The 60,389-nt window shown below is 40.2% G+C and overlaps 1 protein-coding gene across 1 annotated transcript; it reads right to left on the bottom strand.

Moving 5' to 3' along the window:
* Positions 1–15,491: 15,491 nt before the first annotated feature.
* ACTN2 (actinin, alpha 2) lies at positions 15,492–57,778 on the bottom strand. The gene is given in 21 exon segments (XM_008943041.1): positions 15,492–16,006; positions 17,263–17,421; positions 18,301–18,366; positions 25,528–25,674; positions 26,041–26,220; positions 26,706–26,840; positions 27,911–28,093; positions 28,483–28,623; positions 29,458–29,566; positions 34,686–34,836; positions 36,363–36,510; positions 37,306–37,536; positions 38,545–38,637; positions 40,120–40,223; positions 41,310–41,417; positions 43,496–43,577; positions 46,913–46,991; positions 49,013–49,100; positions 50,204–50,290; positions 56,264–56,383; positions 57,670–57,778. Coding segments are annotated over 21 exon segments (2,595 nt in total). The 5' UTR covers positions 57,695–57,778; the 3' UTR covers positions 15,492–15,847.
* Positions 57,779–60,389: the final 2,611 nt, after the last annotated feature.

The raw sequence follows: 60,389 nt of genomic DNA, 5'->3' as shown, positions 1-60,389 counted from the left end.
CTCCGCCCAGAGCGCGGGCGGGAAGCGCGAGCCGGCGCCGCGCGCGGGGGACGTTGCCGCCGTTTGCCTGAGGGGTAGCGGGGCGAGGGACACGGACACGGAGACACGGCGCCTGCTTTCCTAACTCCGCTGACGTTCAGTGCCCAGAGCTTTAGATGCCCCTGTCGTTACTGGGGGGTGATAGTGCTGCCAGGCAGGGCTGAACAAAATTAGTTGTCCCTAATAAGTCTTTCGAATGCCACCAACACTTGTAACGCTACTAAACACTAACTTAGTGCGTAGAGGAAACATGTAAATATGCCTCACGTAAACTGGAAATCGGAGTTGTGGGTGATGTGTGGGTGTGTGTTACTGGCATATAAACCTGGATTCACGTTTATGCTGAAGGAATCGAGCAAATTAAGGCACGGTTTGCTTGACAGTCGAACAAAATAAATAAAATGTGTCTTTTTTTGACACAAGAGTTTCACTTCTGATGATACATCCTTTCGATTTCTTCTCTGCAGACTCATATTAAGAGAAAGAAATACCTACCTGTTACAGCTGCAGAGCAGCCTCCCGAGCACTAAACTAACACCATGCAGAGCAAATACTGGCTTGCCAAGAGTCAACGGCTCAAGGGAATCACCGCTGCTCTTACTAACAGTGTTAGTCATTCAAATGCCTGTAATAAACATGGACAGCATTGCCATTTAAACTCATTCAGTGTTCCAAATAGGAAAAGAAGAAGTAAGTCTGTAAAATGGATTATTGACCAGCTTTCCCTGTTTTCCTTGGCTGGTTCATTAACTTAAGCAAGCCAAGCAAATAACTACAGGTGAACAGGCAGAGGCTGCCGCTTCTGTGTTAACAAGAATTAACTGAGTTTGCTTGCCCTCCTGTGCAGCAACAGTAAAGCCTTTTATCAGCTAAGAGTAAGGGTTGCTACACGTACTTAATAATGTTTTCAGAATTTTCCCTGGAAAAGTTTTAGGGAACATAAAATTAGTTAAAAGCCGTTAGAGTAGATGATTACTGGAGGCTAAGTCTTTATTCTTCAATTTTCTTTTGAGGCACAAAAACAGTTGTTCACAAACCTTTTGAATCGAATGCAGTCTGTAAACTTTTATAATCAACTGTCATTTTGGTCAACAGTGATGCAAGCACATATGAAAAAAAAAGTAGCTTTATGTTTAAATAATATATATGTCTAATTCAGCTTCAGAAGACATACAGGCAGCCCAAAAATCAACTAAAGAGAAGGGGAACTGCAGTTGTAGAGGCTCTGTTCCAGTTTTGGATGCCAGTAGACATCTCTGGAGTGCGGGCCTTGCCTCTCAGCAAACCATGGACTTGCCCCGGCTGTGGGGGCAAAAATGTGTCCCAGAATTCTAGTGTAAGGTGCAATGGTCTGGAAACCCATGAACTTTAAAAGCCTGACAACAGAAGTGGCTAAACAGAAGCAAAAGTCCTAGAGTGTTTCTTTTTATCCCTTTTATACATCATTTGCATATATTATAGAGATGGGCAATGTTTTAAGAACCACTCATTAAGAGATTTTAGGGTGTTTATTTTTTGCTTGGCATTTGGAGAACTTCCAAGCTTTTTGTCATGCCACATAACACTATGAAAATTTTCTCTGGCACCAATTCAGGTTAAAAAGCTCACTGTCTCCACAGTTGCTTTGTGGCGACAGATCTTTGTACCACAGCTCAGCACGTCCTTGCGTGTGCTGATGCAGTTGTTTGTGTAACTGCTGCAAACTAGGTCAGTGAAAAAAAAAAAGCTGAAAATTTGAAGGTGCTTTTGGAAAGGATCATTTCACATACCCCATTTACTCAACCAGTTTGAGCCGGTTTGACTGTGCGGCGCTGTTAAAAGTCAGTCTCAAATTCTACCCTGAGCCATCCTCGCGTTTCCGTGCCTTCCCTTGTGCGGCCGCTAGCCCTTGAACACGATTCTGCCTTAAAGGTCGGTTTTCAGCGGGAACAGGTCTCTGATCCCGTCTGCAGCTGAATGGACTCCAGAGCAACAGCAAGGAGAGAGGACAGCAGCAGCCTGGCCCCAGGCTGTGTTTAATCTGCCTGAGAAACTGGAGTTGTACAGACAGCTGAACGAGCACAACCCGGGGTTGCTGCCACTCCAGAGGGTGAAGGGAAGAGGAACGCGTGGCTAAGGGCAGCAATTATCAAACCAGGTCGTCCTACAAAGGACTGTCAATGCAGAACTTCAGCCTTAATGTTTTGCAGTGTTAGAGGATCTCGGGTACCTTTTCTTGGTTTCGTCTCAGTGGTGACAGTACCACGCTGTGCTACGGGTCCTGGTGAATGTCCCTATCCCGAGGTTGCCACACACCTGCAGTTACTAAGATTTTTGAACTATTTCTTTGAGAAGCTCTAATAAATGGTGTGTTTGTAGGAAGCCTTCAAGGATTTGCAGTGAGCACGCCCTTAAGCTTGAAAAGTGCTTTTCCTTTGTCTTACAGAGTATTGTTCTTTTACTAAATTAGACTGTCAAAGTACTGTTCCCTTTCATGCATTTAGAGTAACACCAGGAGCAGCTTAGAGTTGCTGGAGCAATGGAGTAAAGGGAGGCGGAACACAAAGGTGCCATTGCTCCCACATCAGAGAAACCTGACCGCAGCACTGTTGGGAATTAGCCCTGTCTAAACATCCGTCGCAGACATGGGATCATCCATGCAGCACCTAGCATCACAATGAGAGTCCTGGATTCTGAAGGTGGTTACAAGCAATGCTTCAGTGAAGCTAACTTCCTAATGGCAACAGGATTAAACTATCAAGCCAAAATAATATCCTTAGCAATGAAAAAAAAGAATCTTTGAGTCAGATTGAGTTCTGCTATTTCAAATATATTTGAATGTAGTTTGACACTGTTGCTTTCCCCAGATCCACCCACACACAGCTAAACTCTCACAGATCTTTCAAAACTGAATAACGTTGGAAGGAAACAAAGCTATCTTCATATTTTGATTTTTTTTCCCCAGTGCCAAGGATCTGGGTCACCAGTTTGTTACTCTACTTGCACACTCGTGTATTCAAACAACACAGTCACCTCACGTGTGCCTAACATCAAACACAGGAGTTTCGCACACCCTTTCACCTTCTGGGTATGTGTTTTAGATACCTCTGTAATATTCATTACAAAACCATGCCTTTCATTCCTGTATTATCTGCCTTTATTCCTGAGGATGCAGTTCCCAAAGGGCTCTTCACAAAAGTAATCCGTATTTAAAAAAGAACACTGGGATTATTCATGTTACTAAAGAACAGATGTATTTCAGAGGATTATTTCCAAGTGAAGCGTTCACAGCACCATGCAGAAATCTGAAAGAGAAAACAGACTAATCTGATTTCAGAGCACAGCTCTTGGCATTCTCTTCTGTAAGGTTACTTATTGCTTGGGCTATTTTGCTGCAGCTGGATTCTTGCCCTATTTCAGATGACTAAGTCTTGCTACTTGGTTTTTATTTTCAGAACTTCCTCTGTCAGAAGAATTACAATGTCTATTTAATGATTAGTTTTCCAAACCCACAACTTAGAGAGTGACTTTTTCTGTGATCCAAATACAAATTTGTGGTTTCATTTAAGTCCAACCATTATGTTAATGTTTCTATTCCAGGATCAAAATACCACCAGAAGCCAAGAGAGATGACTTTTTCCAGATAAATTCTAAGCACACTTCAGATGCCAAAGTAGCCTATTAAACATGCACAACTTAGAGGAATATCAACAAATTTATTCCATTTACCAGAGAATAGATTTTGGACTTCACTAGTTTGAAAAAAGCCTTAAGTCTCCATCACAGTGAAAACAAACAAACACCCTGATGTGAGCTGAATGTCATCTTCTGCATCTCTTCAGAGAATCTGTGTTGATCAAAAAGTGCATCAATGCCTAGAAGGGCTGAAACCCTGTCATGAAGAGGACTGGGAATTCAACAGGGGCTGCAGGCTTACAGCTTGTCCATACTGCTGTGCATGGCAAACCCTGTCAACTGCTTTCTATTTATTACAGGCTTCACATGATTATGAAATTTTGCAGCAGTTTCAAAGCCTTCACTATGCACCTTTCAGGCACCCACGTCAAATTCATAGAACAGGGAGCAAGCACCACTGCAGGCTTGTCAGCTGGCCCAGGACAGAACAGGAACTGGGGAAAACCGGCAAGGTCACATGCAGCTAAATGCGTGGACTGAGGAAAACCTGCTCAACATTGAGCTCACAGACTTAGAAAACATTTTGCAGTGGATGTGCATGAGATTCTCAGCTTCTTTCTCCCCATTAGCACAGCTGAGTGAAGTCTAAACTGCACTGCCCAGGGCAGGACATGGGCCCTGGATCGGGCCAGTAATAGAAAAGGTTGCTGAAGGTATCTCCTGTTCACTTACTTGCTGGCAGAGCTTCTTACCCATATTGTCAGACATCCAAAAGCTGAGGGGCTAGCACAAGCCATTTATGAAGTTCTCCATTCAACAGACAGTGCTTCAAAAATCAGTTGAGGCTGCAGGGCTCACCCTGTGAAGGAGAACTGATGATCTGGGTGACAGAGTACGTGTGAGGGTGACAGCAAGGCAGGCAGGAGCAGTGGCCTTGCAGGCAAGGAGGCAGTCCTGCAGTAGCCAAACAAGACGAGCTGGTTCAGCCCACCATCAGTGATCACTAGACGATCCACAGCTGTGAGACAGGGCTGAGGTCAAGCCTTGAAAGTCTCCTTGACTGGGCAACACATAGTATACGTACAACACAGCTCAAGCAAGGAGTGAGGATGAGGGCCTGAGTTAAATGCATCTCTGTGGCTAATAGGTGGGAGGTGCAGGGGTGGAGGTTTGGTATGTAGCTGTTGGGGGCAACTGGAGCCTGCTGGTGTTCTTAGGGCCTTACCAGTAGAATGACTAGCTTGGAGGCACAGACACAGGGAGGAGATACAGTCAGTGAGGACCATCAGAGCACAAGCCCTAGACATACTTTTACTGCCTGTGCACTATAAATGGGACCACACTTCACCTGGCAGCCCATCAGTTTGTGTCAACACAGCTTGAGAGCTATGAAAATATGCCTAACAACGGGGATTGTAGAAAGGTTTGGAGAACTTGGGTAGGCGGACAACCGAAGAACTACAGCCATAGCCAAGTAATGCAGATGTAGCACAGCAGGGCAGAGAAGAGGGACATGTGCAGGTCATATGACACGTGAATGGCATTGGAGAGCTTCCAGCAGCGCTCCCGGCTGTCAGTCATGACTCCATTCTGGGGTGTGAACTGCCTCTATCAAACATAGCTTCTTTCATTGAACACAGAACCTTTAAAGATTTTTTGCAAGGGCAGAGGGAATCCTTCTGTGTAAAATACCTCAGAAGACCAGTGCCCTACTTGGCTTTCTTTGGCTTACACATACAAACAATCCCGTATGTTACCAGCTCCCTGTTAGAAAGGCATGTTTTATAGGCAATTCTCTTTCCTTTAAAGGACTTTGGAACTGCACAGTTCATTCCGTCTGTTTTAAAGTCTAACCTGCTAGGTTTCAACAAGACTTTCTGAAAACTCATTATGATCACAGACATAGCAGTGACATTTTCTGTACCCTGTCTACAGGCAGTCACAGTCTCCTCTTTCTTCAGAGTGGCTTGAGCAAAGCTGTCTCCTCTGACGTGTTCAATTCACTCTGGGTAGAAGAACAGAAACTAAGAGGGGAACAGGAAGCTGGTGAGGTCAGGAGCAAGGAGACAGGATTTGAGTCCCAGACATGAGGTAGAAAACAGGTTTAAGGAACCTGTTCCAGAAGTATGAACCCTTCTAGAGAACAGTTCTTTGCTGGAAATAATAACTGTGAATAAAGAAAATAGTGTTCAAATCAAAATATTAAATGAAAGAAATATAAAAGTGGTGTAACTTACCAGACAGAAAAAAAACATAATGCTGAAAGTCTCGTGTATCTTAAGATATGAAGAAATACTCACAGGTGGTTTTGGTTCTTAGTCTTGCCCAAGCATCAGGAACTAAATCGTGAGGAAGAAGAAGCCTCTTGCATCTGCAAGCAGTAGCAACAGCATGCACAAGAAACACTGACAGAGAGCACTGCTCTAGGGCAGAGCCCTTCTTTAGTTGTCAGTAATACAAATTTAGATTAAACCAAACATGCCCAGAGTGCACTCTGTCACCCTAAAGGCCTTGTATTTCCAAATTATGGTTACTTACACCATCAGGTCTTACTCTTTGGCAAGTTTTCAACACAGCAGTGAAAAGTTTCTTCTGTAGCCTATAGTCTACAACAATTCTCTTTGTTGTTTCTTTTTCTTGACATCTCTTTTTGTATTGTCAAGCTAAAAGTCCTCAGAAGTCTCTATTAGCATTGCTACATGCCATTAGCATCTTCTGTGTACATTTCCAAAAAGTCTCTTGGATCAGGAGCAATCTTGTAGAGCGTCAGCGACTTGAGCTTGTGAGTGCCATTAGAGGGCTACAGGAGAGGGCAGCTCTGAGTCTCCCTGTGTACTCTGGCACATGAAAATACTCTGTATGACTCTCCCCTCTTCTTCTCTCCTATTCCACTTCTACACACATGCAGAGCTAATACACTGCAGGCTGGCAAAGCCACCAGGAGGGTATGAAAGGGATACAAGCAGGGGGGGTAGGTTAATCAGGCTTGACTCTCCTCTCCCCTCTTTGCTGTGTAGAGCTAAACTCACTGCAAGCACCTGGATTTTGATGCCAGAAAGTGCTGTTGGAATAATCTGTGGCTTATATCTTCATTTTCCATGGGGTATACAAACGTCTTCCTACCTTCAGGTGGTGGCTAGAGAGGCATGCTATCATTCCTGCCTGTCAAAGGGTCTAATAAGTACTCCAGGAGTAGCTGTTAAAGCTAAACATATTAAGTAAAAACAAAGGGAATAATACTTTATTTATTGCCTTAGTACAAATCAAGAATAACTGCATTCTGATCAAACAGAAATAAAGTGCCTCCCTTCAAAATCTGATTCAAGAGAGCCCTGAGATCATTAAACTAGATTTAAGTTAACACCTCCAGTCAGGAACATTTAAGCTGTAAAGGACAGCTGTTAGAAGTGGAAAAAGGGCAGTCACAGAAAGAGGCAGATGGCTGGGTTAGAGGAGAAAGTAACCTGAGAGGGGACAGTAGCGCTCACAGGAGGGGAGATACCTTCTCAGAAAAGGCAGATGAATGGGCACTGCCAAAGGCAGGCCCATCAACAGAGGAACACCTCAGTTAAAGGCCACCATTTTAAAAAGGGGCACTGACTCTGAGCTAGGGGTTGCTGTAAGAAGGTGTTCCAAAAGGACTTCAGCTGGGTATTTATTCCACTACAGCTATTCCGGTTGTCCTCCACAAATAAAGCCAACTGGGCCATGTGGGTTCTTGATCTGGCTTGAAGAAACAGTGAGTCTTACAAAAAATCTGCCCAAGCTCCCAGAAGAGGGAGAGTGGCAGGGCAGTCAGACGGGGTCAATCATAAGCGGATGTTTTGGGTTTTTCATGCTGAAATAAAATGAAAAGCCTAGTTACTAATTTTTGATGAAGGGAAGGGTTTCGCACAAGCATAATCAAAATATTCAATTTGGAGTCCTATTGGGACCAGTCTCCTTGAAGGTTACTTGGCTGATAGAAATGTATTGATTATTAGGGAGAAGAATGAAAAGTGTCAAAAACTGTGTTGTCTTTTTTTTAATATAAAGTTTACATTTGTCTTTTTGCCACAAGCATAATTTCAGCTTCTTACAAGTTCATATGCAACTATATGGGAAAAAATGAAATATAATACAATGACTAAAGAAGGTAATGATACCTGTACGTTTTTATTTACATACCAAAATATCAACATTTCAGCCCCTTCTTCCACAAGTTGCTTCAAATAATGGTGCAGTTATAATTTCTGAGTGGCAGCAGTGTTTGCAGGACAGTACGGCTGCTTGCCAGCTTGCCGTGGCAAATCAGGCCTTGTCACCCTCTGTTAGCAAATAACAAAGCTAAAACTCAGGACTGTCATGGAGGGTTGTGCATAACAGCAAGACTGTTATTCAGCATCCTGCCCAGTATTAAATTCTGTGTCTTTGGTTTATTCACAATGTCCGTAGGTAGGACCTGAGGGATGTAGCGTCCAACAGCGTTGTGTCTGCCATGCATATCCATCATGCTCACCCAGGCATCCACCAGGCATTATTTTGTGCCTGATTTTCATTTAAATAATCACGTTTGCTAAAGAGTTTGTTATAACTGTGGCTGGGTTGGACTTTTATCTCACGAGAGGTAGGATTTCCTCTCTCTTGGGTTGCCTGCATTTTGCAAGTATCCTTCAGAAAGCTGGTGTCATGTCCATAGGAGGAAAACAGGATTATCAATTCTGACAAGTTAAGTGTAAACAGATAAAAGAGAAAAAAAACCAAAAAGAAACCAAAAAGATTTTGAGGAACAGTTTGCAAAAAAAATAGAAGAACAAACAGTAAACCTTTTTTTCAAGCATATCCATTAGCCTGCTGGCGAGCAGGTCCTACTGAGAGGAATACAAAAGGAGCTCTCAGAGAAAATACTACTTTAGCAGAAAAACAAACTACATTTTTGGCATAGGTGCACCATGTTCCACAAGTTCCTGACCCACAAATTACTGGTGGCTCAGCAGCTTTTCTGGGCACCCGTGGCCACCCACTGCCTCGCTTCTACACCTCTCCATTGTGCCTGCTATTGGTAACTATCAGAGCCAGGATACAAGTCTGAACAAGATGTTTGATAGAAACATTCTATACTTTTCTGCTGTGATTTTTTTTTTTAAATTGTATTAATTTGGTGTGCCTATACTAACAGTTCAGTCCAAATCTAAGCAAGACTTGCTGGCAACTTGTGCAAACTTTTTTTTCCTTCAGTCTTATCAGACCAGGTAAAACCTGAAACAGGACCCTCTGTTTCTGTGGTCTGCCACTAGAGCTCCTCTGTACCTGAGCTTCTGACACAAGTAGCCATCACACTGTTGGAAGGCTCCAGCTCAGGAGAGCACATGTGATAACCACGCCTCCTGAGGGTATTTCTCACATAAAGCCTTAATAGGTATCTTGAAGAGAAGAAAGTTTCCAGGAATTTACGCCAAATAAACCAGCTAGGTTTTGAAACAGAAAAGCCAGGAGCAAGCAGATGAGGGATGGATGGGTGTTAAAATAGCCTTGGGACATTTATTCCCTCAGGACATTTGATTTCCAAATAACTAAAGCAATATGCTGAGAATGAAGTTTGTGCAAAGCAGTATTACAAGTGCTACTGAAATTTCCCAAAACCTAGCAAATGGGCAGAGGAATTTCTTAGAATAGGAACCTCCAGACAAGCTCACACAGAAAAGCCTGGGCTTGCATTTAGCGCGACTCTCTTACTTCACATGGGAAATGAGTGGTATTCCTAGTACCAACTCAAGGTTTGTCACCTGCACATAAATGTTCTTTTGTTGTGAATAATAAAGGACTTCTAGTGAAAGTGTGTGTCTGGGTCCCTAGTTCCACAGTGTCACAGTTTTCTCTTTAAGGTAGTATAACTACAGGCGGCTGCTGCTGGAGAGGATAATCTACTGTTCTTAGCACCCTGGATGTGTATTCCCAGCCAGCATGGCAACCAAACCAACCGTTCTATTTATAAATAAATAGGATCGTGGAAAAAGTGGAGATAGACTTGTCCTTTGTGGTCAGAGCTCACACCTTGGCTTGAAATTAGAAAGGAAGCACACATTTTAAAAAGAGACTAATACAAAATAAAATCCAGCTTCAGTGTTCCTATATAAAAATATTTGGTCTGAAACAAGTAGAATCACTCCAGAACATATTAACAGCTATCTGTAGTGCCAACTTTATGCTGTTGAAATGGCTCCTCGAATGCCCTCTGAACACAAGCAGAAGATACAAGCAAATAAGTGCACAGGTGTTTAACCATAAAAGTTGGGGAAGAGGGACACGGGGAATGAACATGTATTTCAGTTATGCTGAAGCCTGCTCAGTATTTGCCAAGAGAGAAATACCTCACCAGTGGTTAGAGCAATGCTGCCCATGGGAAGTGGTGAATGAATTCCTTGCTTTGCTTGTGTGTGTGGCTTTTGCTTTACCTATGAAACTGCCTTTATCTCAACCCACGAGTTTCCTCACTTTTACTCTTCTGATTCTCTCCACCTTACCAGTGGGGGAATGAGCAAACAGCAGGGTGGTGCTTAGTTGCCATCTGGGATTAAACCATGACAATATTTCCAGTAGGTATTGCACATTTGAGCATTTTTTGCATTTTGGGAGATGTTTTTCTGATTCTGAAAAGAGCTTTTGGGGTGCTCTTTGTGTAATGCACTGAAATGTTCCTGCCACAACAGTACCACCTCTTCTAGTGCTCTGTCTCCAGAAGCAGGAAAGGCTTTTCAGACATAAATCCTGAAATAATACAAGAATTCAAGGACTGATAAGCAGTTTTCCCTGGTAAGAAATAAATTACTCAGGAATCCAAAGCATGGGCATCTTGTCCTAAACTTTTACTGTGCTAAACTTACAGCTAGCTCCTTTAATGTCATTTTACAGTCACAGAGTCATAAAATGCTTTGGGTTGAAAGCTACCTTTAAAGGTAATTTAGTCAAAATCCCCCGCAGTAAGCAGGGACATCTCTACCTAGATGAGGTTGCTCAGAGCCCTGTCCAACCTCACCTTCAGTGTTTCCAGGGGTGGAGCATCTGCCACCTCTCGGGGCAAACAGTTCCAGTGTTTCACCACCCTCATGGTAAAAAATTCCTTCTTCAAATCTAGTCTAAATCTACCCTCTTTTAGTTTAAAACCATCACCCCTTTTCCTGTCACAAAAGACTCTGCTAAAAAGACTGTCCCCATCTTTCTCACAGGCCCCTGTTAAGTACTGAGAGGCCACTGTAAGGTCTCCCCAGAGCCCTCTCTATTCCAAGCTGAACAGCTCCAACTCTCTCAGCCTGTCTTCTTAGGAGAGGTGTTCCAGCACTCTGACCATTTTTGTGGCACTCCTCTGGATACGCTCAAACAGGTCTGTGTCCTTCTTGTGTGGAGGACACCAGAGCTGGAAACAGTACTCCAGGTGAGGTCTCACCAGAGTGGAGTAGAGGACCAGAATCACCTCCCTCAACCTGCTGGTCAAGCTTCTTTTGATGCCTCCCAGGATACAGTTGGCCTTCTGGGCTGCAAGCACACATTGCTGGCTCATGTCCAGCTTTTCATCCACCAGTACCTCCAAGTCCTTCTCTGCAGGGCTGCTCTCAATCCCATTGTCTCCAATCCTGTATTGATACCGAGGATTACCCCAACCCAGGCGCAAGACCTTGCATTTGGCCCTGTTGAACTTCATGGGGCTCACATCAGCCTACTTCTGGGGCTTGTCCAAGTCCCCCTGCATGGCATTCCATCCCTCTGGCACATCTACTGCATCACTCAGCTTTCTGTCATCTGCACACTCGCTGCACACTCAATTTCACTATGTCATCGATGAAGATATTGAACAGTGCTGGTCGCAGTACAGACCCCTGAGGGACATCATTTGTCACTGATCTCCATCCAGACACTGAGTTGTTGATCACGACTCTCTGGATGCAACCATCTAACCAATTCACCAAACAGTCTACTCATTAAATCCATATCCCTCCAAATTGCAGAGAAGGATGTTGTGGGGGACTGTGTCAAAGGCCTCACAGAAGTTCAGATGTCCTCTGGACATCTCCATAAGACTTCAAGTGTGCTGCAGTGTCACCAGCATGCCCCAGAGCAACTTGCTGAGGGCTCTCACTAGTACCCTGTCCCTCTAACCATGGTATGTGATCTCATGGCTTGTCACAGGCAATCCTGATATTACACCCACAACCTCACCCACACCCCTTTAAGTCTAGTTTAAAGCCCTGTCAACGAGCCTCACAAGCTCCTAAGCAAAGATCCTCTTCTTCCTTCAGGAAAGGTGAATCCCATCTGATGCCAGCATGCCTGGTGCCAAGTGGACCATCTGATTATCAAAAAAAAAAAAACCTCAAAACTTTGAAGGTGACAGTTATTTTCTGGTGTAACACAAGCAGAGAGCCAGATCGAATAAGTTTTATGTTGTGCTCAAGATATGGAAATGATGCACATGCTTTCTCGTTTGACTGACCTGATCCTTCTTTAATTTCATACATTTGCTTTGTTTGTGTATATCAGACTTTCACTGATTTTGTTCCTTATTTTGTTTGAAGAATGATCTCAGGCTTGTTCCTCTCTTAAAAGTCTAGAACTCTCTATGACACCAAGAGACACAGTCCCACTGAAGAAGCTGAGGTCCGAGGACTTGGATTTGGCAAAAATGAATGATGAATGTATTTCAAAGAAGTGTCACCTCTTACCTAGGTATTATTTTCTCATCTAAGAATTACTGGAATGCTTTGTAGAAGTACACCAGAAAATTTGATGCCATTACCACTGCTGGAAACATGCCCCTAAATGTCTGTTCATATACTACCAATGATGAAATAATTACTTCCTAAACCACAAGCCGTTTAAGTCAAAAAAAGAAACACCTTACCATCCAAATCCAGCTGCTAACAGGAACTATTTTCCTCCTTCAGTGAGATCACTTGTGTCCAGGATAACCTCTACAGATACCAGGAACAACCTGAATGAAAGCACATGGTCTCCTCCAAAAACGCAGACAAACTCAACAGGATGTTCTGATGAAAAGACAGGCTCCTGGGAGTGACCTTTGATCCGAGCCTTTTGTGGCCAGTAGGTAAGAAAAGAAGTACTGAAAACTCTACATATGAAGAGGGGAGGTATGAAGGTAGCACATAGCTGACAACACTGGTTTCTACCTACATCAGCACCTTTCTGAAGATCACTGACTGAAAATGATTACTACAAAATCAAGATGATTTTGAAAGGAAGTTTTTTCAAAGACCTGTTGTAGCCATCTAGAGTTACAGAAGGTGTCTGGATTACAGTCATTAAAACAACTTAAACCCTGACTGACATCTTTGAATTTTAATTCACATGACCATCAAAATAATGCTCTGCCTTCACCTGGTGAACCATTTGGCCTCTCTGATTGGTTCATTCATTACCTTTGGGCTCATTTACTGTGCTTTTATTATAATAAAGCTCATTTGCTGCCAGAATTGCATAGGCAAAAAATGCCACTGCATTAATTCCCAGTGCAAATAGAATGATTCTACAGAAAAATACAAATGCCACCCACTAAAAATGGAGCCTTAGAGGAAAAGGAAATCTCTGTTTTAAACCTATAGCTCTGGAACTTGACCACAGAATATTTTAAAGAACATTGAATTTTATCCTCTTCGGGGTAAAATAACACAGCTTACTTTTTTTTATCTGGTTACCCTAAAAATAATTGATGCTGGGAGAAATAGCTTTATGATATTTTTTTTTTTTTTTTTTTAATGTGGGAGACATTAAAGTAATAAATACAGTATAACATATTCAAGCAAGTATGGATGAGTAATTAATCCCTGCAGCTTTTGACCACTGATTTTGTTCAGTCACCCTTAGAAATGAGAAACCTGATATGGGAATGGAAAAATTGCTTTGCAAAAGTTTTTCTCTTGCTACTGATAACGTTATCTCTCATATTCTTTGACCAATAGAACATTTAGCTAAAGGAAGAGGTTAGAAGTCTCTTGCATACTGTGAAAAATAGGAAGAATATCACAATGTAAAAATGAGCAGGTAGGGAACATGCGTGACACCTGATAGAGGTGTCAGATATAAACTGTCTCTGTGCTATTTTTTAGCACAAACCTGCCTGTAGCACCGAGATTTTGGTTTTGTGACATGTTTGGAAGCTCAGTGTTTTATCATCCGGTCACATTAAATTATGACAATGGGAGATATACAGATTTATTTTTTAACAGCATTCAGCCTGCCCAGCAGTCGTTTAGCTGGAAATGCCAGTGCTTTGAGGCAGAACTTCCCGACATAGTTTGTACAGGCACTGTCATCACAAAAAGGGATGGCACTGCACCATGGCAGGATCAGCAGTGGCAGCAGCAGCAGCTTCTGGCTGTGAGCAAGGCTGCACATGCACTGCAGATGTGATCCTAGCCTGAGTATTTCTCCAAGTCCTCTGGTGGCCTTTGTACACAAAGTGGAGGGGTAAGAGATATTTGGTCATTGCCTATCTATCTCCTTTGGGATTGTTCTGAGATTGCTCCCACCATACACACCTTCCCCACAGGATGCCTGCCTTAGGACTGGAATCACACACTGATTTTTAAAGCTTCCCATTCACACATTTCAAAGCAAAGGCCAGTGAAAGCATCATTGCATGCTTGACATCTGCTCTTTTTCACATGAGGAAAAAGAGATACAGAAAAGTTAAGGCCAGCATCTTAAAAAAAATTAGCGCCTAAGTCTCACTGAGATCAATCTAAGCTACAAGCTGAGTCTAACAAGCTATGGACATTTGTTCTCAGGTGACTTACATGGAAACTCTGTCCCACTCATTCTGAGCTCTGTCTCACTTCATGAAGCCACACCTGTCCCTCCAGCACGTAGTGACTGTCACTCATGCAAACCCAGTGTACAGAAATGTGCTACATACTCTTTAGAACTTTTACTTTCAGCAGACTGTAACCTCCTTTAATGCTCAGAAACGTTTCCAGTTCTTAGAGAGAACCACTAGATGATTGCCAAGGACAGAGTCTCATAAGGTTTTGAAAAGCAGACTTTATTTAATAGGCACATCATTGCTTTAATAGCACTGGGCTGCACAGCTTACTTCACCATTTGTCAATGGTTTTATCTGATTACATTGCGTTTCCTCAGTGTCAGCAGGATTCAAGTAAAAAAGTTACTGCTTTTACTTCTCTCATTTCTCAAGATGGAAAAAACAAAACAGTAAACAACAGCACACAGGAGCGTAATACAGACAGAACTGCCTGTGACCCAACAGAAGTCAAGACAAGCCAAAATTTGAGCACTGAACAGTGAAAGCTGCAAGACAACCACACTACATTTGCTCAGATGGGATTGTGCATTATAAGGGATAAAGATGAACGCTGCCCACTAATGCAACAAGGGACTGGCTTTTTTATACTGAGAAACAAAGACTTTCCAACATAGACAAGGATGAGGGTTTCAAAACAAAACAGCTCACGTGAAATTAGCTTCCTTATCATTTCTGATTATAAAAACTGTACTCCCTCAGCTGTAAAAGTTAAAGGCCTAAAAGAAAAGTACTGCTTACAGAACTCCAAATCTGCAATTTAATCAGCTTTTCAGCTTTCTCCCCCTATGTTACAACTCTGTAATACGATAAACTCATCTTTAAGAGACAACAGCATAACATTTTGGATTATTTTTGTAATTAAGTAGTTTGCTTTGTTGACGTACTTCTTCCCTGAAAAACTGCATTGAATATTTTACTAAATTCCACCAGTAGAAGCATATAAAATCAGAAATCATTAGAGGAAAACAATATTGCTCCACAAAAGAAAAATGCATGACTTCTAACATAATTTTATGAGCATTGTAAAAGAAGCACATATGGCAGTGAAACATGGAGAAATGTTTTGTGAGTTTCAATGTTCTTAGGTTTTACATTCTGTTTTCTGAACGGATATTTCCAAAGTTAACATCTTGCGATTTTTTTTTAATATTTTTTCTATCACTTTATAGGACAGACAACCTAAAACCAACAATGCAGAAATCTAGCGTGCTGCACACTTTAATACACACTAGTTACTTTAGTTACTAGCACTTTACACTGACGGAACCTACTGCACTTGTAAAACTAATTTTTAAATCAGCTTGTCAAAGCTTTTGAGAAGCAATCTGAGCAATAAGGTGGGTATTTTAGTGTCTACCGTGAATATGGCCAATTACAGAATCAGAGGTCGCTCTCGCCATACAGTGCTGACGAAAAAGAGGTGTAATCCAGAGCCCCAGGAACAGAACCCGGGCCGGTGTAGGGAGGCATCCTCTTGATGCAGTACTGGGCCTGCTCAGGAGGCAGCTCTCGACGTAACTCATCTGCCAGGATATAAGGCTGGGAGGGGGGAAAGGATTGACACAATCAGTATATATGCTTTAAAGACAGAAAATATATTTATTTTCTGTAGCTGCGACTAATTAGGTCCAAATCCAGTCTCAGGATATGTGACTGTGTATGTTAGCTCCTGAGCACCGTTCAGCCACGGGCATACTACTCCTGATACAGCTCATCTGTGGACAGCTAGTCAGTACCTCTGAAGTGCACTACTGCCCCTTCTGCAGTGACAGGACAGATGCCTTTTCAGTTAGATCTTGTTAGTTTCAGCTTCCTAATTTATTTGTAAGGAAAGATGCATTATTGCTCTTAATGGTTTGCATTTATGATATGAAGGACACCCTCTGTTAACAGACTTGATGTTATTTAAAAGCAACGTAATGAAGACCATTTTTTTTCTGAGACCTTGAATTTGACCTGCCACAGGAATTGCTACTGAGAACACGTCTGGAATTCAAAATGTGGTCCACAGTAACTGAGATCACAAAATCAATACAAACAGCCAGAATGAGAAAATCGATAGAGCGAGTTTGGGCAAATAGACCTGTAGTGCTGTGATCTCTCCTTTCTCCATAGCACAGGATTGGTTTCCTGGCAGCACTGTTTACAGCCCGGACTCCTCCAGAGGCTACTCTGTTGCCATTATCCTCCCTGTTATTTTCATACACCACTCACCAGTAGACCTGGCTATGGGGAGGGAAGTATGCCAAATTCGGGAGCTTCCTCCACCAACCTAGCAACAAGAGGAGGCTGCCTCCTCCTCCTCCTAGGAGTACACCATGTTGCATCGCCCTGTTGAATGACCTGTCAGGTCACAATATGGCTCATAATTAGCTGTAGTCTTGTGCAACTGCCCCAGGCCATGTTCCAGAGGACCAAACTCTGCACTGGAACATCCAGACAACAGCCAGAAAGGCAGAATGAGTTCTCCTCTAATCAAGGCTGCTGTGTGCAAATAACTTGATGTATAATATATGCGTTACACAGACAAACTGTCCAGGTCTTGTCTAAGATGTCTAATTTTATGTTGGCTCTTTGAGATATGAGAGTACACAGAACTAGCCATGAATTCTGCACCCATTTTAGCTAAGAGTCTCGGTTCCAAACAAGAAGAAAAAGCAAGTGCTTTCTCTAGAGTCTTTACAAATTGAAAACAAAGCTTCACTATTACTAAAAGGCTTGTATAAGACTTTCAGCAAAGAAGGGCTAAATAGGAGACCTATTGAATCCTTCCAGCCAGAAGCACAATGACTGACCTTATCTGAAGCCAGGATTCTGAAGGAAGCTATCACTTGCTCAGCTGTGTCTGTGTCTGCCGTTTCTCTGGTCATGAAGTCAATGAAGGACTGGAAAGTGACGGTTCCTTGCCCATTGGGGTCAACCAGAGACATGATCCGGGCAAACTCAGCTTCACCCTTTCACAGTATCCAAAACAAAAAAAAAAACGGTCACCGTAATATCAGTCGCCCACAGCCCGTGTGTCTCATGAGAGGTTACAAAGTCTTTAAAGCATCTTCCTGACTTAAGAACATAAATGTCAGAGCCAATGAAATCTGGGATCTTAAATGCCCACCCCTCTTTTGTAAAAAGGACTCGGTGCTATTGAAAATTGTATTCTTTGACTTAAATACATAGTATGTACCTTTCAATTAACTTTATGCAACTTCTCCGCCCTCCTACCCTTCCTCAATGACTCTTCAATTTGTTTTACTTTAACTCTTCATTTTCCACCCCATCCTAAAACCACACAGGGAGGTGAAACAGCCCAAGAAGCAGTGTACTTACAGACCCACTGAACCGAAAAGTAAGGGAAACAAATTTGAAAATTTCATGCCAAATATAGGGCAGTTCAACTAAGACTAATCCTTTCTTCCACTAAAAAGTGAGAATTTTGCTGGAAATTTTTAGAATAAATAAGTGAAGGAAAGAAAATGTAACCCCCAAAACTAGTTTATGAGAATTAAACAGCATCGAACACATTCTTACTCATGCAGATAAAAAAGGAAAAAGAAAACAACAACAACAAAAATTTAATAACTGTTAATGTCAGCTTTTAAACGTTCCTTAATTCAAAGGGCACTGCAGTGAATATGGCTTTTAAGTGTCCAGTTTTACTTTTAGCTTCCTTTTTAACCAATTTAAAATAGAGAAAAAGCAAAGAAACAAGAAACTAGTATCTTTACTGTAAGTTATATTATTAGTATTCTATCAATTTAAATAAGCTTTAGTGTTGCTGGGGTTAATGTTATGAGCTGCAAGCAGAATCAGTTGCCATTGTTTCTTAAAATTCATACCAAATCATAACCCATTGAAATTAAGCAAGCTCTGAAATCATCATGGTCCATCAATCCATTCTTCCTCTATTGACCAAAACAACGTAATAAATATAGAAGGGAAGGTTTGAAGAATCCAGGGTAAATTCCAGAGAGGTGACGAGTTTAGACCATTGGCATATTGGATCCAGTGTACGAACAGTATTCATTGATATTGCCCAAGCAGGTCACCAGAATTATCATCAATTTTAAAGGAGGAAGAAGTAACTAACATAATACACACAGGAAACAGACATTATCACCACAACAAGTAACATCAGGAAAGGTCAGGGAAGAGATAAGGGAGAAGAGAAGGAGACAAGAATGCAGAGAACACAGCCAGAGAAGACAAAGAGAAGGGCAAGGAGAAAATTTTGTTATTAAAGTAGTCAAACTCAGGAGGTCCTCCAGCTGCCTCCCTGATACAAAATGTCTTTGAAAGGTTGTGCATGGGATGCTCTAGGGACTAAAAGTACAGTTAAAAACAGTCTGAAACTAGCATATCACTGACTATTTCCAATACTCCAAGTCTAAGGTAGGACCGCTAAGAGAGCTGTCTGCTGATGTAAGGGAAATACATACAGGGATTTTCTTTCTGACTGCAGGCTATCCAGACCTGGCCTACAGCAGCAAGATGTCCATACTGGCTTAAAGGATGAGACTTGCAAGACTTAGAAAAAGGTCAGCTGAAGACCTTGCATAAAAGGATGTTGCTCATTTTCCAGGCAATGAGTATCTGTGGCATTGCTGAGTAAACAGAAATGGTGGGAAAGTAGGAAGGTAAACAAATGTTTCCTCTGTGTTGTGATACAGTGGAGCAGTTTGGAGAGGAGGTGTGTCAATCTAAAGGACACAGCAGCAGAGAGTTTGTGTTAAGCCAGAGGAAAGGAAATTTCCAAAAGTCTGACTGTGAGAAGCATAGGAGCTCCTCGCAGTTACCTAGTAAAATCTAAAATCCAAGTAAAACATCTCAAACCAAGTAAAAGAAACAATCTGAAAAATATTTGTCAAATGCATAGAAAAGTATATCTCCAAGTGATGCTGACAGTCCATCTAACCCAGTTGTCTTCCCAGAGGCAGGATCTTTTCAAAGCATTATGACCAATACATTGGAGTTTAAACCCACTATCTCTTTGGCTGTTACTATATTTGCCTATCTGAAAACAGAACAATATCAGTTTCCTCTACCTGCAGGTCATTTCCAACCTGTCCTAGACTGATGAGGCAGGCTTTAAATTCATCAGAATGTAGATTGTCAGATTCATCCTAGCATCCCATCACAGGTCATGCATTGGGACAGTGAAAGGAAAGAAAGAAAAATCATAGATCGGGTTAGTTGGTTAGTAAATAGTAAAGAACTTTCTACTCTTGTATGAATAACCAATGTTTTTACAGAAGCTCGCGGAAACATAATGTCAACATATTGCAATGGATTACCTAAAAAGTGTACAACCTCTACTCTTTCATGCTTTAGTTTTTTCCTTAGAGGAAGAGGGTCCTTACTGCAACTACAGAATTAAAACTGCTTCCTGTACAGGTGCTTTTTTAATATTTTTCCTTATAGCACAGTTTTTATTCTATTAAACTGCCATTTGCTTCCTTCATTCTCTATTGTCATATAGTGTATGTGAGACAGTAAAAAGATCACTGAACCTGGGCAAAATATTTTTTCCCCCACTCAATTACTCTTACTTCACTCTTGATCTGATAATATTACTAAACAAATATGCATATCTCAAAAGAGAGCAGAAGAAAAAAACAATAGATTTCTTGTCTAGATCCAAAGTAAATTTATAATGGGTATGTTTTCAGTTATCTGTCTTCTTTAACAGTCTGTACAACAAGGTTTTGCTTTGAAAACTGATGTTAAAAAAAGCCCCATTGAATTCCAGGCTTCTAGTAATACCACATCTAAATGGATGATTGCTTTGAACGAGTATTTTCTTCCATTTTGCAGGTCAAGAAACTCACACTAACTTCTTAAAAATAGACTGGTTCATCTTTTTCTTGCTGTTCATACAAAATGTGGCCTGCCAGAGGTGTACTTCAGTTTGAGTTAACATGAATACAATTAAAGAGATGTTCTAAGACAAAAAATTATTACGCTTATTGTTTTTACAGATTGACAGTTTGGAGAAGACCCAAGAATTTCTGTCTGCTACGTTTGCCTGCTAGATTAATAATTTGGTTTTGAAAATTTCTATATAGTTACACATAACTAGAATTATAGGAGTTTTAACAAATGTGCTGGCTTTATTTAATGTACTAATAGGATAAAATGCTGCTTTATTAAGTTCATAACACCATGCATTTTTGACATATCATGTTGTTATTATACTGACTCCCTCTGCATCAGACTCCACCAGCTCCATAAATGGAAGATGAAACATAACAGTGGGAAGTCAATGATGAGAGATAAAGCAAAGCTGCAAATCTGCAGCAGCATTTAGTTAAAAATCGTAATCACAGGGAAGTTTTCTTTTCCTTTCATATTCCATTTTATAGGATAATTCCTGCTTTAACACATTCAATTATTTTTTTTTAATCATTCTCATAATGTTCACCTAGGCTGGGTTGAAAGTCTCAAAAACCATTCTGGAGATAGGCATGGGCAGGTCACACCAGGAGTGAAGTCAGCTCATTTTATCTTATCGCTAAAGCTAAAGCTATTACTGTGTGACTGCAAACAAAATGATGTAAAAGTGGGAGCTAAAAGCCAAATCCTGTCCCTCCACCTCCTCTGCCAGGTGTTGGTAGAGCACTGTTAGCTACTTGACTACACCAGGGGGGCTGGTGCTCAGCATGTGCATGAGCTCCCTAACCAGGAACATATGGCACCAGTAGTCATGCAACAGGTAGCAAAGGGCAGGTGGGAGCGAGAGAGGCCAGCACATCTACCAAGGAACCATTGTCTTTTGGAGAGGAGCACCATAGTTGTGCTAGAGCTTATAAACCACCATCTGAATAAGTGGGACTCCCCAGTGAGGGTCCAAGTAGTTGTGCCAGATGCTGTCTAGCAAGTTCTCACATTCTTGTAGTGAACTTTCCAAATCTGCATCATATATGGCCTAAAGAGGCATCTGCCTTTGAAGTAAATCAGAGTTTCATGGGATACAATGGAATTCTGCAATTAATGCATAGACCAAGCCCATGTAAGGGCCTTCTCGTTGGGAAATGGTTCTTTATTTTTATTGTTTGCAGAACGAAATTAAGCACAGAAATTAGTTCTTTCAAGCATATAAATAACTGTGCCTTGTTCATCTTTTCCCACCAATACAAATTAAAACACTGAAATCTCCTTCCGTGTTTCATCATCAGTCCCCAGAAATTTTTTCTTTCCCCTTTGTGATTTATATGTGCCCTTATAAAAGAACTGAGCTTCTGAGTCAAAGTAATCCATTCCTAAATAAGTCCTTCACTTTTCTGAATGCTAATTGACCTGCATAAGCCTGATCACGTAGTTCCTTTAATAGGGAGCTGTTGTTTTTTGTTAGCGAAATACAGGGTGAAATGACACTATTGTCCTGCCTGCAGAGCTCCTACTTAAAAATCTGTAGTTTGCACAAAAAATCAATAGCAGAATATGTTAACAGCCATTAGTATATTACATGCAGAGCAGCTGCAGATATTTTATCACATACTTTGCAATCTCATTCAGAATGTACTAAATATACTGAGTCTGGAAAAGGAATCCCTGCGTAAAAAGACTTCAAAACTAGTGACTGACAACACGTCCGTGTTGGTGTCCCAATTTGTCTGCATGCCATAACAGAGCCATGCACCATTCTGAACACCTCTAAACTGCTTCTGTGACTGAGACCTTGGGTTCTACTTGCTGTTATTTTTTTTTGTTTTTTTCCTCTATGCAGTCGCATTAAGGAAGGAAATATAGCAGGACTGCTAAAGATTTATATTTATACCTACAACTAGACTGAGCCTTCGGGCACAGCCTCTGGCAAGAAGTTGTGAGTAAGCAGCAGCATCCACAGGAATAACCTCTGGGGTACCAGCCTGTGTGCACGCCTGCTGGAAACTCAGGAGCCTAGAGGGCTGCCTCCGTGTCCCAGGGGAGGCAGTGTATTCTCCACTTGCCTTTTCCATGGACGACTTGTAACACTTCCTGAGCCAGCACCTCTCTGCTGCTGGATGCACTGAAAGAAACACAGCTCTTCCTGCTGTTGAAATGCTTATGTGCATGCTGCCCACTTACTCACTGCAGTTTGACTATCAGGGGCATGTGGGCCCCCAAAAATGCACGTGTAAAATAAAGACTCTTTTTCTTTCAAATATTCAAGATGTAGCAACCATTTCAAATGGCTTCACCCAATTACTTAGCCCTTTTCCAAGGGATTAACAACTGCAGAATTAAGACCTATAGTGGATTATGAACTGTAAGATTTTTTATATATATATTTTTCTCGTAGAGGAAGACAGGGATTCCTTTCTTAGATTTATAAGCAAAGGCAGTTGCTTCTAAAAGCACTCTATAGAAAGTTGCTACGTTTATGTGTACCAAAATACATTCTTTAAAATGGGGAAGGGAGTTACTCTACACATTAGTACTTCACTGGCATCCTCAACACAAAGAGTCAAACATTAAGGTATGGTTTAAATTGGAGAGATGCCACAGAAGTCAGAGCTATAGAAGTCAGAGCTATAGCATGCATAAATGATTCTGTTCTGCTTAGGTATTTAGAGCCTACTCATCAGGCTTAATTTTGGGGATCTTTGGTGGCTATTCATCACTGTGAATAGCAGTCCAGTTCTTTCAGGGTATTTTTTAAAAATTCAGAAATGCTGCTAAGTGCAAAAAACTTATTGTATATGTTGCTAATTACATCTGAGAAAGCCAGTATTTTTCACATTAGTGTTTACATTCAGTGTCTCCTTCTGGCCTGTATAGAGTCACATCTGCACATTAAATTACAGTGTAATTTAATCCGTATAGGCTTTTCTTTTACCAGTGTTTCTACTACCTGTCTCCCACAGAAAGCCTGGCTTGATAGCTGAGTGGGTTTACATCTTACCACCTTCCTTTCTTTAACTTGCATTATGCTCTTAAGAACATATTTGTTGCCCTGTGTCAGTGCAAAATTCGTCCTAGACTGATATCCCCATGTTTGATGCCAATGGAGAGAATATACTAAAGGGGGCATATGCCAAATGGTCCCTCCCTTAACATGATCCTTCCAGGCCTCTTTCTCAAGGCCTTGGGATTATATCTGGCATGGGGGAAGGTAGGGTCTGCAGCTAAACTTGCAGTCCAGGCCCAGGTTGTTGAGGCCATAGAAACTGTGGAAGCAGCTATCTCCTCCCGCTTCTGACCCAGCCACTCAGCCTTCCTGCAGCAGGAGCCAGAGTAGACGGCAGGAGGCTTCACGGCCTGAAGCCACGACTCATTACAGCCTGAAGAAAGAGACAGCCAGGGACAGGCAAGGACCTAGGGGCTGGGAAGCGCTTCTGCCCATCCCCAGCTCTCCTGCAGCTGTGGGACCCGAGCGCCTCTCCCAGCCCACACCCTCTTTCCTACAGCCTTGCGCTGTCGTAACCTTTGGTACCTCCGAGTCTTGCTGTGTAACACCCACGGCAACGGGGCCGTCTGCTGTGCGATTTAGCCTCCCCCTTCAAGACCTTCTGAGGCACTGAACCAGCCTTGCTGCAAGAGAGGCAGAGAACTCACCCATGAACTACAAATAGACAGGCATGCCAGAAATGGCCACCTAGCGTAAGGCACACTAGGATTCAGTCACCTTGCTTCCTTATCTTTAGCAAACCGTCAAATCTTTGAGCAATGTCACTGGTTTCCCTTAATCAGGTCTCTCAAATACTGGTGTGTGATTTTTCCAGGCCTGGCACTCTTGTCTGCTTTTAATATAGGCTCTAATTGCTCAGTGATCTGCTCCAGTGCATTGGGAAAGCCATTTAGCGTGCTACTCTCTTCCACCCCAGGAAACTGATCTCTGCTGCTGTGATGGTATATTCTGCTTCCTTAGGAAATGCAAAAAGGAATTATGCTGCGCTAGACTCACATGACGATTTTCCCTAACGTATGTTCCTGATTCCTGTGTAGCTAACCTTTCCTACGCTTCTGTGTTTCTTCAGAAAGCAGAGGTTTGGCAATTCTGCTTTTCTTTCTAAAAAATTAAAAAGATTCTAAAGAATATTTAGCATATTATGACCGTCAGCATCCGGTGCACATCAAGTGCACATCCAAGTATGGGTAACCATTTTGAGTAGAGCAGGATAAACCAGTGAAAAGAAAGACAGCATTTTGCTGTAGCCTGAAATGGTTTGAAGGAGCCAATTCATGTGATAACAGAATGTAAATTGGGGATTAAGCAGTCTGCTAACTACAGGAATATGCACTGGGGGAAAGACAATATCCTGGTGCTGCATGATTGTGACCTTTTTTCAGTATTTGACAAGTGAACTTGGTCTTGAAGGTGGGCTCATGTGAGCACTGAGCCAGCAGAGCTAACTCACGTATGCATTGTTCTCCAACTGGGAATGTCAGACTTTTGTCAGCATATATTTCTCTTTTGTGTCTATTAACAGGTATCTTTTTAACCCTGTATCCATGAATACTGCATAATTCAAAGGATTGAATTAAATTTCTTCACAATAGTGTTTCCATCCCTACTTCTTTAATCATCCGTGATTAGATAACTGAAAAAAACAGCCTCTTATTTCCCACCTACAGACAGAAAAATAAAGGATTTTCCTCGACAGCTATTGGTGCCCTAATTATACTCCTTACAAATCTACTTCTAATTTCTAGGGTGGCAAATTGTGATTCAAAGAGAAAAAAAAAAACAAAACTGTAATCCAGATTACAGCTAAACTGAATGAGATGGAAGCTGCTGGCTGAATGTGCTTCACTGCCTTAAAATAAAGAGGCACATTATCTCCCAAAACACACAGATTTATCCTGTTCTGCCTGTTATTTGAACAAATACTCAACTATATCAGCAAAACTACAATTCTACATTACATTTAGAGAGTAAAAATTAATCTTTAACATATCTTCACAATGCTATGTTTTCATAAGGCTATAAATTCTTTGTTAACTCATCTTTCTTTCTGTTTTCAAAAAAAAGCCCATTGCTACTGCATTCACAGTTTTTTAAAAGACTTGCATTTAGAATGAAAAGAAACTTGCTTTTGCAAACAATACGTATTGCTAGTTGAGAAAAAGCAGGAGTACTGTACCCTGTCAAAATGATTGAATGATGCCCTGAAGTCGTTCATTTGTTCCTGGGTGATACCCTTGGCATCTCTTGTGAGGATCTGAGTCTCAACCTCATTGATAGTTCGAGCAATGGTGGTAAGCAGGAGCTCCCACCCAACACGGATGTGCTATGAGAGAGAAAATACTCATTTATTAGAGAGTCAAATATATTCTTCTAAGCATATAAAAAGTATGGTAAGCAAAAAATCAGCTCTAAATATTTATGTGATACTCTTTCCATAACACTAAGTCCATATTACGACTAAAGATCATTAAAAGTAAAAATCGCCCTCAGAAAAATATGGAACTGGTTTCTAAATGGGTTCTTGTTCATTAAAAGTAAAAATAAGTGAAAAGGAAACAAGTCTTATGAGAATATCAGAGAGCCTGCCAAATTCCATCCTCTGCTGCAATCTCTTCAGATCAGGAAAGGTAGTTCTCTGGCAGAAGAGGGCAGGATAAACTATCAAGTACAACAGGGAGTAAATGGCTACCTCCATAGTGTAATTGGTGTGCTTGTTGTCGAACACCAGGGCTTCTTGTATAAGCTGATGATCTCCTTCTAGTTTGTCAATGTTGTGTTTATAATTAATGATATTGTGCTCATATTGCTTCAGCTGATTCATCTGGTCCTCCAAAGGCCCTGTCATTTCAATAGAGCTCCGGGCAATTTCCTGTCAAAAAAAAAAAAAAAAAAAACAGTCACACAACCCCATCCCACAGAATTTAAGCTTTAGATTTGCTAATTTGACAAACATTCACAGAAGTATGTAGTATTTTCACACTAAGAAGCAATAGTAATAAAATCTTCATACAGCGGAGATGAGAAATTTTACTGTAGAAAACACATTTCAAAAGAAATGTAACATTTAAGTCTGGAATTTGCATCGAGATTCCAGTGATCCTGGCATCATTCCTTTACAGAAAGCAGAAGCTAAAAAGTGTTTAGTGAGTAATTTTCCAAAGCTACATCTCCTGCTCACCATCAAGGTACCATTTGTACAAGCTTCCTCATTTTTTTGTGGAAGGTGCTAAATACCTCAGGGTCAAACAGCTGGTGAACTACCACAGAGATTGCTGTTATCCTGTCTATAAGGCAGAGCTAAAAAATAATAAACCATTCTGTTTGTCAGCTGCTGCATGAGGGCGTGGCACTCACCTCCATCTTGGTCTGGATCCACGGCCCAATGACATTAGCCTGAGCAGCAAACTGGCGGCGCAGGCGCTCGTTGGCGTGCTGACGGGCCAGCTCCTCCTGCAAGGATTGATCCCTCTGAGGCACCAGCTGCTTCACCTGTCGCCGTGGGAAAGCACCACGTGTGAGTAGGAATGCAGGAATGAATCGTTTATAAACAAACGGAACAAGTAAGTTACTGATTTTTCTCATTGGTCGGAAGGTGGGTATCAGGACAAGCCAGAGACATGATCCCTATTTTACTTACCAGTTCTGTGCTAATATAAGAAATTGCTAACATGGTCTTGGGCAGCCTGGCCAGAGAGACTTACACAGAGCAAGAAGGGATTCTCACTTCTGGCTGGATTCATGTTCAAGAGAATTATTTAACTTGAACTGCTATTAGAGCAGTTAGTCGGTTTTTCTTTTGAAACACAGGTAATTTTTCAATTTCTAAGTAAATGTAAGAATAGCCAGTGCAAAACATTTTATTGGAGCACAGCCACTGCAATAGGATAACATGTGACGTGTTCTGTCCACCATGTCTGAAGGGCTGTAAGACACTGCAAATGCTTTTTTTTGGGGCTTACCCTTTTGGATTGCCCCAGGAGATTCTGAATTTAGTCCTTACGGTTGGACTTTCATAACACATTGAGGGCATATAATAATAAGACATTATCTGTCTTAGTTCCTAATGAAATAAAGTTTGTGTGATTGCTGCAGGAGCCTCTCTTTAATACTGCCCCGGTGATTTTTTAAGGTAATTGCCAATTTCAATTTGATTGGACAGAACATTAACAGTCCCAAAGATTCTAATTTTTTTACAGCATTTGTGAAATGTAGCAGTTGGGTAGAGGAGACACATGAACTAATGTGTATACTAAGAAAAAGAATACAATAATTTTCTGGGTTTTTTTGACAGTATCTCATGGCCCATCCGCTGGTCAGCCACCAGTTCTGCACTAGCCCAAACACACGCTTCTCTTGCCCCGACAAAAAGTACATAAGTCATCCTGAGTGATGGGAGCAAGGGATATTGCAAAGCAAGACTAGCAAATGCAAAGGAGAGCATAAGATGCTACAGAAAGTTCATTCTGGAAATTTATGATCTATTGTAAAGTTCTCTAAATATTTTCAGTATTCCTAGAGTACTACGTTCCAATGTCCTTTATGTGTTTAGCATACGTTACCTTTTCCCATTTGCTACGAATCTCATCCACAGTGACAGTGCTGTAAGGATTGGTTGCACTTATTCTCATGTTGTAACTCTGAATAACTTTTTCAACTTCATTCTGGATTGACAGTATGGCCTGTCTTTCACCATCTGCCTCCGGCAAAGTAGCTTTAAATTGATCATGTGCAGAGATTAAACTCTAAAGTCAGAAACAGAGAGGGAAAGCATGAAAACTTTAATTTTTTTTTCCAATATCTGGAAGACCTGCTGTAAATAAGCACAGCTCCTTTCTCTCAGTTTCTCAAACACCCCATCTACAAGTATCTGGAGATACAGGAAATAAAACTTTCAAGATACTTTCAAGAAATAGCTCTCATTGACTTTATCAGGACCATCACTTCTTCCATGATCTTTGGAATATGTTTTCATACAAATGAAGAACCCTCTTTATAACAGAGCAGGCATTGCCTGTCATAAAGAAAATGTCAAGACAGATATTTTCTTACACATGCTGTACTCTCCAATAGAGAAAAGCTTCCTTTCTTGTTCTCCCTATGACTGTAAGCCAAAAAATAGAGCATTATTTACCTGAATTTCCTCTATGCTATGAACAATAAACATATCCTGTAGGTCTTCCATAGCACCTTCCATCCAGTTGTTGAAAGGAGCAGCTCTTTTGGCAAATTCCAGATGAAGCTGATCAATTGTTTCAAGCAATTTCTCCGTCCTCTGTAGAGGTTGGGAAAGGTACATTCTTTTGTTACTAGGGCAAGACCAAACTCCACACACACACCCACTCACCTACAAAGTCATGTCTCACCTTTTTGAAAGCAATTCAATGTATTGTTGACTGATTTCACCACCTACTTTAAGGATTTTCATTCAAGGCAATGGGACTAATTGCACTAAAGATACTCCCATATCCAACATGTTAAAAGGGTTGTATGCCTTTGAAGGGTAACAGGTGAAATTACTTTTTCACCACTGATACTTTAAGTATTTTTGCTATTGTGACCTATCTGCAAATCAATTAAAATCTGGTAATCTTGCTTTAGTAATTTCTTGTAAGTATAAAAAGAAAGAGTTAGACATAGCTTTCCACCTTGGCACACATGTGTGACCTCCTCTTTTCTTAAGGAACAAGGCTTTGGAAAGTATCTCAGTGCTTTGGAATACTCACTGCCAAAAATATCAGCCCTGTGCTGGCCATTATCCTGTACCTCACCTGACTAAGCTCAGACAAGTAGGAAAAGGTAAGTGCCTAATGGCTTTTGTTGTCTTTGCTGAACATCAAATTCCCAAGGAGTGGTGCTATAAGCCGCGTGCCGTTTGTTGCTGCTTTAGAACTTCCCTTAGCAGCTGAGTAGTGTCAAAGATGCTCTGAGCAATTCAATATGTTTGCAGATGAAACCACACCAAAGTGAAATGAAGATCTGAGGAAAAGGTTTGTTGCTGTTTGGATTCAAAAGTGGATGCTCAATGGCACTGTTTCCAGATCTGAAACAAATGGTTGATTTCCCACGCCCTGTCTCAGCTGAGCTGCTGATTTGTTACATGATTTACCTCCAGTGCCTCTCTCCTTTTCTGAGTAAGTGTTCCCAGGCTGTCCCATTGGTCACATATCTTTTGGCATCTATCATTGACACTTGCAGCATCATGGTAGTCCAGTTCACTAAGAAAGAGTGAAGAAAAAAACTGTGATTTTCTGAAAGACAGGAGCAGTTGCATTATCCACAGACTTCCACGAGCCCTCAGCAATTCTTCCCTCTTTTTTCCAATATTTCTCCTCCAGGTGAGCAGGTGTTTCAGTATAGACAAGTGTGATCTAGACATTCAGTATTTCAAGAAGCACAACACAGGAACATGATCAGCCACTTCTGTTGCAAGAAAAATCAAGTATCCATCTGTGACATCCAAGTATGAAAGACAATTAAGGTGTCTAACCATTTTTATCTCCGGTATTCCTGTGGCATAAGCAATTTGGTCTCCTGAAGATCAAAATGCTTCAGTCTGGGGCTTCATCAAGTTTCTGAAGATTGGTACAGTTTTAAATCGATCGGTCTGAAATATACATTTAGTTTTAAATAATTCAATTATCCTTTCCAGCTTCATATGCTCTGAAATGACTTAACTGAGAAGCAAACCTCAGGATGCATTCAAAGCATAAACTCTCTCTCACAGGCTTGGCAATATTAATAGGGGCTGCCCAGACCCAGGGCACAGAGAACAATTCTCACCTTCCTCTCCAGGAGCTCCTCACAGAGCTACACCCTAGAACTGGCTGGTTCAGAGAAGAGGGATCTCCAGACATACACATGCCACCAGCATGAGTCCATGCACCCATGAAGGATGTAACAGTTAGCATTCTTTTTCCACCTGCTTAATAGGCTTATATTATCCTCACAGAAAGCAACTTACTTTCTGCTTAAGACTGGAATAACCTTTTAAGGCTCTGTCCTGAGATTCTGCACTGAGTCTATCTCAAATTGATTTTTTTATCTCAGTGGTAGATAATATCCTTGCTTCTGATGCAGGCATCATAACCATTATAAAATACATGTGCTTGGCACTTCGTAAGCTCACTTTTATTGGTGTATCATCATCCACTGAATTTAGCTCTTGGCTTCTCCTGGAGGACACTTTGCCCAGTACTAAACATTGCAGAGACTGTGATTATGTGACAGCATGGCAATATGAACCTAAGATTTACTTTAAGGCTTGAACATAATATACAGGTAGACATTGTTCCCTTCTTTTCAGCATTCGTTTTTAGGGAATTGACAAGAGGAATGTACAAATCACTCTGCCAGTAACTTCAAGAACCACAGAAGACAAAATGAGAACAGAGGTAGCTTTCCGCCGTGAAGCTGCACTGCAGGCCAGGAGCAGTGTTCATGCTTCCTCCGCTGAGCTCAGTCACAGCAATCTGGTTCAGCATGAAGCTGAGGAGTATGTGAACCATTCTGTTCTAACAGAGGCTTCAGACACGCTGCAATCAGTCAACTGTTGAAAGTGGAGAATGGTAAAGCAAGTAAAAATAATGCCATAGCAATTTTTTAAAAATAACCAAGCTGGCACCAAGTTATACAACTCGAGGCCTCCTTAACTCAAAAAACTTGCTTCCTCCTTTGGAGGAAGACATTTTGTTAGCCTTCAAGGGATGCAACAAAAGCCATCTATCTTTTAAGAAATATTAAGTCAGAGGCATGGAACTTTGGATGGAACAGGCTGAGATAAACTTTGCTGCTATGAGTTTTTGGCTGGAAGATGCTTTTTTTCATTAGAGCAAATTGAGATTATTAGATGATGTCCCTGTGTCAGCTGTGAGCTGACACTAAGTGGATGGGATGTGGAGATTTGTATTCTGGTCTCTTTTTGCATATCAAATCTAATATACCAGAATATGGACAGGGTATTTTTCCAGATACTCCAGGTCACAACCCTGAGAGTTCTGCAAATGTTACTTTTGTTTCTATGGATCTCTTATCTCCTTTTGTCAATTGGGATAAGGGCAGGTGTCCTTCCATGAAAGTGAGGGACTGATTGTAACAGCTCTGGTCAAAGTCCTGGAAGGTAATGTGCAACCTTCCTCCATCAGCTCTACCAGGGAGGTTCAGTCATTCCCCATAAGATCTCTGCTATCCTATTTCTTCCAGGGATATGTGCTGTGGACAAATAGGTAGGAGAATAATATCACAACAAATTTAAAAAAGGGCATCCATGGATCAAAAATCAGAAGTTAGATCACCAAGTGACATTAAACAGTGTAGCTCCACTGCCTTTCTGGGCCTTGTATCTCTCTCAGCATTGAAGCTGTGAGGAAACTAGATTTCACGTTTTGTAAAAAGAATTTTTGCTTATCATGCATACACAAAGGACTGCTGCACATGAGCTACAGAACTTTTAAGAGAACAGTCATTTCTATTTGTTTGGTTATTTGAAATCTACAGCCTTTGGAATTTAAAAATCATTAAGCTATTCCTGTTGATCTTACAATTCAATCTTATCTGTAAAGAATATTAAATTTAGTCAGATTTTGTCCTAATCCAGAGCAGCACTCACATCTGAGCTCACTTGAGGAACAGTGAGAGTGTCACAAAAATAACCTGCTGAGCAACACACTTTAGAACTGTTTCAGAACCAGGCTCATGTTAATCACCCACGTAAGCACAATTTGAGCCCAGGTTTCCAGAAGCAAAAAGACTCCCCAAATCAGTGTTGCAGTGTTTCAGTATCCTTGGCTGAAAATAAGTTGCCATACTAAAATTGATGGATATGCAAGAGCTACTGCAGCAGAAAATAGCAGAACAGACAGGAGACTGTAACTGGTAGAGTTCAAGACCACACAGCAATTGTTCTCCTTTGAAATGGCAACATTAGGCATCCAAGAGATGGATTAAAACAAAACACAGAGGTGTACTAACTCGTATTTTAGACATCTAATCATCATAGATGATGATGATTACTGTTAAGGCCTGATCCAGTGATAAAAAAAAAAAAAAAAACAAAACCACAACCCTCCACATCTCCACATTTCCAATAGTCTTTGTAGCAGGTGTCAATGTAAATTTCTTAGCATTCTTCTTCAAAAATACAAATGGATAAAGAAATTAGCATTTTTTCTCCATAATTTCCTTGTGTGAAGAATTACCCCTAAATAATTAGAATCAGCATTTAAATAGAAGCTGCCCGTTTGTTTGCAGCTAATAATAAAACTTTATGGCCTTTCATTTGGTGTTCTCCAAGGGCATTAAGCCTAAATGAGTTACTGAGTCTCAGTGAAAAATTCGGGCACTTCTAGCCCCATTGTATGGGGAGAAGCAATAGCTTTTTAGCACCTTTGCAGCCCAAGCCACAAATAAGTTGTTTAACTTCACACAGCAAATTACTGAAACAACTGAGAAGAGACAATCCTAAAATAGACAGGATACAGTGTTCACTGGCCTCCCCAGAGGTAAAGGGCACAGGGTTCAAAACACTGGTAAGCAGATGCTGTGCTATGTATACGACATTCCCAAAGTTTCTCATCACTTGTAAAGCTGAAGCTGAATCAACAATGATTAGGTGTTTTGGAATCTTTCTTCAGCAGAAAGAGGAACAAATAACTCCACAACAGAGATCGAGGCGTGTCAGAAGGTGTTTCCTGAGCTCACACACTCGGTGAAATCTCCATTCTCTGCATTTTTCAGATTTCTTTCACACTAACTAAAACTGCCCACTGCGCTTTGCTTTTCTTCCTTCAAATAATCATGAAAAATAGGATTTTTCTTCTAAATCCATTTGAATTATGCAATTACTGTAAGGGCTGCTGCTATCAGGTATGAACTATGTTTTTAGACGACTCTCTGATTTTTAAACTGCTAATGAATGTGGAGCTGTTTAGGAGTTGTGGTCCTTCACAAAGTGAAAGGGTGAATGTTTTCAACACTTGACATTGGACTATGTTTTAACACTGGTTTGCCTACTCAAGAAGGTGAGAGATTGAAACGTGGAGAGCTGAAGCCAAGGGCAGAAATCTGAGAATTTTAATCTTGGCTCCTGTTTCAACCACTACCATGCATTTGTTCCCATTGGCTTTACATATTTATACCGCGGGTGAGCAATGGATTTAAGTATGTGCCAAATGGCTGAGAGCAGGAGTAGCACCACTGATTTACTGTACAAACCCACTGCAGTTAACTGCATAAGGTCACGAAAACAAATGTGCTTAGCTTGGTGCATATACCAAGACTGCTTTACCAGAACTGGGACATCTGTATGTGACACTAGAGTCCTGTCAGTGTGGGCAGAGCTTAGCTGACAAAACCGTGCTTCACATGGGTGAATCAACAGCCTTCCCACAAACAAACGCAAGCTCCACCAATAAAAAGAGTTCAGCCAGAGTAACTGCATCAACAATCAGGACTTGTGCTCCCATAAGGGTGTCTGTCAGTCAGGGACCTTGACTTTTGACATCCCTGACCTACATAGCTGCTGCCAACAATACATGTTGATGTACTAGATGTAGCCTAGACGTGTTGTAGAACTGTTCTCAGCCTCGGTTGTGTTTTCTCTGGGCACAGTATGCTGCGTGAGCAAATGCTGGTCCTGTGGCCAAGTTGATGGAACTGTGGGTGAAAACTCTTACTCTCCTACAGGAGAGCTTGTGTGCTTGATTGCTTGAGTGACTCGGAGCAAGTTATTTAGTTTCCATATGCCCACCGACCTTTCTGTAAAGTGGAGACAATGGCACTTCCAAATATAATACGAAGAGACTGTGAAAAAAATTATACTAGTGATAATTAAATCTTCAGAAAAGTCAGTGCATTACCCACTAATATAGAGGTAGCTTTGGGATCTGAAGCCTTTTGAAATTACCAATGTACTTGTGGGAAAATACTTGACTTTAAAGTGAAGATGCTTGATCTGTAATTTGTGTAAATGAAATTATTTTCTGTGCTAAACAACTCATAGCCAGTACCTCTCACCAGACCATATGAACTGAGAAATAAACACCTCCTGAATTCCCATCAACACACAATGGGCTCATCAGTAGTGCTAATGCTAGAAGATTACTGTTAAGGCCATTTTAAAATGTTTGTTTTCAAATAATTTTTGTCAGTTGAATATCTATATTTGGTTGAGGGTAAGGGGGATATGAGGGAAAGGTCTCAGTGACCAGCTCAGATAATATAGTTATGAAGCTATCTCTGGAATTCTTACGCTGGTACCTATGACACTATCAAATTCATTGGAAAGAGTTTATCGCAAAGTTAAATGTCAGCAGCTGCAAGCCTTTAAATGGAACATACTTCAGCTCCTGGGCAATGGCAGCGATCTGTTCCACCCTGTCCTGGTGAGCAGCCAAATCGCTCTCAAAAGCTTCATGTTTCCTTAGCATGGCGCGGACTTCTGTCAGAGAGGCGGATTCGTAATCCTTCTGAAGCAAGATCTGCTCTTTGCCTGAAAGAGGAAATTCAAGTATTAGTCGTTTTTTACTAATTTGTTGGTTAGGATAATTGCAAATTTAGACAACTTTTAAAACTGAGGCATGGTGAAAATCACATATATGAGATAAAGTTCCAGCCTCACTGAAATCACTAGCAGATTGTCAGGAAAACTGTTAATTAGAAGAAACATATATTTTCAAAGATCTCTCAGTAATTCCTTGATTTTTGCATAGGCTGTTTATGCTGGTCTAAAATAGCGAATATTACAGTATCACTTGAGCAACTGGCATAAAAATGGTATATTGGCAAAAACTGTGGCTCTAAACTATTCTGATATGTCTTTTGTAGCGGAGACGTATGGAAGCAGAAATCACACTGCTATGCTCAGCTTCATTTTTACTAATGATCTGTGCTTCTTTTTCATAATCTGCCTTCAATTTCTTATGCATTTCAGCACTTCAAAAAAAAAATTGAGGTGTGGCTGCCTTTTGTATCAAACACTGAATTTCAAGTGGAAAATGCCAAGCTATTTGCAAAAAGCTAGAGATGCAAAGAGGAAATCAGTGAGTGAAATATTACTCCTCAGTAGCTCCTGTGTTGGACGACCGAATCTATACAAACAGCTGCTGCTACTGCAGCTCACCACATGGCATGACACAACCCTGTGAATTCTAGAGCCAGAAGGGACTATTGTCTCTCTTGCTAGTACCAGCTTTTGTGAAGTTTTCCCTGCGTAACAGTCATAACTTGTCACCATGAGCAGTTTATGCTCATAAAATAGGCTCTCAGGGCTGATAAACACTGTAGTTTCCCTTCTAGTATCTGCTTGGCAGCCATTTATAGCCTTGTATGCTTCCAGCAGCTGTGTTATGGGATGGACTCTGCTTTACTTTCACAACGTGAAAAGATTTTAGCTGGAAAGAGCCAGAAGCATGGCAGAAGCAGGAAGACTGTTGTCAGGGCAAACAATAGGATGGTAGAGCAGATCTACATTTAATGGTCCCCAGTAAAACTGTCTGCCAGTGTATGGTCCTATAGCTGTTACAACTGCATGTAAGGTTAGGTTGCCATTAAAAACCGGAACTATAAATGAGGTGTAAACCAGTGTACGAGCAAAGCAGAAGTGAGTCTGTCATCATCATGTAGTTTATGTGAGCAATTCAAAACATCATGATGAACAAATAAACAACTCAGAATGACTCTTAATAATTTCACACTTCCTAGTTGGATTTCTGGTGTACAAATACATAGCTATCCATTAGTAGTAATGGCCTCTATTCCAGTGCCAAATATTCCCATTAAGTTTGACTCACTACCTCAGAAGTATGAGCTTTACAGTTATATTTCATTGGCAACACGCCTACAAGTTAGGGTCATGACTAAAGTCAGCAAAACCTGTAATTTTATCTGTTATTATTTTAGGTTTCTAAAACTGTCCAGACTACTTATGAGTAAGTTTCTGGCTGGCAAATATCCAACAATGATGGTTCAAATTTGAACACTAAAACACTGAAAATGTTAAAAGCCATCTCTGCTCACCATATGCCCACTGCTCATGAGTGGAAGCCTTCTGTCTAAATTTCTCAGCCAAGTGTTCAAGTCTTTCCAGTCTTCGTATTTCATTCAGCAGCCACTCTTCATAGCCTTTCTCAGCTTGTTCAAGTCTCTGCCAAGCGCCGGCAATATCCTGTGAAGAGAATACAGGGGAGAGAGGGGATGAAATGATAATCTCTTTTTATCCAAATCTGCAGATTTCAAATTCATGCACAGTTTTGCTCCAAAAAGAGAAGTTTTTATGTGCAGGTATTGTAAAATCACAGAATCGTAGAAAAGTTTTTTGAGCTTCCTTGAAAACTCAAAGGCGTGAGTAGGAAACTGAAGTAACAGGGCCCTTATTGTCTGTGTATGAGTGGACAACAGTCCTTTTCAGAAAGTGCCATTTATCACATCTGAGCAACCAAAGGAGTATAGAAACAGGTTTGCTATATTCCACAGGAAATGTTTTGACCCACGGTCAACTCAAAATACTTATCAACAGATGAGAATTCCTGGCACTGACTATTCTTATCTTCACAGACATAAATTAAAAAAAATTAATGTTACAAAGTAGTACTGAGCAATATCTGTCACTCAAAGTCTGATGATCAAAATGTCAGTGAAACCACTATGAGCTTTGCTTAAATAAACAATATTTGGCCTCACTAACAGAGAATTATTGATAACACCTCCAAAGGAAGCTCTGTATCATCTCATGTCTCAAGACAATTTGCTATTGGGGAAAGGCTCAGAGGCAGGAGCATGGTTAAGAGAAAGTAAGATTCTATAATGAAAGGGAATGTGTAGGGTGGTTTGATATTGATACAGTGCAACAAACCGAAGTTTTGGAGGATGACTTAAAATGGCATTTCAATCCTCCATATTGAAATTTTTGTGAGAACATTGATAGAAAGGATAACAGAATATTGGTGTCTCCTTTACTTACTGAAACCATTTTTCCCTCTGATGGCATGAAAGCTGGCCGATTGCTGATTCTCAGTTTTGTCTGCAGGGTGTTGAAGTTGATCTCCAGTTGACATTTCTCTTGGACTTTGGGAGGTTTGTGTTTGCGGCGGTAGTCCCGGAAGTCTTCTAACTTCTTCTGCATAGCCTGCATTGTTTTTTCTGGGGTCCTATTTTCCAGCCAAGGGATTGTCCGGCGAATCCACTCTAAAAGCTTTCAAACCCACATGAACAATTGAAAGAAAGGCAATAGGAAATCAACCAAAACATTAGAATACTGAATGCACAAATCCTAACCAAGTTCGCACCATTTTAATATTATTGGCTTCAGTTACTATTGGTGCCTTAAGGGCAAGTGAGCACAAGAGTTTCCATGCTGAACAATACTTTTTTAACTTATTTGCCCAGATATTCTAGGTATTTCTAGAAATACCCTAATTTTCAGAAAGATTAATTACTCAATTCCTAATTACTCAGAACCTGAGTTATCCAAAATCACTTGCCACTTTCAGAAGTATGGTCTTGGTGTCTCAAGAAGTCATAGTTATGAGATCAGGACACACACCAGCCAAGTAACTCAAGTCATACACAACTGTCACAAGTCTGTAAGTGCCAATGTAGCACTATGTACTGTCTTTGTGTCTATGATCTCAGTATGGTTTTGCAGGTTGTGCACTGAAGACAAAGGTCTCACTTGTGCACTACACTTCTATAGACCTGACTCAACAAATTTGCAATTTAACAAGAAAGGACAGCAGGAGCACAATGTGCTCCCTTCTTCATTCATTCACTGTCTGTGTTCTCAGGTGGATTGTGAACACCCTGACAGACCCCATCCAGGTGTGCTCTGCAGTACACAAAGCCAATGGGCTTGCTTGGAGTGACAGGATCGTGTATGTTCCACATGTGGTCAAGGATGGCTGTCTTTGGAGATTACAGAGACAGCAAGCTTGGTCATGGGACAGATCAATGACAGTCCTCAAAACACCCTTTTTTGGCATACTAATGAGACTCAATGACTTGCTGGAGGTTACACACAAAGTATGTGGCAAAGGAGTCACCTGAACCTTGACATCTAGGGCAACTGAGCTTTGTATCCTACCACTTTGAGATTTACCCTCATAGTGTCTACACTTTGTTCTCTTGCAGAGAGTGCATGAATCTTTCAGCCTTCAGTACTTCATGAACATAATTACCACATTACAGATACAGCTGGTTTTACCTCGCTTGCTAGTCTCTCGTACTCTTCCATCAACCTCTCATTTTCCTGATTCACGGCAAGCACCTTACAGATCCGGTTAGCTGCAGTCTCAGCCTGTAGAACACAGCAAATTAACAGGACATGTCCATAAACACATTCTGAGAAAGGTATAGGCTTGGCGAAAGTGAGACTGTGGCTGCTGCAAATAAAAATCACACTGGTTTATAGTAGGTGACTTGTGTTGCTTAAATCCTAGGTTGCTTACATATTTACCCTCTTTCTGCAGTCACAGGTTCCAGTGGCCTGAACAAGGCACAGATCAGCACAGAAGTCACCTTGTTGTACAATGAGGCGGGAATTTCACACTGTCATTAGAGCTGTCCAGTAAATCTCTTTTCAAAGATGACTCAGGCCATTCTTTAAAGTTATCTAATTAGGTTATTTTTTTTAGATCACACCAAAAAAAGTGTTAGATTCGTTAGCCACACCAGAAAGACACCACACGTGATTCAGGAGTCCCAGACAACACTGTATCTGCACACTCTATGTGCATATACCTTTGAGAATACATGCAGCTCAATCAATGGCAGCAAATCTTTTCATGCCTCCTGACAAATTTATTCGTTAAGGCACTGTGCAGCTCTGCCATATTTAAAATCTACGTTAGTAGTTTGACATGGCAGATCTATACTTCCACATAAATTTGAGCCTGGAGTATATCTAATCACACAAATATGTATGTAGACTCCTGTGTTACAGAGCATGGGGAACCTGCCTTTTGCAGGAATAGCAAGCTCTTCATACCCAGAAGCAAGAGGGCACAACAGCATAGCTGTGCTCTGATAAGGTGTAGGGGGCCTACCAGACACAAAGGGAAATTAAATCCTGAGGATAAAGGAACAGTATCAACTACTTGAAGATTTGTTTGGTTTCAGGGGTTTTTTTTTCATGTAAGTTGGGTTATGTCCACTTGTAGGCTAGACAGGTATGAAGCAGAACAGTAGGAAATGCCACATTTGTAAGTGAGAATCTCCTCCTGTATGACAGATCTGATTACAATGTTCTTGCCTATTATACTAGTACTTTGAGCCACAAATGATTCTGTTGGCTTCAGTGGGAACCAGTCAGAAATACCGTGTTGGATGTCTTCTGTGCTTTTCTGCATCTTTACGCATCTTTGAAAATCTAGCCCTAAATTACTATTCAGCATGAGTAAATCTAGGATAGGCTTAATCTCCAAAAACCAAACACTTTTTTATGCAGCAAATGCATAAGGTGTTGATGTAGCAACAAACAACAACTCCATTTCACAGTATCTTCACATATAGTTTTTCTGGAACAGTCTTCACAATCACCAAAGACCAAAAATTAGAGAGAGGAATGTCCACTGGTATTAAAGTAGTTCAACTTGCTACACAACATTTAATGAAAACAGGTTCAAGTGTTGGTTAAAAACAAGTATTAGTGGTCAAGTAATACTTGCAATTGTTAATTAAAACCACAAACTACTAAATTAATTTTTTTCTTAATACACTAGTGGAAATGTGAAACAACCAATCAAAACCACAGCAACCTGAAGGGACAGTTGATTAATACCTGCTCTGCTCCAGCAAAAGCATGGTAGAAGCAGGACACATATGTCATGATAGCTCTCTCATCAGGTTTGGGAGTGTTCACAATATCTACAAGAAGGGGGGGAGAAATCAAAAAATAGAATGGAGGAGTAGAAAGGAGGATGAATAAATAAAAGCACAACATAGTGTCATTCTGAATGCTTTCTTTTCCGTAGCTCTGTATTCTAGAAACCCCATAAAGCTGTAACAGATTTAGTGTTAGATTGATGGGTACAGATAAAAAGTACACTGGAAATTCAATGTAAGCTCTCACAAAGAGATGGAATTTTTTTTTAATAAGCTTGGTCCTGCAGTATTGTCACAGGGGGAGTGATCTTAATTTTACCAGGACTATCTGCTAAGAACTGGCACACATATGTGTGGTGAGTGAGAATGGGGTTGCTGGGGGGAGGTAAGACACAGGAAAGACAGGCTACATTTTGATCTGAGGAGATGGTCTCTGGAAGTTGTACATAGATTAGTTACAACTTCAGCATTATATATCAGTATTCTTTACACTACTAATACCTGAAATATGTCCAGCTCTATTGCCTTGCTTTTTAAAATGTTCCTTTCTTTTCATTAGGCTATAATTCCAGAGCTCTTCTGAGATGTTTGTGTATGTTTATGTGTCTATTTTTCATAGCAGCAACATTTTATGTTGGTGTCTGTACTTACCATTGAGCATTTAACATTTTAAAAACAATCCCGAAAGCATAAGAGAAGGGTTTATTTTCTAAGCATCTGTTACAATGATTTTGACATCTGTAGCAGGAATAATATCCAGCAGGGAGAAAAAAGATGGCATTCTGCTACTGAAGTTGTTTTTTCACTATGAGCTTCTTTTCAACTTGCATTTTTAAAGGTGCTTCAAATGAATGCACACAAGTTTAATTGAAGAGAATGAAGTCCTCTATCCTGTTTAGTAACCAGCTGTCAAAAGCCTACTGGATATTATTAGCAAATACACAAAAAGATGAGACAGGGAGGTTTGTTTCTATGGAACAAATGGATAAACTACCACCAGTTCTACTGAGACAGTGGCTCACAGAAAAAATCAGGCAACAGGAAATGAACTCAACTCTAAGATGCTGTCCTAGTAACTAGTGAGGAAAAGATCAGAAGAGGAAAAATTGCTGAAAGAAACAAGACAGAAGGTGAAGGATGAGATCTGAGCCATCTTCTACAATCTCACCTTCTGAGCACCAGCAAATGCATGGTAGTAACAGGAAACATAAGTCATAATGGCTCTTTCATCAGGTCTGGCAGTGTTTACTATATCTGTGTAGAGAGAAGAGGGTTAACTGCTCAGAAATTCTCACAAGGTACTTCCACCAGGTTACGCTGATGATGCCACCTTAGTGCTGTAAAGATTCAAAATAAATACACCATTATTCAGACTGCATCTGTTTACTGGTATCAGTGCAAAGCTAGCTGAGCTTTAGGACTCAGTAAATGGAAAAGACAAAACTCCCTGAAATGGCAAAACGTCTGAAGGCTGAGACTGTACAGAAGGATATTGCTACCTTCTAGTTTGTAGAAACTTCCAAGCAGATGGCATGGCTGGCAGATCTACTGGGTTCAGCTTCACTGTCTCTCCCAAGTAACTTCATCTAAATCACTAGAACTATTCCAGAGTTAAACAGCCACTGACAGTCACAAAATAGGAGGGAGTACATTATATATTAGCACAGGGTTCCCGTGACTGACAGGTTATTGATATATATTGGAAACCTGTAGAACTCTGGCAGTCCACAAATACATTTTGTGCTAAGAAAAGCTTTGAGAGTAGCAGTGTTGCAGTCCTTGAGCCAGTTTGTCTTTTTAGTTAATAGCATAAATCACAGAAGAGTTTGGCTTGGCTGGCTGATGGCTTTGTCCCTGTTATGGCAGAAAAGACTAAAAGCACAGAGAGGGTGAAATCAAGGTATTTGGTACATTGGTAAAAATGGACCCTTTCAATACTTAACAGAGAAAGGCAGAAAAAGGTCGGTTTATATCAATTATGGAAGCTGCAAGAACTCCTGACAATGTAAGGAGCGGGGAGAAACTAGTGTGAAAAGACTTAGGAATGAGGTGACAATTTCTAATATTAACAGTGAGATTTCTAAGTTCAGGACCAATGTATTTACTGATTTTGTACCTAATTCACATTGCTGTGAAAAGAACTTTGAAAAGTTTCCATTGAGAACAAAGGGGAAGAGAGTAAAAAGTGACTGAATACTTAGAGGGTGTTAGAAGAAGCGTCATTTCATTCCCCCCTCCCCTGCCAAGAATAAGAATAGTAAGGGGAGGGCTAGAAAGTACAGAAAATCTGGTGAGAAAACAAAAAGGTTTTTTACATTGTATGTGAAGCGAAAAAATGAGGAAAGGAGAATGATAGGAGGTGCTTAGTGGTAAGGTCATAGCACTTCTATTTATTCTTTGCACAGTATTTCAGAATAAAATGATTAGGTGGTGCTTGAAAGGGGACTTGCAATGCAAAAAATGAAAACAATTAGTTTTGAAGCGTGAAGGTGAAACCTTCAATGTAGAGGTTACAACCTGGCTTTTCTAAATCATCCTGTACTGGCATAACTTTCCTACCAAAGACTTCATGGGGAGCAGATACAGTGAGTTTGAGTGCTCTGGACAACCACCGTGTTATCACTGCTCTGCTGCCAAGCCATCAGAGCAGAGTCTGCATACTCTGAAAATGCTTTGAACTAGAGGCAAATTCCAGTATTTTGGCACCATTTTTTGTCTGGAGTACAAAAGTTTGTTTATCTTGAAGAAATTCAGGAAATTGAATATTTGCTTGTGTTTGTCAACTCCAAAGATTATAGAAGAAACCTAATAGGAAACCATTTGTCAAAACTATCACTGAAAAAGGTTTATAATTAAAGTAATCCCCCCAAAATTCTGCTCTCAACCTAGCTCACTTTCATAGGAGGCACTTTGCTAGTACATTTTGAAAGTTCTGTACTTCTATTTCTGGCCCTCTCGCTTAAACATTTAAAAAAGTGAATGTTTTAAGCTGCTAACAGTTATATCTCCCTTTATCATACTTAGATTGGGATTTCTTGAAGGCTAGGATTATCTTTTGATCCTGCATTTTAGCTCATTTATCTCAGTGAGACCATGTGCTGAGGTTAGGGACCAAAGTACTAAGGAAAAAAGAACAAACAATAAGGAATCAAGCCAATGAGTGAAATTATCCATAAACAGGGAGCAAGAAGAAAACCACTGTTTGAAAATAAAGCAGGTTGCTACATTATGAATCATGTAGAAGGAATGTTAAAAATTTGCTAGATAGAAACGAAAAGAAGTTTTACTGTCTCCTGCTTGTAAGTAACACAAAGTCTAGTAAGTACTCTCACCTTCTGCATCCAACATCTTAGGGATATCCAAATGCTTTTCAGCAATTTCCATGGCAAGGTTGATATTTCCTATGGGGTCATCCTGCATTACAGAAGAAAACACAACTAGTCAAATAGAGAATACATGATTTTTTGGTCTATCTACTGCTCTACTTTCAAAATAACATAGTAATAACCTATTATGTACCACTAGGACTTTGCTGCAAATATATATATAAATTCTGGAGGGGAACACAGATAACGTACATGGTGTACACATAAATCTGAGCTAATACTAAATCAAGCACAGCAGTAATACATACAGTCAAGGCCACTGGTCCAGTAGGCTATACTAGACCATACATCACAAAGTGAGTTCTGCATGTTTTTACGTCTACTATTTGTTATATTACAGTCACATGAATTCTACTGAGTTCTCTGTTGGTCAGGTGCATGCATGAGAAGTAAGCATAGACAGAAGAACAGTTGTCCAGAAGGAGCAAAATTTCCCAGTTTTGGCTTGACAGGCAAATCTGTAACGTCTCCATAAATTGGATTTAAGAGCTGTGGGAATTCAAGAACTTAACTTCCTCTGGTTTTGAGATTTTTATTTTAGTTTTGAAGGAAAAAGGAAGGAAGCAGTGAGACCAGTTCAGATAAACAGTACACATTTCACATTTTAGACTACAACTATTGATGACAATGGAAAAGCTTGCCAGATTAGGGATGCTCTTAAGGCAGTTTTCCCGTATCAGCTTGGAGAGAAAAACACCCTGTGTGAAGTGGCAGTTTGTCCCATTAATGCTATTATTATTTTCACATATTCACAAACTACTAGATGATCATAGCCACTCTGAACAATGCTATTGTCTACAGAGAGAGGCTGGGAAAACAGGACACAGGAGACCAAAGTCAGAGATGCTGGAGGGCACTGAAAAAAATGTTAACAGGTTTTCTGTAGTGAATTTTTAGGGCTTCATTTGAATACAAACACTTCCTATTAGAGGTATCTAGTCTCAAGCATGCTTCTTTTACTTTGAAATGAACTCAGTAAGGTTACTTACTATGGAATCATCAGCAAATATTTACGTTTCAGAGAAGTCTGTTCCTCATGCACATACGTATGCCAGGTATCATAAATAGTAATGCCCATGACATGTCTTTCTATAATCATACCATACAAGATAAGACTTTCCTTTAAAAGCTTCATGTTCGATAAAATGTGTTGTGAGGAACAGTTTACATTTTAAAACCTAATAATTTGAGTATAGTAGAATATAAAGTCTCTAATCATTAGTTCTCACTAATCATTTATCAGTCCTATCATCATTTATCAGTTTTGTGCCTCACTAAGAGAAACATTAAATGTAGACAGTATTTAAAATCCATTAACTTTTTTTTTCTATTACATAAGATGGTGTAATACATCATTTACAAAATGTGTATACAAAAACTCTTACTGAAATGAAATGGGACAAAAAAACACTAAACCTAAGTGAGACCTATTGACTACGTTAAAACACTTTTCTTATGGATGAGTGATGAGCAGCTCCAATTTGTGTGCTTGGTACTAACTCCATGAGTAAGCAGAGCTCCACTGGTAAAGGATTTGTTTAAAATCACAGTAACTTCTGAATAACTGGAGAACTCCATCACCCATGCTTTTAAACAAAATTACAAGCCACAATAACTAAAAATCTCTGCTACAGCTTAAGATATACCTCATCTAATTTTTCATAGTCAAGAAGATCAGGCCTGTGTCTATGGATAAGGGCGCTCAAAGCAAGGCCATTTTTCCAGCTATGAGTTCACACAAAACACGTTGGAGAGAAAAGGAAAGGACAGCATGCAGGAGGCAAGAAACCAAGAAACAAGACACCAAGACAGCTGTTAATGTAACCAAAATGAGCAGTCAATCAAACACAGCCAGGTCAGAAAAGCAAGGTCTATTTTAGGATTTTTCTGCATGTGCTTTACGTGCCACAGCTCAGCCTCAGTTTGAAATCTGACCTGTTCTTATTTTGGAAACCTCTAAGAGGGAAATAGCAATGCTGAAGTAGATCTGCTTATGTTCTATTCCCTTTTCTTTGCACTCATATACAGTTATAATGTGAAAATTCTTTAGTACTGTGCACTACTTTTCAAAGCACAAACTTGATGAAACTAACTTCTGTTTGTGCCATGCTTAAGCACATGTACCCAGAGACACGTAGCTTAGTCGTTCCATGAATCTGTATATCTGTAGGAAAGGCTGCATATAGAATTAAGAGAACAAGCTGGTGTGGATGACTAGTATTTTGCCCTTTGGTTCAGATATGCAGTTTTCTTAACTGCCTAAATTAAAATCTTACGGCCTTAGGAATAAGTTCATTTAATTTTCACCACTGCACACATGGGGACCCCATCATAAATTTAATACGTATATAAAGCAGAAAAAGTTTTTAAGTAATGTCACTTATCTTTTCCCTCATCAAAGGCTTTCTGATAACAGTTGATTCCATAAGTAAAACAAATTTGTAATGGAAGGGCATGGAATGGAAAATATAATCTGTGATTTACCAGTCTCTCTCACCAATGAAAAACTGCACTCAACAAATTATAAACCATGATTTTCTGGTTTACTGGTGTTTACATGAAACATCAAGATGCATTCATTCCAGAGAGCAGAAAGTAGTAGGTATATATTGAGAGCTAATGTGAAATGACAACATTCTATTTTCTTTCTACGTTTCATTCTTCAGTGATGATACCCAGAAATTCTGACATTACTACTTGCTCCTCATGCTTCCCTCTCAAACCAAAGTGGTATCTTTTAGAAAACATGATTTTGTCATCAGCAACTCATTGTAATAAAATAGGTTTGTAATCCCCATGAGGTACTACCTAAGGAAGTTAGGATATCAATTTTGCTTTTACTTGTCTGGAAGTATAGATAGAAGTATAATCTAAGAATTCGTGAATATTTTCTAGGTAAGACTAGTAACTTATTGTGTACTCCTGATTAGGAAGGGTAGCATCTGTTCTAAGGAATTTTAGGATTAATCATCTCATTGTTTTCTGCTCTGCAATCTACAGTCATTTACACCAGACACAAAACATGATGGACTGTACAACGCTATGAGTGGGGAATAGAGGATTCCAGTGTATTTGAGTTAACATCTGTTTCGGGCAGTGTAAAAGACTTCATCAACCGCCTGAGCACTGAGGAGCAGATTATTGGCAATTAAATGCTAAAGTCATTGTAATGGGAAGGAAAGAAGGACACAGGACAGTCATGAGGTCCTTTCCTCTATCTCATTGGGTTTTTTTGGATGGAGGGTAGAAAGCCAGTCAGAGTTAGTATGCACTCCTCAGCTTGTGTTTTAGAAAAATGCCAAGCAAACCAGAAGTGAGCCAAATCACTGCAGGACAGCATGCTGTACCACCCAGACTGATGACCTTATTTAGCTTGGAGTAGTCAATAAGATCAGGTCGGTGTCTGTGGATAAGTGCACATAATCCAAGGCCATCTTTCCAGCTTTACAACAAAAAATAGAATGGAAAAAAAATTAGTTAATAAAGTCATGGAATTTTACAGTTTGATCCTTGTTCAAGCCTTAAAATCAAGTAGGAAGCTTGTTAAATCATGACACTTATTTTCTCTCAACTCTCATCCCTCTGAGCTTTTCTGTTACTGTATGTCTTTCGGTTTAGTACACATATTACTCCACAGTCCATGCACACTTAAAGACTCCATAATACTTGCTAGGCACTGTGCATTATATGCAACAGTCCATAATTTCCACTGCTTAATTTGTGCAGTCTTCCAGCACAGCTCAGAGTACACATTCATCAATCAAATTGCATAATCTCCTATTAAATTTACATCACATTTGTGAAAAAATAAAAGCAGAGCAAAGCTGCAATTACTTGAATTTGCTAAAGCAATTGCCTTTTTATGTGTCAGTCATTTGGGGCTATTTTAATGGCACAGCCATGTTGTGCTCTTAGAAGCAAGAAGTCATAAATCAGCTTTGCTTATTTAAAACACTTCACATATATGAAAGCTTTGATCTGAGCTCTCACACTCCAGTGTGACTTCAGGCCCCACTGCCTCTCGAGGCAAGAAGCAGCAATGGACAGAGCTACAAATATCTATTTGGAAAGATTATGAGAGGTTTTCAGCCAGAAGCAATTATTCTGAAAGATATTTTATGTAAACACTTTATGCAATCACTGGTACTACAGGTTTGAGGTCTTATCCTGTGCAGTAACAGTGATAAAATCCCTGTCCTTGAGATGTCTGGGTAGACCCTTCAAGAAACAGAACAATGTCCAATAAAAATGTAACACAATTAAGCAAAATATACACACATGGTATAATACAAAATCATCCAGAAGGTACAACTGAATCAAAATGAGCACCAAACTAACAAAAACCTTTCCTCCAAAGGGTATCGACTAAAAAGGTCTTGAAAGTATAGTGTAAAGTAGTTCTGTAAAAGCCAGGTCAACCCAAACATTCATCAAGGTACTTCCATTCAAGATATTTTCCCCATACCATGTATCAGACCAGCATATTTTGTGTACACGCTAAGATTTGATACTGTATACTCTGCATCCATATAAAGCTCTACTGAAATATTCAAGGAAAATAATACACAACAAATTTCAGATCTCTTAAAGGCAATACAGGGGCCATAAATCAAATTCTTTTTATCTGTGGATGAACGTGTGAAACTTATCTTCTCTATCACTACATGTGCTTTAGGTGCTGCACATTAAGAATGAATTCAAAACACCAAAACACTGTAGTGCAGAGCTCTTGTGAGTACTAGAAGGGTTTCGAGGAAAGCAAGGTCATAGGGCTGAACAGTGCAGATGGCAAGTCATGTAGTGTGATGGGGTGGGTCACTGGCAGAGCTACACGAACTAGCCCAGTGAAATCCCCAAACCAGGCAGTCTGCATACAGCCTGGAACTCCCTTTCTAGCCCTTAATGAAAACACAGAATCACAGGGCTGGAGTTTCACAAAATTTTCCAATTTAAGTAATGAACCTGATTCTGAAGACAAACTTGTTTAAAGTGCTGCTGTTGTGTACTGAGGGCACTTTTTGGCCCCTTATTTACAGTTACATTACAAAATAATACAGACTGATTCATCATAGTGAGATATTTGGATGCTCAACACATTGATATTTTTTCCAAGAACAGTCTATATGTAGAGTGGCTCTCTTCTGAACGCAGTCATTTGCAAAGTCACTATGCTACAGCACTCAGATATTCCCATATACCAAGGACCTCTAATAATGTAATATGGTCATTATGTACATAATAGGGATTTTTTTCTTGTAAATACTAACTATGAAAGCCATGAGAAATATTGACAAAGGCTAACCAAAGTAAGACTCTGAAGACAGAGGATGAGAATTTGAAATATGTCTGGTTAACAATGCAGAGTGAAATTTTCCTGTCCAATATATACCTACACAAAGGTGGGAAAAATTTGACCTGAAATATTTTAGACTCCTTCTTCCCCTTGAAATAATGGAAGTTTACCTAAGATGGAAGTTCTGAATGTTCACATTTCTGTAAGGAGCAGTTTTTCTTTGACACCACAGCAGCAGCCCTTCTTTGGCAGAGGTCTCTGTAAAAGACACCAGGGAGTAAAAAGAGAAAAAAAGTAAAAAAGTGTTCAAGTAATTATTTTTTTTGTCATCTTAAAGGAGGTCAGCCACCTGAAACTGGTTGGCATAAGCCAGCATTTAATCCTAAAAGATGCTCATACAAATGGACTATTTAGGCTAGGCTCCATTAAGACACAGAGGTCAGTTCAACTGGAACAAATCAGACTAGAGTCTCAGCCTGCACAATAATTCTGGGATATTAGAAGTTTAAGAAATTTTATTGGTTTGACAGTAGAATGTATATTTTGAGAAAAATATCCAGTATAAATGTAATAGGATTGGACATAAAAGATTGTGTTGGTGCCATATACATGAAACATGCTTGTAGTCTCAGTCCATTTGCTTATGGAGAGGTTTAAGTGCTGAAGAAATACCTTCATTATCTGAACCCCATGAGCATGTGAATCCGTAAGTAAAGGACAGAAAAGATCAAATAGAGCATTAAGTCCATATTTAGTGTCCTCCAAATTATGGGCAGGACAGTACACAGAGCTTGTAGTAGTTCATAGACTTTAGTTTAGTTGAAAATTGAGATTAATTTCTAGAATTCTAGATTTCTTACAGCATAGACTTGATTTAAAGACTATTGTAACTACAAAAGAGTTTTTGGAGCTAGTTGCCAAATTCTGCAAAATTCTGAAACGGGGAAGGGGTGGAAAGTGATAGAAAGAAGAGGGATATAATCAGATAATATTTGCAAAGAATGGGACAAACAGACAGGACTAAAAGACTATGTTGGAAATAGGACCACCATACAGGATACAGCATAGTTTCAGGCCACTGAAACTCAGAAACACAGGCACGTTTCTACCTCTGTAACTGAGAGACATGCCCTGAACTTCTGCATTTAGAATGCCGGCCCAAGGTTTCTGTTAGGATAAGGAGAGTAATTACTTTTTCCCTCCAGAAATTGATTTTATCACCAGAAAGGGAATTTACAGTATCATTTTCTGTGAAAAAAAATAATACATTTTTAAAACACTCATCTCACTTGGGCACAATTCATGTAAAAATACCTTTAAATAAATTTCCAAATTATTTAACACAGTTGCATTGCTCTTACCTTCCACTGAAATATCCTGAATGGCAAAGCGAAGGATGATAGTCCAGATCATACCCAGCGTCATTTTCACATTGCCATCAACAATTTCTAAGGTGAAAAAAGATACAGTAGTAGTATTTAGAATGTGGTTTCTGTTTTCTCTTATTTCAGTCATGTATTTCTAGATATATTGTATCCAATAAAATCATTGTATTCCTAACATAATTCTTTGCCTACACAGAGTTTGTCTGGGTTCACTTTTCAACAAACTCATGCTTCTGCTACCCTGGCAGCAGGACTGAAGATCACTGAGGTTAAGGTCACTTCAGCCTTTCCGTACTAAATGTAGTTTTAACCGTCTCAAATCTTCACCTTTTAGGCTGATTTTTTTTAGAGACAGCCTGAGAGGAAATAAATATTTCAATATCAAACAATACAAACTTTCATCAAACTTACTGTTTTCAAATGCAAAGGAACTGAAAAAAAATACAGGTTTACCCAAAATTTTAAGAAACTGCGGGCCACTAACGGCATTGCATTTTAGTAAAATGATACTCAGAAATTCCCCTATACTATTTAGACTTTTTTGAGAATTTTACCTATAGTGCCAGCACCAGACTAGCTATGAAGAACAGCTCAAGAGACACAGCAGCTCCTGAGACTAATCCAGATAGCTTCCTGCCAGGCAGCTTAGAAACATGGCCACGAGGTTGTCATTCTTACAGTTCTGATGCCTACCCACATTTGTGTCCCTTTAATATAAAATGGGTGTTTTTAACCTCTGGGTTTTCAATTTGTTCCAAGACTTCTTGAGTCTACCTACAACACAAGGCACCAGGAAGGTGCTTTCTCCAACCTTTCTCACACATACATGGGAGTCCCTTCCCCAAGCCAAATCAGAATCCAGCACTCCAACATTGTAATATGAACAGTGATGCCACTTAAATTTCTCAATATCAAAAAATGTACTGCTAGATTACTGAAGTGTGGCGATATTGTTAAATCAATCTGAAAAATATGGCGAGAGACTCAGAAGAACATAGTGATACTATAAGGAGGGTCCAGCACTGGAAGGGGAGGAGGTGGGACAGTGAAAGAGGGGAACTGCCAACTGCCCTTCCAGTCACCTCACACCAAAAGAGCAGTGGAGTGGGGAAGGCACCAGCTGCTCCCCTACTTGAAAGCCACCTCTAGCCTTCCTCAAAAAGTGGAGCAGCTGTGGCTGCCTGGGGGCCCACTGGTGTTCTGGGAAAGGAGCAGAAGGAACTTGCAGCAGGAGGAATTTTCTGAATTTAATGTCAAATGCCAAGAGAAGTGCCAGCAGAAAATGCAGTCACTCTCCTGCTTAAAAGGCGCCTGAATCCATGGGCAACTTCTCCAGAACAAAGCAGCTGCCAGCTCTGAGTCTTGAGATACATGTTAAATTGCAGTAGCGTGTGAACCTATGGAATTAACAAATGTGGTAGGAGATACGTCACCCACCACTAGTCTGTACTTACTCTGCTAGCATGAGAATCCAAGTTTATATATGAATGGCTACTTTTCTGCTTTCCCTTTTGGGTTCTACACTGGTTTTCCAGAATTCTTATCTCACTTTCCCTACTTTCCATGCATTTTTACTATCTTATTGTCCCTGAAATACCTCAAGTACCTTCAAATCTCAGAACTTGACTCAGTCAAAAAAGTCCAAAGGGCAATTAGGGCATGAAGCAACTTCTCTTTCCTCCTTCCTTCTCCCTGATATATATATATATAAGGAAGAATTTCTTCAAATGTAAAATAAATTAATTTAAATACTCAGGAGGCACTGCTGATTGTCAGGCAATCAATTAATGGAACTGCATAATCACTACATCGTTGGTTTGATTTACATATCCATATGTAAACACAGAACGACTGAAGGAGCAAGAGAGAGAATTTTCTGTGTTGTGCCTCAGGAGATTTTTCAAGCGATTTGCCAGCTTTGGTTTCTCATTATCTATTGCTAGAATAAAACACAAATAAGGCAATTATAAAAGACAAGTGGAAATATCTAAAGAGAAGGAAAAGAAAGTTGCTAAATGTTGAAAAGTATCAGTGATAAAAAAATGCTGATTCATTCCTATTGTCGGTAGAAATCGTCATTATTTTCTTCACACCGCCCATTTGCTCTAGGAGGACTATAGTTCCTACGCATCATATACACAAAGCTGCAGCTTTCTGAAGAAAAAGGTCTTGCTGACCTAAGAGGAAAGGAGGGAAGGGGAAGCAATAAAAACTGCCTAGAGAAAAACCTAAGCAAAGCAGTGTGGCAAGTTCTCAAAGGTTTTAGTTTCAGGGGTTTTTTTTCTGCTTGAGTTTTATTTATTTATTTTTATTCTAACGTTCCTGTAGCAGATTCACACACCATTTGGTCTTTAATATTCCACCTGCTCCCCAGAGAATCAATACAGAAGTATTTCCTATTAACAAGATACTTATCTTTTGTGGTTCTCTGTTTCTCAGCTCCTTTCATTCAGGATGCAATTACCTTGCAAATGGAGTTACTGCACTTTTTTAAAACTTAAGGGAAAACTTTTAACTCCTGGACTGTGAATGGCTCATAAAGACTACTTTCTGCAGCTCTTGCTTTAGCTTCTGGACTCTCTAGTCCCATTTCATCATCAATGGAGTGAAAGACTCTTCCACCAGATAGATCAGTGTTCTGATCAGCATCACAGTTAAAGGTGATCACCTCTCTCTTTCAGTCCACAGACAGCCTAATGAAGTCAGCCTCAGAACAATAATGATGCCTTTAAAGAATATCCCTGGCCCCTTTAAAAATAGTAAATTGAACTTTGTACTGATGTCCCACGGGAATCACAGTTTAATCTTTGTTTTAAGGGCCCATTTTAAATGCCAGTCGGTCCCCTTGTGCCTACATGCTCTTCACCACTCAGCATGTCAGATAATAAAACATGATCCTCAGCAGATTTAGGTAACAAACTTTCATGCTTTGGAAATTATAAAGTATTCCAAGCATCCATGTAACCCAGAGAATGCCAAAACAGATGGGTGCAGACAAGTCCCTGTGCCTCATGCTCACACATAAGGGCAGTGAGTTAAGGGGTTAAGGACTTCGATAACAATACAAGCCTAAGGAGTCTCTGCTCTGCCTCCTTTCTGGCATTCATTCCATCTTCATACTACAAGGACTGTCCAATCAACAATGCTGAAATATGTAATAAAAGAAGAAAAAGGAGGTGAAGTGTGTTTTAAAACCAAATCTGCTGATCCAACCTGCAGCATACCTAAAGAAACAGTTGTCAGCCCAAGTGACAGGGTAGGGCTGTGAAGTGTGGGAGCAAGTATGCAGGACAAGGGGGCACAGGGACTCTTTAAATGCACACTGGTGCCAGAGATCCCACACTGTGAAACTATACCCAGTCAGATGTGATACTGCATTGCTGCATCAGCACGGCTCTGTGCCTCAGATAACAAAATTAGCAGAGGGGATGTGGTAAACTTAACAGGGCAGTAAGCACGTCTGGGCCAGAGCTGGCTTTCTGTTCAGCCTGTTTAGAGTAGGAGTGGAAGGCACGTGAATCTATCTGCTCCTGCCCACATGGGTGTAATCTAATGTGTTTAGCCATACTTGACATAGTGCAATGTCTGACAATGACAGGTTCCTCCCTGCATCTGAGCTGTGACAGTAGCAGTGCGTTTTTCTCCTGTGTTTCCATCCAAGAATTTAAAATGTTTTTTTAATAATTCTAATTAATGCAGTTTTGCTTCTAATCCCTCAATTTTACAGATCAAGTACTTCTGAAGCAGTTAATAAAACCCTGCAGCACAGCCAGGAGCATCAGCTGGATTACCATCTATGGCCTGCTGTTACATGCAGTAAGGAATACTGTGTGCATGGACAGACATCACCCTGCAGCAACTGGCTGAGAAGCTGGAAGAGCATCTAAACTCACGCCAGTTGCTGCCCAGGAGAACGGCAGGGTTAGTTTAAATGGTTTTAATGGCTGATCTGAGCTGTCCCAGATGCTTTGCCTTCGGGTGATACAGGAAGTGCTCAAGCACTTCTCCCTAGTCGAGCACCCTGGCAGTAATGAGCAGCAACAAGCAGGGCAAAATGAGGGAGATGGGACTGCAGAGGGCTCCTTTCAGGAGCAGCTATGAGCTGATGTGTCTCTGTTTAAAATGCTCCATCCTTGCTTGAAGAGCCTAGGTGTGAAAACATCAGTGCTTTGTGCAAACTGGGGTCAGAGAGAACAACCACTCTGTCCCACAAGATGCTCCTTCTGCTACACTCTTGGCTTCAGTCAGGAAGCCTCATAGTCCCGGCATGACATGACATGACAGAAACCACCAGTTCATTTGCTCCACACTTTGTACTCAGTATCTCTGCACCAGCTATCAAACAGGCTTCTGTAGCCTTAGTTCTCATTTCCACACATAAATTGTCTCTTCAGTACCCTCTGCTGTCCATTCAATGCCATGTCCCTCTCAGAATAACTTTAACTGCAGAGGTTTAGGGAAGTGGCATATTTTGCCATCCCACTTCATTTAACTGAGCAAAGGGCCCAGCTGCCCGGCTGCCTGTAACACTGATGGACAGAGCCAGGCAGCTCTGAAATGCAGCAGAGCTCTTCTGAGATGTTCAGTGCCTTTGGAAATTGCCTGTTTCTTCCCACTGATAATACATTGCCAAAAAAGTCTCTGTTACATGCCTGAAGATAGAGGGTTTGGATTTGGACTCAGTTCAGTCTCAAACAAACAAAGGGTAAGTTCAAACAAATGCTCTGCCCAGAGAACACCCATTTCTTGGGATTTTGGCATTCTAGATCTAGAAACTGAAAACATTTGGTGAACGACATTGAGGAACTAAACAGGCTAGGTCATACCACTGTGGAATCAAAGAATGGTGATAGAACTCTCCACTATTTCTACAGATGCCCCTGTCCCACCTAATGAATCTTCCTGCTCCAGTCACAATTACAATAAGCTCCTTGAGATGGATGTTTGGAAGCCAGAATAAGGACATATATATGCCTGGAGAAATCAGAAAAAAAGGAAGAGAAGACTCATAAATCAATCTAAACAGGCTTAGCAATGTGAACAGAATATAGCTAGTGCTCCTCATCATGATGCTGAGGTTACAGCCAGAGTTTCACTTTAAGGACCTATTAGAGGCTGTCCCCAGAAAGGCCAGCACATCATTGAGGCTATGGAATCAAAAGTAGTTGGATATCATGCTAGCCACATCACTCTTTTTATGATAATGGCTACACAAAACATTATGGAAGTATCTCCATGGAGCAGCAAGTTCTAGGCAGACCTTTGTCCTTTCTAAACAACTAATTGAATCTCATAGGAGGCATAGGTTCACTTGCAATGAAAGCCTGCCTTCTTTTGCTCAGAGTTTACATCTATCAGCATTTAGCTTGTCAGCTGCACATTTTTATTTAACTACCTGAACAACAGAACAATAACAATGTAATACTTTCAGTAAATAACATCCTGCCCCACTTTCTTCACATGTTCAGTCTCTCTCCATCCAAGACAATTTATTTTGATCACTCCCTTAACTCTACATCTGAATTTTAGAAGGACAACTGCTGTCCACAGTCAGTCTCTAACAAAATTAAAGTAGACCCCAGCCATCTGGTAGTGATTTCAGCCTTTATCTAGTCCGAATAATATCTCCTAAAAACAGAAAAAAATCCCTGATTGGACAAAGCACACCCTAGAAACCAAGCTGATTTCTACATGAGTTCCTTATTTTTAATAATGCGTACGAAAACTGTAATGCTCTAAAAGAAGAAGTCATTATCTGAATACTCATAGAAACACAGACAATTCAATTTAACCTTGGAGATAAACTAATCTTAGAAGATTATTTTATACCATTTATACCCCCTTCCCTCTCCAGGTGTACACATATGTTCAGCTCTCATGGTTTGACAGGTACAGGTCAGCGATCAATATTAAGGGATTTCTGAGGCACCCATGGAGAACAGCCTGCACAATTTGGCCAAGCATCTCTGTCAGACTTCTTTGCAACGTGAATGCCTAGGATCTAAGTGCAGTGCATTGTTAAGCTCTGGCACATACCTTCTGCACCAATTGACACAAGTTTCACTCCTTTGCTGGCAATATAATCCAGAGCTTTGTTGACATTAGCGATTTTATGGAAGCGCATCTTCCCTCTGTCTGGCTTCGGAAGCCTTTCCCCTGCAGAACAACAAATTCAGTGTGTTGATTGTTACACACACATGGCTATAGACACACAACTGACAAGGACTTAAGAGTGAACATGCCCTGAACGCTAAGAGCTAGCCGCTATTTTAACAGGTGTTTTTCTGAATGAATGTCAAATGGATTTGGACAAAACCCTCAAGAGAAAATTCAAATGTTGAAACATCTGACTTAGATCTTGCTGATCTAGCAGTAAAATCAGTGTAAAAATTTTACGTTTGCCCTAAACACCTGGAAGATATGTGAATGCTGCTACTCAACTTCTGGTTCATTGCTACTGTCTGTGCCGGAGGAGGTGAGTATTAAAGAAGGCAGGATGTTCTCAGAGCTCCCCACCCTTACCTGCATGATGTTAAAGAGAAGCTGGACTCTATCCAGAACATCAGACATAATATCCTTCCACATCTGACCAAGAACAATTGCTTTTAACCTCATCCAGTATAGCAGCGCAGCTCACCTCAGAGCATAGGCTGTTGTGTTTCAATTAACTTAATTTTTCAAATTATCACAGAGAAGAATAATTTCTGAAATTATGGCTCTCCATTTCATGAAGAGTGATCATTTTAAGATAATCTGTCCCCACTGAAATCTCCAGCAAAGATGTAAACTGTCTTTTTGACTAAGATGTGTTTAAAATCTTTTTGTTGTTACAAGTTACACCTCAAGTCTGTAACCTGAGCTACTCCCTTCCTATTCAGGGAAAATGTGCCTTGGGGACTACCCCTCTGAATAACATCTAAAATGGAGGATATAGTGGATTTACATCAGTTAGTCAAAAGGAGTTCTTGGATGTTCCATCCTTCTTAGGAATGAGACCTTTAACTTGTGATTAAATACTGATCTGGTTTTACTTTAGGCACTCACTTTTAAAAGCATTGGTCCATCCAATAAGGTCCATAAAAGCAAAGCAAAACTTTTATACTAAAAGTGTAATAGATGAACTTGTAACCTAAGTGTAAAGACTTTTTCTTCACTAGGGGCTAAGACCAGATCCTCAATGTTTGTAGGTTGTCCCACAACACCGTAATATCAGTGATACCCTGACACTGTGTGATATCTTGGAACACAAGCACAAAATAGATTTCGGAGATAAGGAGAAAGCAGAGCTTTTTTCCCCCCCTTTTATTTTATAATGTGTTCATCTCTCACTTTACAGCCTACTTAGAGTTGGTGTTCACTGTTCTGAATTGTTAATTTTTGTTCTTTTAAGAGTGTTTCAGATAGCATGCTGTAAACACATAGCAGACTTTAGTTTAGCCAACCTGAGATAACTTCCAAGAGGAGCATCAGTTTGAGGCCATTTCTGAAGTCCTCCTCAATGTTCTCAATCTGTGTGCCAGCTTTCCTGAGGTGGGAATTGCACCAGGCTGTAAACGTCTGTAATAGCAATTAAAAAAATACTTATCAACAAGGCATTTTCCAAAACAACTGCTAACCCACCTTAGTAAACACTGAATCTGAGATTTTTTTCACTGCTGCCTTAAAAATGTCCACTCCCATTAATTTTATGTGTGTTGCTGACTTCAAAATTCTTAACCCAGATGTTCATGAAGATGCAAAGAATTGCTTGATTAGAGGCAATATTGTGCTAGATTCTGCTCATAAATGCATCCCCCCCAAAAAAAGATCTACACAAAAAGGCAAAATTTGTCTAATAGTTATTATTACACTTAGCATTTTATGAGCACATAATTTTATATTAGAACTTATCTGTTAACACATTCTTCCTGAAAAGAAAGATTGGTATGCTATAAAGGAAGCAGTGTGACAGTAAAATGTAGGCAATACCAAGCACAGAAGCAAAAACTTTTATTACTTGAATTCATGCCAGGATAAACAGTTCTTATACAGATTATCTATGCCAGGGACAAGTAACAGACATTTCTCACAGGCAGGAAGTTGTGAGAACACTCTTCAGGATGAAGTAACAGCAAGGATACCAGCAAAATTGCATCTGCTCCTACTTGTAACTACAGTGAGAAACAGAATGTCTTTTGAAAACATGGACAATTAGAATGCATTTTGGAAGTTTACAATAATTTAAGTGCAGAAGTATCCCATTCAGACCTTGAAGATACAGCTTGCCTTACCGAGAGGTTTAAACAGTATTATATCATTTTCATAAAACTACCACAACTTCATGAAACACACAAATAGAGATACAAAAGTTAGCAGGGCAAAAATGGTCACAAAAGGAGCCATGAGCATTTCTCTCTCCATGGAGAACAGCCAGGTCTGCTTTTACTTGCAAAGAAGGCTCAACTAACACCAATGATCTACAGAGGTCATATACACATTACCTTTTGTCTGCATGAAATCTAAACATGGGCTGCTATAAAATTTAGTAGTTAAAATTAGTCTGTTTTCAAATATCTATTACTTCTCAGCCTTCTGACAAGTTCTCCTTGCTTTTCACCATCTGTTAAGATATCCAAAGCAAATTTCTATTTACTAGGTATTTCACCAGGTATTTAACTCTAGGAATATAACAAGGCCATTCATTTTGGTAAGTTAAACTTCAGCTACTTAAAACTGTCAAATATTTGGAATTCCTCTTCTTTTGCTATTTCAAGTTACCACAGTTTTAAAAATATTTAATGGAAATGGTTTAAAAAATAAAATCTATCCTAAATCCCCACTGTCAATATAAAATTTCCTTTGGCCTTCCTTTCTCTTGCCTGATTTTTTAGACTCAGAAACAGAGTAAGAAAGGCCAGGAGGTGACAGCAAAAACTTTCTCTGGAACTGAATCTTGCAAATTCTAGACAGATTTCATACCTTACGAAAATAGCGATTGAATTTTCAAAAATACTCCATGCTTAAAAATGTAACTTTATGTTAAAGAATTGTTGTTGTGTTTGACTCAATTTATTCGAAGAGTTTATGTGCAGCTTGCTGGGATTTTTTCTCAGAGCTCCTGGAGTGACAGGAAGCAGCTTGTTAACTTCTAGTTTTATTAATTTCTAGGCAATTGAAAGGAAGAAGCAGGAAGTGCTATGGGATATGGGGGAGCTGTGTGGTGAAATCCCTAATTCTAGATACCCAGAGAAAGGAGGAGAGAAAAGGTGGTATTGGATGTGTTTTGGGGCAGGGCTCCTGTTGACATGCAGAAGAGTTGCAGGTAGAGGCATAAGAAGTCATCCTGTGTGCAGATGGAGGCAAGCATAGCTGCAGCTGAAGCATGTCTGCAAACACGTCTATTTTAATAAAGGGATGTTAGCTCAAAAAGCATTCATTCAAGAAGGTAAATCTTTCCTCATTTTAAGGTAACTAGCTTTACTGAGCTCATGGGAGACCTGAAATCAGAGTGTGTGAAGCATCACAGCAGAGATGCTAGGCACCTCTACCCTCAGGGCTCAACATGATGGAATCTTTGGATGGTATTTGGTTTGGATCACTATAGGGTTAGGATCTAGTTTATAAGACTAATTTGTCTGCCTTAAGCAGTATCTTGTTCTAGTGACATGCATCTAAAAAGGCTTAGCACCACATTAAGGCATTTGCAAATACTAAAATTTATAACAAGCATCCTTGGAAGTGCTGAAAGCACTCAAGGCTAAATGCACATGAACCTTGCAGCATAATTTGGCAATAAATACTAGGAAGCTGAACCAGTAAATGAATGAGCCTTTCATGAATTAAGATTAAGTGATGGACTGTGCTTATCTGCAGATGCTATTGCAGTTTGCAGAATTGTTCCAAGTAGGCCATGCTAAATTCAGAAATTTGGAAAAAAAAAAACATAGGCATTTCCACCTCTTCTTTTAGACATTTGTGGTGAGTGTTCTGATCTTGTACCATTCAAGCAAATGAGTTTTCCCCATTTTTCATTTAATTAAGAGTTTAATGACAATAACCCTACCAGTCAGGCAGTCTTAAAATACAAATCTGATTCCTATTGTGAAGAAAGCTACTTCTCACCAAGTTCCTTGAGAAGAAATGGATTCTGGCACTTCTTACATCATATATGCATATATATATA

Source organism: Merops nubicus, unplaced genomic scaffold, assembly GCF_000691845.1.
Source record: "Merops nubicus isolate BGI_N331 unplaced genomic scaffold, ASM69184v1 scaffold17046, whole genome shotgun sequence".
NCBI lineage: Eukaryota > Metazoa > Chordata > Aves > Coraciiformes > Meropidae > Merops > Merops nubicus.
This window is presented reverse-complemented; position numbering and strand designations above follow the sequence as displayed.